General features: G+C 47.1%; 1 protein-coding gene across 3 annotated transcripts; it reads right to left on the bottom strand.

Annotated features, from left to right (window-relative positions):
* Positions 1-18,985: 18,985 nt before the first annotated feature.
* On the bottom strand, positions 18,986-25,052 carry LOC100193015 (uncharacterized). 3 transcript variants are annotated; one of them, XM_008682866.4, is made up of 3 exons: positions 24,391-25,052; positions 19,488-19,980; positions 18,986-19,412 (listed from the first exon to the last, which is right to left on the bottom strand). In XM_008682866.4, exons 1-3 carry the CDS (start codon positions 24,778-24,780, stop codon positions 19,192-19,194), a joined length of 1,104 nt encoding a protein of 367 aa, XP_008681088.1. In that variant the 5' UTR covers positions 24,781-25,052; the 3' UTR covers positions 18,986-19,191. The 3 variants fall into 3 exon arrangements, with proteins under 3 accessions (XP_008681088.1, NP_001131655.1, NP_001345451.1); NM_001138183.1 differs by having other exon boundaries at positions 19,013-19,388; positions 19,488-19,976; positions 24,391-24,983; NM_001358522.1 differs by having other exon boundaries at positions 19,013-19,388; positions 24,391-24,950.
* Positions 25,053-72,089: the final 47,037 nt, after the last annotated feature.

Raw genomic sequence — 72,089 nt, 5'->3', positions numbered from 1 at the left:
TTCCCCTCGTTCAATTTCACGAATGGCTACTAGGTTTGCTCTGGCCGCAGTGACTGTGGACCTTGCGGACAGATGAACGCGTTCCCGGCAATTCCTGGCGGTCTAATTCAATCCGAGGGGTCGAAGAGCTTGAGGAGGACCTAAGAACGCTAGAACAAACGATCAAAGTGCTGGGACTGACCTGGAATAAGCTGGCCGCGGTGAGGCTAAACCGAGTGAATTGGGGAGAATCCAAAATTAGAGTTCTCGGGTTGGGGGTTTGGGATGCAGGTGGGTGCAGTAGCTGCGTGAATACTTGACGGAGCTGAGGACGCGCTCAATTTATAAATCAAGTGAGCGGTGGCCGGGAATTTGGGGTTGAATGCGGTGGCGGTCAGAGAAGAAGCGAGTCACCGGCGGGGTGATTCGTGGCAGTTCACGGGATGAGAAGCCACGACAGTCACTGGGTAATGATCATAGTTCACGGCGACGTGGTCACTGACCGGAAGCGTGGCACAATCGCGGTGGCGGTCAGAGAAGAAGCGAGTCACCGGCGGGGTGATTCGTGGCAGTTCACGGGATGAGAAGCCACGACAGTCACTGGGTAATGATCATAGTTCACGGCGACGTGGTCACTGACCGGAAGCGTGGCACAATCGCGGTGGAGGATGCAAACTCCGGCGATGGCCGCACGGCCACGTTGTCGATGCACGTGGTCGGGATACCGCGAGGCCACGGCAGCACGAACATATCCACGACGCGATCCTATCCCCTCCCCGTCGTGAGATCTTTTCTTTGCCATAGTTATCCAACCGCCAGTGAACACGAATCACGGTGGCGGCGTGAGTCTTCGCGCAGGGAGGTCGTCGTCGACGAGCAAGCCGCGCTGGCAACCTGATCCACTTTGGTCTACTGTACCATCGTGAGCTGCCATCAGTGCACCTGACAGTGAAATTTGAAGCCAAGTTTTCTCTCGATTTCTGATGATAAATCATACCAAGCTCTACAGCAAAGTTGTAGAGCAATATGCTATCTACAATATTGCCATATGATGTTGCCCCAAAAAGCCACTGCATCTAGTTTGAAATTGGGCTTGAAGTTCAGGGCATCCATCTGTCAGTCTGATTTTCAGACCTAGTCAGCCTGACAGCCTGACTTTAGGCTTAATTATCTCTGGATTTTTCTTAACAACTGAGCTCACAACCTTAAGCAAAGTTGTTCTCCTATGATTGAGCTACAAACTTGATGTGGTGACCTAGGTCAAAAACCCTAGAGAAAGTTACAAGGCTCAGAAGTTGAGCCCTTAACACTGAATTTCAGACTTAGTATAGAACTCAATTGAGGTCCATTTTGCAATTAAGTCCAAAATCAAATATTTGGCTTACAAGTCCACACATTTGTGAACCAAATGACTTAGGATACTTATTTAAACTGGTTTTTTGCACTTTAGTCCAAAAGTGGACTAATTTTGCACATAAGCCCCTAGGGTTTGGTTTTAGGGTTTTCCAGGGTTCTAATTAGGGTTTTTGGTATCCCAGGGGTATAAATGTGACTCAACTTTATTTTTGGGGACATTTTATGACTATTTCCCTAAAGCCTTTAAGTTTTCTCAATTTGGGTTAGGTCTTACCCCTTTAATCCCTATTTAGGGTTAAGTTCCCTATCCAGGGTTCTATTTGCAAAACACTAAAACAATACAACTTGTTTGAAATTTTTGCTTAGTGAATGCACTCTAGGTGTGTCAAACATATTCAATGCCAATGCTTATGATGACATGCTCAAGTTTTAGTTATAGTAACACCAGGGGTGTTACATCCTTCCCCCCATAAAAGAATCTCGTCCCGAGATTAAAAATCCTAGGGTAGGTAATGGAAAAGGAAACGCGACATACTTTTATTTCCTTATTTTTGGTATAAGGCAGGGGTGGTTTGGGAATCACTCCTTTATTACAACAGCTATACATGCTTTACAAATTACAAGAGGCTAAAAAGCCTGGGAATTTCTTATCTAAAAAGTCTTGAGTTTCCCATGTAGCCTCATCTTCGGAATGTTGGTTCCACAGTATCTTATAAAACTTGAGAGTTTTTCTTCGGGTAATCCTGTCCTTTTGATCCAAGACTCGAATAGGGTGCTCAGAATATGTCAAGTCCGGTTCAAGGACAACATCTGTTACTTCAACTGTTCGATCAGGAATCCGAAGACACTTTTGGGATACGTGGAACACATTATGCACAGCAGACAATGTTTCGGGTAGTTGGAGTCGGTATGCCACTGGTCCACATTGCTCAAGTATAGGGAATGGACCAATATACCAGGGTGCAAACTTTCCTTTAACCCCGAAACGCGATACTCCCTTCATTGGTGAAACCTTTAGGTAGACATAGCCTCCCTCAAGGAAATATAAGGGCATTCGCCGTTTGTCTGCATAACTCTTCTGACGAGCTTGGGCTTTCTTCATATTATTATTTTCTGAACCTTTTCTTCAGTCTCTTTCACCATATCAGGCCTGAAGAAGTACCTTTCACCAGGTTCAGACCAATTTAGCGGAGTACGACATCGTCGTCCATATAAAGCTTCAAAGGGTGCCATCTTGATGCTTTCTTGATAGCTATTATTATATGAAAATTCCGCTAACGGCAAACATTCATCCCATTTTTGTGGGAATTCCAGAACACATGCCTGCAGCATATCTTCAAGTATTTGGTTCACTCTCTCAGTCTGTCCACTGGTTTGAGGATAATAGGCCGAACTGTGGAGCAACTTAGTACCCAGGGATTTATGAAGTTCTTCCCAAAATTTGGATACGAATTGCGATCCACGATCCGACACTATAATCTTTGGAATACCATGCAAACTGAGAATACTGGCAATGTATAATGCTGCATAAGTGGCCACTGTATACTTTACCTTGACAGGTAAGAAGTGGGCAATCTTTGTGAGTCGATCAATGATAACCCAGATAGAATCATACCCTTTTGTAGTCCTGGGTAACCCCATAATGAAGTCCAGTATAAATGTGACTCAACTTTATTTTTGGGGACATTTTATGACTATTTCCCTAAAGCCTTTAAGTTTTCTCAATTTGGGTTAGGTCTTACCCCTTTAATCCCTATTTAGGGTTAAGTTCCCTATCCAGGGTTCTATTTGCAAAACACTAAAACAATACAACTTGTTTGAAATTTTTGCCTAGTGAATGCACTCTAGGTGTGTCAAACATATGCAATGCCAATGCTTATGATGACATGCTCAAGTTTTAGTTATAGTAACACCAGGGGTGTTACACATAGTGTCGCTTCGCCTACAGTCCACCCTCTTGGTAAGCACCTCCGCTCCACCACCAGTAATATCACAACACCACATGACACAGATTCTACTCAAGACTCTACCCATCCATATATCGCTATTCTGAACACTATACTAAATATTTGTTGGTATACTTGCTGGTTTGTATGTTTGCTTGTTCATGTTGAATTGTTATCGGAGCGTTCGTGCCTTCTCGTGGAGGCCAGATCTGCAAGTCTACGCCAGGCGGTGGAGCCAGAAGCTTGTTCCGCGAGCTCTCCTTCCCCCTTCGCCGGATAAGCACGGCAAGCTCACTAGATCCCTTTGATGCATAAATTACCTATGATTTTTCAACCACAACCCTCAGCATGTAATTTTATGCATGATATGATTTTGAGACAAGTTATTATGGCCACCCAGCCACTTGCCGCAATCAATCCTTAATATATTTGTTCCAAATGATTTGAGAAAAGGTGTGAGTTTTCAAAAGAAAATGCTTTTCAAAATGTGTATGATGAAGGGTTTTCACCCTTATCACCTTTGAGTAGGGATGATCAGGGACTCCCTAGTTTAGGGGAGGGCCTAAGGTGATGGCTCAGCTAGTTTAGGTGTGAGCAGAAGGATTGTCCCCTTATATAAGGACCGGTTTTTCATCCTTCACTACCTGTACTCATGATAAGTACAACCACTCGAGACTGTGTGGGCAGTCACTCAATCTGAACTCGTACGGTTCAAACCCAGGGTTATGAAGGCCGGGGAGCACCAGGAGGATAAGGAGGGGGAATGTTTTGTCCAGTTTGGGCATGGCGGTGTCCTGACTCCTTCCGGTATAACCGTTAAGGTAGGAACGTGCGAGGAAAGAAAGAGATTCAGATTCGGGTCTCACTAGCTATGAGATCACAGAGCTGGACTAGTGGGTAAAGTGTACACCTCTTCGCAGAGTTCAAACCTATTCGAATAATATGTGTCCACAAGAATGGACAAGTTTGGTGTGGTATGACAATTAGTGTTTTGTTTTAAAAAGGTGCTTTTGAGAAAAGTGATTTTTAAAAGGTCCGACGGTTGAGCCGTGAGCTATGGTGGACGGGAAGTCCAGTGGCTGTTGTTGAAAATGAAAACCAGTGGGAAACTGCTGAGATACTTAGATGGTTTAGTCCAAGGGATTTTGTTCTATATTGAAAAACTTCCAGCTCCTTTGAGAGAGGATGCGCTTTGAAAAATACAAAATGTTTACAAAACAACCCTGCATAAAATATTGATGTTTCTGCAAAATATCCTGAGCTCCACATATTCCATGCATTATATCTGATTTCCCCATTCCGCAGGTGAAGGTGGGCTGCTGAGTACGTTTGTACTCACCCTTGCTTATTTGTTGTTTTTCAGAAAAAGGTGATCGGGTAAGAGTTACGACTGTTCCCAACCTTGCATGTGGCTGTTGGACCGCTGATTTGCTTCGCTGCGTATATCAGGCTGCTTCAGCCCCACTCTGATGATATGTCCCGAGTTATGGACCAACTCTTAAAGTTGATTGCCACCTTTATAGGTTTGTCTCGTTTAAGTAGATCTGGAATCATCTGATGTATAAATGTGTTTACTAGCCTCCTGGGACTAGTAATTGTATCACATTTGAGTCCCAGAGGACCGGGACGCTTCAGGTGGTATCAGAGCTGTTAGGTTGGCCGCAGGACGTAACCCTTAGCCTAATCCAAAAGTTTTTGAGTCAAAACTATTTTCTTAAAAAAATTCTTGCTCTCATCCCTTCATTTCAAAAATGCTTTCCCCCTTTCCTTCTCTCAGAAGTCAGATGGAGGTCCGTTGCCAAACTAGCTTTTGCCAGAATGAAGATGGTTTCCCCAAGTTGCTGAGAGCATGCACAGTCCGCCTCGGAATCAGGAGCCAGCCAAAGTATGATGACCGTGAATTCGTCGAGCATGGCACAGAGAAGTGTGTCATGACTGTATACATTGGATCCAGTCCACACCATGTGGAATGGAGTGTCACTGCTACTGGGCACAGATTCAAGGACACCTGCCAAGTCGTCGTCCGCAAGGCATTGAGGGCCCTGTGTCAGATCTATGAAGAAGAAGTGGCCGACACACCGCTCAGATTCTTTCCGCCTTTTCAGAGAAATTGTCCCATTTGGATGGTCAGGATGCGTGCATTGGAAGGGCAGCAGCTTCTTGAGGACGACCCCTTAGTCGTGTACCTCACTGCATACCTGCTCACCCTGGATGCCCAGTATGATTTTGTCGGGGACCATAATTAGGGGTACCCCCAAGACTCCTAAACTCGGCTGGTAAACACCATCAGCACAAAGCTGCAAATGCCTGATGGGCGCAATACAGGTCAAAGCTTCGTCCACTCAAGGGACACGGTCTCGCCTTGCTCCAGCTCGGCCTCGGGCAGGAACAGTAGACCCAGGCAGATTCACGCCTCGCCCGAGGGCCTCCTCAAGCAATGGGCGCACCTTCGACTCGCCCGAGGCCCAGCTCGGGCAGGCTTCGCGGTGAAGCAACCTTGGCCAGATCGCCTCGCCAACCGACCAAATCGCAGGAGCATTCAATGCAAGGATCGCCTGACACCCTGTCCTGATGCACGATCTTCAGTCGATAGGGCCGAAGTGACCGCAGTCACTTCGCCCCTCCACGGGCTGACCTGACAGGAAAACAGTGCCGCCTGCGCAGCTTTGACTGTTATGCCACCCGTCAGGGTGAGGCTGACAGCCGCCAAGTCCGGCCTCAGGCGCCATAGGAAGCTCCGCCTCGCCCGACCCTAGGGCTCGGACTGAACCTCGACCTCGGATGACGGACTCCGCCTCGCCCGACCCCAGGGCTCGGATTCAACCTCGACCTCGGACGACGGTCTCCGCCTCGCCCGACCCCAGGGCTCGGACTCAACCTCGACCTCGGACGATGGACTCTGCCTCGCCCGACGCCAGGGCTCGGATTCAACCTCGACCTCGGACGACGGTCTCTGCCTCGCCCGACCCCAGGACTCGGACTCAGCCTCGACCTCGGAGGAGCCTCCACCTCGCCCGACCTTGGGCTTGGACCGACCACGCCGCAGGGGGGTACATCATTACCCTACCCCTAGCTAGCTCAGGCTACGGGGAAGAAGACCGACGTCCCATCTGGCTCGCCCCGGTAAACAAGTAATGATGGCACCCCACGTGCTCCATGACGGCGGCGGCTCTCAGCCCCCTACGGAAGCAAGGAGACGTCAGCAAGGATCCGACAGCCCCGACAGCTGTACTTCTACAGGGTTTAAGCGCTCCTCCGACGGCCACAACATCACATGAACATAGGGCTCTAGCTCCTCTCTGCTAGACACGTTAGCACACTGCTACACCCCCCATTGTACACCTGGGCCCTCTCCTTACGTCTATAAAAGGAAGGTCCATGGCTCTCGTACGAGAAGGTGGCCGCGCAGGAGGACGGGCAGACGAACAGGCTCTCTCTCTCTCCCTCGCGAACGCTTGTAACCCCCTACTGCAAGCGCATCCGCTCTGGGCGTAGGACAACACGAGCCGCGGTTCCCCTTATTGTTTCCCCCTTGTGTTCCGTCTCGCGTCGACCCATTTGGGCTGGGACACGCAGCGACAATTTACTCGTCGGTCCAGGGACCCCCTGGGGTCGAAACGCCGATGGTTGGCGCGCCAGGTAGGGGCCTGCTGCGTGTTGATGAACAGCTTCCCGTCAAGCTTCAGATGGGTAGTCTCTAGCAACCTCTCCAGCCCGGGACGCTGCTCCGTTTCGGGAGTCTCGAGTTCATGTCCCTCGACGGCAGCTACGACATGATACTCCTTCCTCCGCCGCGCGACAACAACAACGGCGGCCGTCAGCCCGCCCGCCAGTGGCGGAATCAACGACGTCTTCCCAGCGTGGCGGAAGAGCAGCATCCGAGTCTGTCCCGTCACCTTCCCTGCCACAGGAGGAGGAGGCGGGGCAACCATGGCCAAGCAGGAGGCGGCACCTCGTCGGCTGTCGAGCGAGTCGACGACGCCGGCGCCCCAGCGGGGGACATGTCAGGCGTTGACCTCGTGTCTGAGACGAAGACGAGCGTCGTTTCCCCGCAACACGCCAACCCCAAGCGGACGGATGACGCCAGCACGCTCGCGAAGGACATGCTGGGCGTTAGCCTCGTACCTGAGATAACGGTGCAGTCTGTCCCCGACGCGACTTCGTCACCATCCATCGATCAAGAGGTACCGTCCGTTTTCCACCCTGTGCCTTTTAGATTCAGCTTCTACCCACCAAGCGACCCTGCTTCGGTGGACGCTTTCATAAAGGCATATCCTGACCTTCCGGGGTACCATATATGGTCAACCTGGGACCGACTAATGGCCGTCTCGACCTACGGTCCCCCGGGTTCCGAGGAAGATGAAGAGCCCGACTATGGTTGGGATTTCTCTAGGCTCGGTAACCCCAGTGCCATGCGGGACTTCATGACCGCATGTGACTACTGCCTCTCCGATTGCTCCGATGGTAGCCACAGCCTCGGTGACGAGGACTGTGGCCCAAGTCGCGAATGTTTCCACGTCAATCTAGGGGGTCTCGATGAAGGCAACCACCTTGGTATGCCACAGGACGGCGATCCCCCTAGGCCTGCGCCTCGCGTTGACATCCTTCGGGAGCTAGCTGTGGTCCCAGTCCCTGCGGGGGGTCAGGACGCACAGCTCGAGCAAATCCGCGAGATGCAGGCCAGGCTCGACGAGGAAGCAGGACAACTTGTCCAGCTCCGGCAGAACATCAGGCAGGAGTGGGCAGGCCGAGCACCAGCCGGAAAAGCGCGTCATCTGCCCCAGGATGTCTAGCACCGCATCGCTGACGATGCCAGGGCAAGGCTGCCCCCGGCTTCCAGTGGGGTCGGCCAGAACCTGGCTGCAGCAGCAATACTACTCCGAGCGATGCCGGAACCATCCACCACCAAGGGCGACGTATCTAGGGAGAGCTCAAGAATCTCCTGGAGGATGTCGCGGTCCGATGGGCCGAAAGCTATGCCTCCCGGAGGCAGGGGTACCCCCCAGAGCATCGCGCCGCGACTTCCTGATTCATGCGGGAAGCCTCGGTCCACACCGGGTGCACGGGGGACACAGCGCCTGATGCCTTGGGTCGCCTCGGCAACGAGCACCACCGCCGTGACCGTCGAGCCCACCTCGACGAAAAGGTGCGCCGAGGCTACCACCCCAGGCGTGGGGGACGCTACGACAGCGGGGAGGATCGGAGCCCCTCGCTCGAACCACCCGGTCCGCAAGCTTTCAGCCGGGCCATAAGACGGGCGCCGTTCCCGACCCGGTTCCGAACCCCGACTACCATCACCAAGTAGTCGGGGGAGACAAGGCCGGAACTGTGGCTCGCGGACTACCGGCTGGCCTGCCAGCTGGGTGGAATGGACGATGACAACCTCATCACCCGCAACCTCCCCACTGTTCCTCTCCGACGCCGCCCGAGCCTGGCTGGAGCATCTACCTCCTGCGCAGATCTCCAACTAGGTCGACCTGGTCAAAGCCTTCGCCAGAAACTTCCAGGGCACATACGTGCGCCCCGGGAATTCCTGGGATCTCCGAAGCTGCCGCCAGCAGCCAAGAGAGTCCCTGCGAGACTACATCCGGCGATTCTCGAAGCAGCGCACCGAGCTGCCCAACATCACCGACTCAGATGTCATCGGCGCGTTCCTCGCCGGCACCACTTGCCGCGACCTCGTGAGCAAGCTGGGTCGCAAGACCCCCACCAGGGCGAGCGAGCTGATGGACATCGCCACCAAGTTCGCCTCGGGCCAGGAGGCGGTCGAGGCCATCTTCCGGAAGGACAAGCAGCCTTAGGGGCGCCAGCCGGAAGACGTCCCCGAGGCGTCCGCTCAGCGCGACACCAAGAAGAAGGGCAAGAAAAAGTCACAAACGAAACGCGACGCCACCGACGCAGATCTTGTCGCCGCTGTCGAACACAGGAACCTCCGGAAACCTCCCGGAGGGGCCAACCTGTTCGACAAGATGCTCAAGGAGTCGTGCCCCTATCATCAGGGTCCCGTCAAGCATACCCTTGAGGAGTGCGTCATGCTTCGGTGCGACTTCCACAAGGCTGGGCCACCGGCGGAAGGTGGCAGAGCCCACGACAACGACAAGAAGGAAGGCCACAAGGCAGAGGAGTTCCCCGAGGTCCATGACTGCTTCATGATCTACGGTGGGCAGGTGGCGAACGCCTCGGCTCGGCACCGCAAGCAGGAGCGTCGGGAGGTCTGCTCAGTGAAGGTGGCGGCGCCAGTCTACCTAGACTGGTCCGACAAGCCCATCACCTTCGACCAAGGCGACCACCCTGACCACGTGTCGAGCCCGGGGAAGTACCCTCTCGTTGTCGATCCCATCATCGGCAACGTCAGGCTTACCAAGGTCCTCATGGATGGAGGCAGCAGCCTCAACATCATCTACGCCGAGACCCTCGGGCTCTTGCAGATCGATCTGTCCACGATACGGGCCGGTGTGGCGCCCTTTCACGGGATCATTCCCGGGAAGCGCGTCCAGCCCCTTGGACAACTCGATCTGCCCGTCTGCTTCGGGACTCCCTCCAACTTCCGAAGGGAAACCCTCACGTTCGAGGTGGTCAGGTTCCGAGGAACCTACCACGCAGTGCTGGGGAGACCATGCTATGCCAAGTTCATGGTCGTCAGGCCCCGACAGCCATAATGAATAAGACACCGGCACTCAAGGTGCCATTACAAACGGAACTCCGGTTCCACCTCCGCGGGTACAAACAACCCACCACAATTGGAGGGCCTGCGGAGCAACAGAAGGCCAACGGATGGCTCGTCGCCGCCCGCTTCAGCAGCAGCGACGACGACTTCTGCTCTGAGCGGCCGAACAGCAGCAGCGATGACCTCAGGGCGGATGCTGCTGCCATAAGGCCCTCGCCCACGTCCCCACTCGAGGGGCGAGGACAAGCAGAAGGCCGTAGAGTTGGAGGTCAGTCCGTGGGCGGCACCGACTATCTCGTCGGCGGAGAAACCTCTTCCGGCTGCCGCGGTGGAAGGTGGCACCGGAAGCAGCGCCGAAGCCGCTCGGACCGGGGAGCCGGACAAGCGGCAGCTACCAGCGCCATGAACGGCGAACGCCCTTCCCCCCGATCGCTGAGGGAAGAAGCGGGTCACTGCCCACGCGGAGACCGACCCCAACTCGGCGCACTCCCCTCCCCAGCACTGATGATGAACATCCTTGAAGCTGAGGGAGGGGCAGGGGCCACAGCCTGGCTTGCTTCTCCCCACCCAGGAGCTGGTGGTCACCGTCTTGGGTGACCGCCGGCGAGGGGATACGGCCGGGCTGCCTGATGAAAATCCTTGAAGCCGAACGACGGCTGAAAGGTACCAACTTCCGCGAAGTTGCGTTCCTCCAACGACAAGGCGGAACAACTGCGAGTGTCCCCCATCCGGGGGCTCGGAAGGTGGAAAGACGCGATGCATAAGGGGAGCGCGAAGACATGGTTGCCTTTCAAGGGGTCACCCTCCTTTTAAAGGCAACTCTCCCCACTTGCGTCCTCAGCCATCGCGGGCTGAGTTTTCTGCAACACGCTCCAAGCTCCTCCCCCTACGACACCGGCGCTGGGTCCCACGCGTCATGCAAGCTGGCCCAGGGCAGAAGAAGCCAAACCGCCGTGCGCGGTACGCGCAACTGCCCAGCGGTTACGCGCATTCCTCCACTTTCGCCTAGACCAGGGGGTGAAAGGGCGGACTGCCATGCAGGCGGCATGCAACCGCACCAAGTGGGCGCACCCTTTCGACTCCAACGCGTCCAGCATGGAGGCCCAGGCCCACATGTCATGTAACCGGCGCGCCGGTTGCTACGTGCAAGAAACTGCACCGCCACTCGTGCCACTACCGTGCCGCCTCGACTGCGGAACCAGTACCGCGACTCGAGGCAACCCTGCGTATGACCCAACAGTGCCAGCCAGGCACGTCGGTCATGGGTCAATCAGCCGCGAGAGAAGGCGCGACGGTCGATACGGCCAGAAATGGGCCGGCAGTAATGGCGGTGGCAGGTGGGCGAAAGCAGCGGTCAAGTCGTCAGCCAAGCTCACGTCCCCTCCAGGGACAGCGAGAAAACCCTCTCCCACGGCGCGAAGACGGCGCGCCCGTGTTCTGTTCCTCGAACGGCTCGCGCACGTGCAACGGCCGCCCCGTGAACCACTCGTCCCGTCGCATTAACTCTGCGGCAGGCCGGGCGGCGCCTTTGGCGGGCGAAGCAGGCGACGCTTCGTTTCCGCCATAATGACCACGTCAAAAAAGGTGCGCCACGTCATTCGATTTCGTATCCTTTTCCTCTTCCTCTTTCTCTCTCTTACAGCAGGGACCGGGAAAGGGGATACCCCGAAAGGGATCCTTCTCTGCGAAGGAAACGGGCCCCGAGCCCCCCTACTGATCAGAGGTTTGAAGGCTGGCCCCTCGGAGGGGTTCAACAGCCGCCTCAGAGCGCTCGGGCTCCGCGCCCACTAATGGTCAGAGGTTCGAAGGCCGGCCCCTCGGAAGGGTTCAACGGCCGCCTCAGGTCACTCAGGCTCCGCGCCCACTACTGATCAGGGGTTCGTAGGCTGGCCCTCGAAAGGGTTCGACAGCCGCCTCAGACGCAGAGCGAGGGATGACCCTGGGTACGTTCGATACATAACCAAGGCTCGGGCTATGCTCCCGAGGTACCCTAGGACATTTCCGAGACCAACGGGAACTATTTTTGTAACGGAATCCCATCAGAGGGAGGCATCGAGCCCTCGGACCCCGTCAAAAGGGACCGGGTCCGGCAAATCACCCGCAGGTACTTTTGGAGCGCGCCTCCGGGCCACTAGTTGACCCCTAACAAATGGGGCACGGGCGTCCACTCGGAATACCCGTTAGCAGCTCACTGGAGACACCATGTTCGGCGCCCTCCAAGGGCAACATGGCGCTTCCCCCCCCCTCCTTGCAGAAAGGCGACGCAGGGGCGTATGTAAAAAAGTCGAGTCTGTCCTTGACCGCCCTCTCGCTCTGTGCAGAGGCTCGGGGGCTGCTCTCGCAAACCCGGCTCCGGCCAAACCGTTGACACCGTCAACATACCAGCCCGAGAACTTGGGACCCGACCGTGCACCCGGGCTACGGCCAGCTCGCATGAGGGAACAACCAGACCGGCCGAAGCGTCGCGAAACGCATTAAGACCTCGAAGGAGTCAAACCACTCCTCCGAGGCCTCGGGGGCTACACCCGGCGGGTGCGCTCACGCGCACCCACCGGAACAAAACGCAACCGAGAAAGGCCGGTCCCCTTGCAAAAAAGTGCGACAAAAGCCTCCAAGCGAGTATTAACACTCACTTTGAGGCTCGGGGGCTACTGTCGGGGACCATAATTAGGGGTACCCCCAAGACTCCTAATCTCAGCTGGTAACCCCCATCAACACAAAGCTGCAAAGGCCTGATGGGTGCGATTAAGTCAAGGCTCGGTCCACTCAAGGACACGATCTCGCCTCGCCCGAGCCCAGCCTCGGGCAAGGGCAGCCGACCCCGCAGGATCTACGTCTCGCCCGAGGGCCCCCTCAAGCAGCGGACACACCTTCAGCTTGCCCGAGGCCCGGTCTTCGCCAAGAAGCAACCTTGGCCAAATCGCCACGACGACCGAACGTATCGCAGGAGCATTTAATGCAAAGATGGCCTGACACCTTATCCTGACGCACGCCCTTCAGTCGACAGAGCCGAAGCGACCACAGTCACTTCGCCGCTCCACTAACCGACCTGACAAGAGGACAGCGCCGCTCTGACTGCTGTGCCACTCGACAGAGTGAGGCTAACAGCAGCCAAGTCCGGCTTTGGGCGCCATAGGAAGCTCCGCCTCGCCCGATCCCAGGGCTCGGACTCGGCCTCGGCCCCGGAAGACGACGAACTCCGCCTCGCCCGACCCCAGGGCTCGGACTCGGACTCGGCCTCGGCCCCGGAAGACGATGAACTCCGCCTCGCCCGACCCCAGGGCTCGGACTCGGCCTCGGCCCCGGAAGACGACGAACTCCGCCTCGCCTGACCCCAGGGCTCGGACTCAGCCTCGGCCCTGGAAGACGACGAACTCCGCCTCGCCCGACCCTAGGGCTCGGACTCGGCCTCGGCCCCGGAAGACGACGAACTCCGCCTCACCCGACCCCAGGGCTCGGACTCGACCTCGACCTCGGAAGACAAACTCGACCTCGACCTCGGAGGAGCCTCTGCCTCGCCCTACCCAGGGCTCGGACCGACCACGACACAGGAGGGGCCATCATTACCCTACCCCTACCTAGCTCTGGCTACGGGGAACAGGACCGGTGTCCCATCTGGCTCGCCTCGGTAAAACAAATAATGATGGCGCCCCGCATGCTCCAAGACGACGGCGGCTCTCAGTCCCCTTACGAAAGCAAGGAGACGTCAGCAAGGACTCGACAGCCCCGACAGCTGTCCTTCCGCAAGGCTCCAGCGCTCCTCCGACGACCACGACATCACACGAACAGGGTGCCAAAACCTCTCCGGCTGCCACGACGACATGTACTTAGGGCACTAGCTCCTCTCTGCTAGACACGTTAGCACGCTGCTACATCTCCCATTGTACACCTGGACCCTCTCCTTACGCCTATAAAAGGAAGGTCCAGGGCCCTCTTACAGAGGGTTGGCCGCGCGGGGAAGGACGGGACGGCGCGCGCGTAAGCCTCTCGCTCCCTCCCGCGCGGATGCTTGTAACCCCCTACTGCAAGCGCACCCGACCTGGGCGCGGGACAAACACGAAGGCCGCAGGTTTCCCCTTTTACGCCTGTCTCCCTCTGGCTTTTCCCCCCTTCGCGCTCCGTCTCGCGCCGACCCATCTGGGCTGGGGCACGTGGCGACAATTTACTCGTCGGTCCAGGGACCCCCCGGGGTCGAAACGCCGACACTAGTGTTTTGGTGTTTTAAAGCAAGGGTCAGTACACATCAACGTACTTAGCAAATGTCCCGTTTGGCTAAAGTGGAGTAGATGTATGTGGTGGGAAGCTCAGAGTAGTTGCTTTTAGTTGCTCAGGTAATTGTTACTAGTAGAGAGCCAAGTTTTAGCAATAATCTCGAGTCATTAACCTAAAGGTACTCCCTCTAAAAGGAAACAATACCAGAATCCATAATCATAATCATCACCATTAAAACCATTATTATCCTCATCATCATCTGTAATCATAGTATCTCTAATCAAAGGAGCTCCAAAGGTCGCTCATAACCGTGAGCATGGCTGATATACCAGTTTCTAACCCTCTACATAGGTCACACACTTTACCCACGAGCCGTGATTCCCGTTCTGCCCGGGGATCATGACTCCCCATTGATCACTCAAGGTGAACTGGCAGGGTCTCACTATGTAGCTTTTACAAAGATTCCCCAAAGGTATAGCCGTCCGTTAGGTTTCCTAAATGCACCACACTCCTCCCAAGGGGAAAACCACCCTCGGCAGAGGGAGCCACATACACCCAGCCCCATTAACGGCATGACAGCAAAGTGAACTACACTTGAGTTCCTCTAATTAATTAGCTAAGGGCGTCCCATTCCACCCTCATGGTTGTACTGTTATCCTGGGTGGACATCCAACGAACAAGTCCTTACGGAGAGACACTCGAGAAACAGATCAAGCCCCCATAAATGTCACCATGCCATAACCATATCCAGAAGTAAACATTGTATCATAAATAGTCTCATCATGTTCATTGATTAGAATAGAGTGCTAGCATAAAGCTAATCCAGAAATAATCCAACCGAAATAGGTGATCAAGGAAAGGATAAACAAAAGACTTGTAAATCCTTAGGCATAAATTGTGTCAATGCGGGGAGATGAATTACAAAATGAGTAGGACATAGATAGGTCAGAGGACACTTGCCTTCACCAACCAGTTGCTGCTCAGGGTCTTCTCCTGCAACTTCCTCAGACTCCACCAACGGACCGTTATCTATACGAGTGCAAACATACATTCCACATTCTTAACATAGAAGGAAACAATACACCACACAATGAAACAGATCAATTAAACAGACACGTGGCGTAGAGCTCGTATTTACGACTATGCGAGAAAAGAAACTACGACGGTCAAAGCTATGACCGAGAGACAACGATTACATTAAGCGACTATGGATTACAATATTTATTTCAGTATAATTATATTAATTGAAATTCATGCAACGCATAAATAAAATTGACACTTGGTCCTGATTAGATTGGTACTCTATTAACCGTCGTTACACTACGCACTTTAATTATCACACGCGATTCAAGGTGGATCAAAAGGTCGTCGCACGGCCAAGCGCGCGACACATAAAAACGGTGTGTGCGCTACGCGTGAAACGATGCATGACCCAAATGAAATTTAAAGCGTTACGGCGCGCGTGAAGCGGCAAACAGCGAGCACGAAGCGCGCCGAGGTCGTGCCACGACAGCGACGAAGTTGCACGCTTGGGACCACATTGAGCGCCGGGACGGGGGCCACGCCAAACACTGGGTAGGACTGCGCCTGGGCGAGGGGCCTGGGGCAGGGGCACGTGCGGGCAGGAGGCCGCCGCGCCGAGGGCTGGGGGCCGCGGGGAGGGACGCCGAGGAGGGAGGCATAGGGGGAGCTTACCACCACGAACGCGATGAACGACGGCAACCGTAGCTCTCCGATGATCCAAGCGAGGGCAGAGAGAGTGGGAGAGGAGGAAGAGGGAGAAGGGGGGTTTCTCCTCTCCTAGATCATAGGTGCGCGGAGAGGGAGGGGGTTGGTTGCGCGCGCGCATGGTGGGGGGCGGCGGCTGGGCCACGCGCCGGGCCGCTTCTCCTCTTCCTTCCTTTAATCATCCTCTTTTCCTTAAAGTTAAATTTACTCACCGAATAGAACCCTGAATTAAATGGATACACACCTAGGCATGACACCAAACAAAAATAAATATGCTCCAGCATGATGCAACAACGATATCACCTTAGGGTTTTGCTTACACATGGCATGGACATAAATCTCTATATTACTTTCCAAATGGGAGAAAGGAGCATAAAAGAAAGAGAGAAAGAAGGTAACACGTGAATTTGGTGAATATTGGAGAAGAAATTTTATACCCCTAAATTCAAGGCATTACACATAGCCTGAGGGGCTTGTAGGCCATGAGTGGGAGGTGGACCGACGCCTCTGTTGTGGCTCTATGCCAGGCGTAGTTAGTGCGGTCGGTCACTTATGGCGGGTCAGTCTTGGGTCGGACAAGGGATCCACTCAAGTGGTTTCCCTTCAGTTCGCCCGCCCCCCTATCTGGTTCCACCATGCCCGACCCCCGCGCGCGGTGCCGTGGGGTTCGTCCAGGGACATGGGCTTCTAGGGTAGACATTTCCTTTCTCCTCCATCTGTTCGACGGGTCCTAGTTGCCAGAGGCTTTTCCCCAGCGCTCACTGGCTGGTGGTCCCCATGGACAGGGAATGTATCCTCGACAAGAGCCCCCACCATACTTGTCGTTGGAGAGAAGGCATACTTTTCTATCTGCGGGCGCATTGGACCGTCTGGTCCGGGCGCCACGTCAGCTATCCATTGAACTGTGTCGACACTGTAGCGGTCTGGTGTGCCACCGGACTGTCCCGCGACCGAGCCACGTCAGATGCCCGTTGAGACTAGACTTTGGGCTAACTGCCCGGTGCACCAGCTACTAGAGAGTCGTTTGCAGAGCTCTCTGCGCAGGCATTCCAGTGCACATTGGACAAGTCCAGTGAGCCACTGGTGAACTAGAAAACAACCCTCCTTTGGATTTCTTAACTATTTTTCCTTGGGCTATTTTGGTCTTGTGTCTTGTACTTTTGCTGAGTATACATTGATCTTCTTTGAGTTTTTAGGTCTTCATTTGAGGTGTTGCATCCTTTGTAACACCCCGTCCACTCCCAGACCAGCAGTACTTACTCCTGGCCGCCCTCTAGTACCATAGACCATCCCCACAGACCAACACGAGTCTTTTGAGCGCACTTTATTATGGGGTTGGGTTGTGATATACTGGCCCCGATGGATGGCGATATTCTGGCCCAAGGCTTAATAGAATTAATAGAGTACTCATATCAACAAGGTGCATCTTCTTTTTCGGAAGCCTATCTTGAAAAAACCTCTAGGTTAAGCGTGCTTGGCCCAGAGCAATCTTGGGATGGGTGACCGACCGGGAAATTTTCCGGGTGCGCATGAGTGACGATAAAGTGCACACAAAAGACTCGTGTTGGTCTGTGAGGATGGTCTATAATCTTATAGGGATGCCAGGAGTAAGTACCGCCGGTCTGGGAGTGGACGGGGTGTTACATCCTCATAGCCGTACCGCCGGTCCGGGAGTGGACGGGGTGTTACATCCTCATAGCCTTTAGTCTAATCTAATTTGCATCATGTGAACAACAAAAAACAGACAATTGGAAAACATTAGTCCACAAGGTTATGTTGATCATCAACCACTATAATCCTTAATCAAATGGGTCGGGGTCCATTTTCTTTACACAACAGATTTCCCAAATGTGAGTGTTAATTCCCTAAGTGTTTTTCCAACCCTCCTATATCTGTTGTTTCATTTGATCTACATATTGTTTAATAGATTGGATATCTTCAGGTTTACTTATATTAGGGACTTGAGATGAAGGAAGGAGAGATGCGATCTCGATCTCTCCATGCTTGGTAATTTATGGTGGCGATCCACCGTGAAGTGTGCTAGGAACTTCTCCTTCGTCTACTCCTGAACCATGGCGAGTTGGCGACGTGCATCCTCTTCCGCTTGTCTTATAAGACCCTTTATATCGTTGTTGCTGATCGACCAACATGTTCTCAACAGGTCGGCCTAAGAATGTTGTCTTGGGAGACGTCGGTGCGATCCTTAGAACCGGCCATTTGTGACCGATTATAATAGATCTAGAACCGCTTTTCCTGAGCAGAGAAACCATAAAGTGTGTTGGCTCCGATTTGGGGCCAAACACTAGGGGTGAACCTCCTGGCGATGCTATCCGTAGGAGCGAGGACGGTATGCGATCTCGTGCCAGACGGTCCGCGGCCTCGTTGTAGGAGGTGCTCCCCTCTACGTGCTTCCAGATGGTCCACGCCTGAGGCTAGACGGTCCTCGATGACATAGAGTCTTCTTCACAGAAACCTGAATCGCGCCTCTCGGGAGGGACCACTCCGGGGAGGAGATATCTTAGAGTTGTCTTAGGATCGATAGACAAATCAAGACGTCTCTAGACAATGTAGAGCCGAAGAGATGTGGAGATTGAGGATGAGGAAGGCTAAACTAAGGCTAGATTACTCATAGTCCTAATTCATGGAAAGGAAGAAAGCAAATAAGATAAATTGGTTTGATAGATTTGATTATGGTGGTGTCAATCCGCCATACTCCTTCATTTATATAAGTTAGGGGGTTTGGATCCGTTATAAGTCAGTTTCCAAACAAATCCAAAAAATTAATAAATTTGATTAATTTTGTTCTCGTACGGACCGTCTGTGCCGCCACGTCGGACCGTTTGCCCGCTGGCCGTTATTGGTGCTCAACAGCTTAGATTCTTGGAAATGCAACGGTTTCTCTCGATTATTCGATTGTCGCTGAGATCGATTGGTGGTATTCTCGCTTATATATAAGCGAAACTAAACACGCCCACAATACAGAGCTGTGAGGTTGACAGGATATGCATGACGTTACACCAGTTCTTTCAATGACGGCATAGTTTCTAGCTTTGAGCTTGAGATGACACGGCGGTACACCAAAGCTTTGAATGAAGAACCAGTTTAGCATTTTAGCAAGATGAATAACGATGGAATCGATAGATGCGATGCCGTCTCTCTAATTTCAATGTACACACGTCGTCGTTACAGGACACGTACATTCAAATCACAAGTGTAGTACATTTTCTGTGATTACGACAAACCTTTGTGTGCTTTCATTTTTTTCTTTTAATTCCTTCGATAACTTTGAATACTACTACTACGTTACAGGACGCCCTCTTGGTAGCACACTTGGAGCGTGTGGTTGGCCATGAGGCGGTTCACTTTCTCCGTGGGGTGGAAGGCGTCCCAGAAGAGGTACTTGCTGGCGTCGTCGCAGGTGAGCGGCGAGTCCTCGTTGCACATCAAGCCCATCTCGAACTTGCCTGTCGCGCAGCACCCCTCCTCCACGTTCTCCAGCCCTGCATTGCATGATGGCGACGTGTCTGAGCAGGTTAATTACGTAGAGATCGATCTAATTTATTAAACGAAATAAGGTTAATTGGTGCATGCATGCTCACCAAACTTGTCTGGGTTCGTGATGAGGTCGAGGAAGCTGTCGTAGACGGAGATGTAGACGAGGCTGAGCTTGGGGAACTCGTCCCTGAGGCCACGCACCATGGCCTCCAGCTTGGCGTTGTAGCTCCTGGCCACGTCGTTATACTCCTCGACGCAGCCGCCGCCGCGGAACGCGTTGGTGGTGCGCTCCAGCGGCAGGCAGCCGATGGCGGCCAGCCCCGCGAAGGTGACCCTGCGCGCGCCGAGGCGGTGGATCCGCGCCAGGAACGCGCGCGCGCCGGCCACCAGGAAGTCCTCGAACTCGGGCACCGTGAACTGCGCGAACCGCCCCGTGGCCAGCAGGAAGTAGTTCTCCAGGAAGTCGTTGGTGCCGATGCTCACCACGTGGAGCGCGCCGCGGACGATGGCGGCGGCGCGGGACCGGCCCACGCGCGCGCGCAGCCGCCGCTGGAACTCCTCGTAGTACTCCACCTCCTTCCACAGCGGGATCACTGACTAGTGGCACGGCGTTGGTCAGCGCATAGTAGTATACTGTATGCAGCATGCCGGACCCCCGGCCCCGGCGGTTCAAGACAAGACGCACGCACACGGACAGTTTGCAGTTGTAGTATTTGGTGAGGTGTCTTAATGTGCCACATGCATGCGTGCATGCATGCACTGACCATGGCAGCTGTCGCTAGCGTGGAATCTCTAGCTTGTCAATGCAAGCGTCGTGGGCTGCGACTGCGACCTGCTTCCAGAAGAACATCAGTACTAAATGCAGGCCGGCAAAAGTGGTTGGCATGATCGAGATCGACGAAGCTGAATGAACTGCACTGCACATCTGCTGCCGTCCCGGTCCCGGTCCGGACTCCTGGCCGTTCGTCTGCCGCCTCACGACGAGGTTACTTACCAAACGGAGCAGGCAATGCGGTACACCAGTGTCGTAGGGAACGGTCCAACTGGGACTGCTGGTCCATATCCATATATTCTTCCTACCATCGCCATGAGAGGACCGGAAAAAACGGTGCAGCTTGTAACGAATTGAATGTGCTGACTCTCGATGACACATTCAATTCTTGGCTCAACCGACCGACTCGAGCAGAATCCTTCTCTCTTCGTCCCTGTTTAGAGCTGATTTAGTGACTAAAGAATAGGAGAGGATCTATAGAAGGCAATCAACTTCCTATTTAATTTTGAATAGGAGGATTACTCTCTATAGAACACTTCCAATTATCTGTCCACTGAGCGTTTATTTGGTTGGGTTGTGGCTGTAAAAATATCTGTTGTGGGCTGTACGAAAAGCTGATGTGGGTTGTGAGCTATAAAAAGCTAAAAACCATTTGGTCGAAACCACTAAAAATCGTTAAAAGTTCTTCGATATATGTTTTCACAGTTTTATCCAAAAGCCACTAAAAGCAGATCCAGGGGTCCTTTCATTTTTGCACTACGAGAAAGTTGACTTTTAGAAAAAACTGCTTCCTCGATTCAGTCGTTTGGTTTGGCTCTTAGCTTTTAGGAGTAAAAGTCAAACCCAAAAATCAAACCAAACACAACCTAAATCATCCCTTATTGTGTCCAGCAACCTCCACATACCACACACCCATCTCCGGTCTCTCTTTTCAGAGATGGCGTGCATCCACATCGTAACCGGACAACGGTTGTTTTTAGCGTGCATCTGTCTTCTCAGCAGCCTCTCTCTTCGCCTCTCCATCAATGACTAAAACGGACTAAAAAGTATTAAATACTTAATGACGTGCGTTAAATATTGTCCCTAGAATATTGTCATTAAAAAGCATTAAATATTCTTTGGTCACTAAATACAACGGTTGTTTTTTGTCCCTAAAATACTTTATTTCATTTTAGGGGCTAAAATTGACTAAAAACATTAAGGCTCTGTTTGGTCCTTTAGTAACCCTTTTGAACTTTAATAACTAAACTTTTGTCCTAGAATATTGTGTTTGGTTCTGGGACTAAAACCGACTAAAAGTATTAAATATTGTGTGTAAAGATAAGATTGCCTCTATTTAATGCAGATGGCCCAGTTCTAGGGAGAGGACTAGTTAGAGCATGCACGTACAATCCACATAAATGACACATATCTTAAAGGGTATCAAGTGAGTAAGTGCAAAAAAACACGAGAGACGTATTTTGATGAAAGACCGTCTCTAGCACGGTTCTCTAAATCTAGATACGGTTTCACACATACAACCCACATAAATGAGTCATACCTTGATGGGTCTAGTGAATAAGATTCAAGGCTTAGGTACATTAGGTTGTATGAATGAGTTTTTTAGGTATATCTAGTATTTAGAGAACCGCAACATAATATCTAGGTGTACATGCCCTTAAGAGCAAATCTTGTAAGGCCCTGTTTGAATGCACTAGTGCTAATAATTAACTACTAAAATTAGCTGAAGACAACTAAACACCTCAGCTAATAGTTTAACTATAGTTGCTTTTAGGTATAGACATCCAAACATCCCATCTAATAGTTCATCCAATTATTAGCTACACCCTCAACTATCCCTCAACTATCCATTAGTTATTAGTTAGTTCAACCTATCTAAAATCATATATAAATAGTCAGTTATTTTTTAGCCAACTAAGGGTCTGCTTGGACTCATGGTGCGAAATTTAGCACTACACTTTTGATAAACTTTAGCACATGTAAATCCAAACACGAGTGCTAAAATATGCTAAAAGATGTTAAAAATGAAGTGCTAAAGTTCAACACATATTAGTACTTTAGCTCTTTAAGGAATGCTAAAGTTTAGCACGTGAGATCCAAACAGGTCCTAATTCTAGTAGCAATTTTTAGCCAGCTAACCATTAGCTCTAGTGCATTCAAATAGGGCCTAAAAGTGCAAGTTTAGTCACTTTTAGCATTCCCATGGTGACGAAGGTCTAAAGTTTGCAAGGGGTTCTTTTAATAATCTTGTTTAACACTTTAGAGCATCTCCAACAATGCCCTATCTTTAAATATAGGGCTCAACCCATAAAAATAGCTATAATATAGTATTTTTATCAAAAATATAGGGCGCACCATGAAGTGGCCCAAATATACTACACCTCATATTAGTGCCCTATCATTGTTTCTATATCATTCTCAACACTTTCTCTCTTAATAATGTAATTTACTTCCTAAAATATATGATTTAGTGCTTAATTTTTGGAGCACAATGTGTTTTTAGTGCCCTAAACACTTTAAATAATATAGTTTTTTTAATTTTTGGGACACTATTTTAAGCCACCTTGTTCAAGATGCTCTTAAAAAATAAAAGTGACTAAACTTTAGTCACTAAAATTTATGAGATGGAATATAATGGGCCTTAACTATTGTGTACAAAGACAAGATTGCCCCTAATTAATGGATTGGTCTAGCTCTGGCTTGCTTCCTACCTTGGGCACATCCTATAAAGTGCAAGTTTAGTCACCATTAGTCACTCCCTTGATTACTATTGGACTAAAAGACTAAAGTTTAGGAGGTCTACCGACCTGTTTGGTAGTTTAGGAACTAAAAGTGACTAAACTTTAGTGGGAACCATACATGACTTAAGTCACCTAATTATAGTCAATTAGCTGTTTAAAATAAAGGAGCTAAAGGAACTAATGGTTTGAGAAAAGACCATAATGTCCTAACCGCCTAGCTCTTCCATGCCTTGTGCACGTAAACAATGGGTAAAAATGACTTTGTCATTTGTCCAAAGAGTCTAACTAGATGTATGTTTGGAACCCTAGAGCTAATTTGGATCTGGTTGGATTTTATGTGTTAAACTTAGCCCTATCAAATGGAGAGCTAAATCTCAGCATATGGGTAATGTTTGGATGTAAGGTCCTATTCCAAACCTCTAGAGCTAATTGTTAGCTAGCTAATAAGTTATTGGTTGATTAAGGAACCTAACAACTAATAGCTATTTGAGAAGTATAACTGTCAATTAGTTAGTTTATTAGCTGACCCGTTCTAAACCTCTTAGCTAATTTCAGCTGCTAACTATTTGTTTTAAAGGTTTGAAACATGGTCTAAGTGCAAAAGTTTAGCACATGGATATAAAAAGAAATCTATTACCATAATTAATGCGGGGTGGGAGAGAGAAAGAGTGGGTGTGAGAAGGGTATGAGATGTTTTTTTCCTCATTTTGGACCACTTTTAGCTCACTTAAGTTTATACCCCGAATGAGTTAAACTATTAATTGGTGTCAAAGTTCAGACTTTACTTTTAGCACCCTTTGTTTAGATCTTTAAGTGCTAAAGTTTAGATAAAAATGTAGTACTAAACTTTAGCATCATAGATCAAAACAAGTCTTTAATTATTAATTGGTGGGCTAATAATTAGTTCTAATCTATCAAAGAGGCTCTGAGATCAAACATTTCTCTGATTCTATCAATTGCTTTTTTAATTAGTTCTAATAATAGATTTTTTTCTTTTACAAGAGACGAAGGCCGTAGTTGTACTCTATGAACAATACACAATTCTCGATGCATATAAGTTTGTGTCATACATATCCCAAATACAAGGCCAGTAATTAAGTGGGAGTTCCAATTTTTTCAAGATTCAAAATTCCATGTGTTAGAAATAGTGCACATAAGTTTCATCCTGCTCAAATTCATTTGATATCGTAAAACTTTCATCATCTCTTATCGTTTATTCCATACCATATCAACATATTTAATGCCACCAAACTCTGATAAAACTCTTGTTGAGACGGTCTAATGCGCGAGCAACACCTACACTCAATCAAACTGAAGTGTACGCAGGTAAGCCACACACTTCTCTGCTTTGGAATGCGGATGGGCCGTGCACAATTCTGTTCTGCAGAAATGCTTGTGTGGCGATACTATTCGGCAGTGAAGACTTAACGAGCACAGATGATGGATCGACAAAGAACAGCAAGTATCGGCTGGAGGCGTACGGCGGAGACTTACCAAGACTCCGGCGGTGGCGTTGTCGATGCCGGTGCCCGCGGACGCGAAGCAGACGCCGCGCGCGAAGTCGTCGATGCCGTAGGCCGGGTCGAGGTAGGCCGGCACCAGCGGCGGCAGGCCGAGCGCCTCGGAGATGAGGTCCGGGGGCAGCCGCCCGTTGCCGAACCGGCCGGTGGCGCGCGGCCCGCCCGGCATGTCGCGACCGTAGGGCGGGAAGTCGGCGCGCAGCGGGGTGGGGATCTGGTTGTTGTTGCCCGTGTCCACCGTCGAGTCCCCGAACACGATCACCGCCGGCACCCGCGGCGCCGCCCGTGCGACGCCGACGCTACTCGCCGTCAGCAGCAGCAGCAGGAGCGCCGCATCCGGCCGAGGACGGCAGGTTGGCGCCATTGGGATTGGGACTTCGGTTAGTGTGCGAAGCAACTGACGGCGAGCGGGTGTCGTTTTGAAGGGTGCGCATGCGCTGGTTTCTTGGCACAATAAATGGAGGTGAAGTGGTGAACTGGTGGGAACTGGGAAGGGAACTGTGGCGACAGCTAGAAGACTGCAGAGCAGGGGACAATCACAAGCGACGTGTCTGTTGCGTCGAGTCGTCGCTTTGGGTCTTGTTGGCTCGAAGAACCGCAGCGCTGGATCACCTAGCTAGACGGCTTGATGCTGGGCCGCTGCCATCTTGACATCACACCAAGCTCCCAGTCTTCCCTGCGTCTTCAGCTATCTAGCAAGATTGCTTCACTGAATTGTCATTATCTTTTCTTACCCTTTCCTGAAAAAATCTGTAGATTTTGAGTGTTATCTTGTCCCGAATAGGCAGCCGTGAGCAATCAGTTTTGCCAAAAATGGCTCAGTCGGTGGCTTGTTGCAGACATTTGTCCCGAATAGGAAGTAAGAAATTTTCTAGGAGCACAATCATATGGGAAGACTTTTCTCCTTCAATATCTCATGGCATGATTTTAAGCAAGCAATATGCAATATATGTATGAACCTACTGTAAGTACAGCAGCTCATGTCATTTTAATGGCTTTGTCGATATTCCTTTCAAAATCGCTGCATGTCAAGGTTTTAGCATTTTATAGGTTATGCCCTCCTTGCGCCGTGCTCAGCAGAGCATGCTCATGATCGTGCATAATATTGTTTTACATTATAAAGTGCACTGTATACAGAGTAAAGTTTGAAATAGGGAGTGTGATAAGGAATATTAGAGAGGCTGCTGAAGACAACGTTAGTTGCTATGTTATTAAGAGTCTGTTGGAATTCACTAGAGATAATACTTAGCTGGCTAAAATTTGTTAGTGGAATTAGTTGGCTATTCTAGGTTGAATCAACTAATGAATTAATAGGTAGTTGAAGGTGCAACTAATTGTTGGGGGCCTACTTTACCAAAGATCCTCATAACACCTCACCTTCGAATCAAGTGAATGTGTTTCACGAATATCATGAAGAACAGTATAAGTCGTCCTTTGGCCAAAGTGGCCAGCGAAGAAGCTTCGTCCAAGAGCGTGAATAGCGAAGATGCATGCCCAGACGCTTGGCTTTGGCGCCTTAACACTATGCGCACGAAGCAGGAAATGGGAAGGATCGGAAGACTTGCGCTGCAAGAAAGGAGGAGAAAAGACGATATTGCCCATGTATAATTTGTAAATCATAATTGTAAACTTTGTGGGCATACTTATAATTTCTTACGAAGTTATACCTCTCCCTTATAAATAGGTGAACAGTGTCATGCATAAATTTACCTTTTGAGGGCTCATAACTTCGTCTAGCTCAGCCTTCGAAGTACCTTCGAGCTGTCTCGCATGTAAAGTCGAAGGTACGCTTGTAATTGAGTATTATGTTGCAAGAGATGGAATGATAAATGCTAAGGCATACATGATGAGTAACATGCTTCGTTCCTCAGTTCTTTTATGTATTTATCACTACAAATGCATATCCTACGCCTTCTCCTTAGTGTTATCCTTCGAAGAAAGGGTAATCAAAAGGGAGAAGGTTACAATTATAACCTATGTTGCCTTGTTTTTGGTATAATATAGTAACCAAAAGCAAGTGACCAACATTAGCGCTCACCTCCGGTGATCTTATGACCACAACAAGGTACACCACGACGAAGAGCATTGCAAGCCATCACACTTCGTCGTCAAAGATGGAGAAGCTTGCGCTCCGTATCACTGGGGGCTCGAGTTTCGAACCTTGCAAAAGGAAGCAAAGGAAAGAATCCCAAAGAAGGGTGCAACATGTGGGTGTCCAAGGACCCTACATCAAGACCAAATGGTCCCACATACCAATCACATTCTCTCAAGATGATCTTTGTCTCAAGAACTATCCACACAGAGACGCCATGGTGATCTCGTGTGTTATAAACGACATTGTGGTCCATAACGTCCTGGTTGACACAGGTAGTGCGGCAGATATCGTATTTGTGAAGGCCTTCAGGTAGATGCAGGAGCCAGAGGATACGATTCAAGATTCATCCTTTCCTCTCTGTGGCTTCGAGGGACAACAAGTAATGGCCCTTGGAAAGTTGGCTATGCCCATCACCTTCGACTATGTCAACAACACAAGAACATAATACGTTGGGTTTGAAATAGTTGATATGGAATTCCCATACAACGCAATCAATGGAAGAGGGACGCTCAATATCTTTGAAGTAGTCTTGCACTCAACTTACCTCTGTATGAAGATACCGAGCAACCAAGGAGCTATATCAGTACATGGCAGTCAAGAAGCTACAAGAAGGACAGAAGGGACCCCGCAAGAACCTAAAATCTTCTACAACATAGACAAAGCTGAAGCGCAAGCTCAGGCATCAGAAAAAACAAGTAAAAGAGAAAGCATCTTCGACAGATCAGTCGAAGTTGATTCTCCTTTATGAAGATATTGCAGATCAAAGGTTTTCTTCGGCAATTAGCTGACTTCGGAGCAAGAATCCGATCTCAAGAGATTCTTGTTTCATAACAAGGATGACTTTGCTTGGTCAACAAATGACTTATGTGGAGTTGACAGAAGCATAATAGCGCACACTCTAAATGTTGATCCGAGCAGCAGGCCACAAAAGCAGAAGCTTCGCAAGATGTTTGAGGACAAGGCCAAAGGTGCAAAGGCCAAAGTCAAAAGATTACTTAGTGCTGGAGTCATAAGAGAACTTCCACACCTAGAGTGGTTGGTCAATACAGTCATGGTCAAAAAAATCCAATGGCAAGTGGAGGATGTGCATTGATTTCACAGACCTCAACAAAGCACGCCTAAAGGATGAATTTCCATTACCAAGAATTGATTCACTCGCGGATGCAGTACCTACTTTGGAGCTCATGAGCTAACTAGACTGCTATTCGGGCTATCATCAGATTTGGATGAAAAAGAAAGATGAGCCAAAGACTAGTTTCATAACCCCTAGTGGCACTTATTGCTATCTTCGGATGCCTAAGGGGCTCAATAATGCTTGCGGAAGCTTCAGTAGGATGACAACAAAGGTGTTGAGCACATAGCTTGGCAGAAATGTCTTGACCTATGTTGATAATATCATTGTAAGAAGCACGGAGTAGCAAAGTCACATCTAAGACCTCTAAGAGACCTTCGCTAATTTTCATAGGGTAGGCCTGAAAGGAAAAACCTAAAAAATGTGTCTTCAGAGTGAAGAAGGACAAATTCCTTGGTTGTCTTGTGTCAACAAAGTGAATTGAAGAAAATCCACACAAAATAGAGACCATACATCGGATGGAGCCATCGAAGTCAAAAAAGGGGGCCCAAAGGTTAGCAGTAAGGCTTGCTTTACTGAACTAGTTTATCTCAAGATCCACATAACGAAACTTACCATTCTTCAAAATGTTGAAATCAACAGAAGTATTCTAGTGGGGACCAGCCCAGCAACAAGCCTTCGAAAATTTGAAGCAATATCTGATTCAGTTAACAACTCTCTCCCCACCATTGTCAGGGCTCTTCTGTTATATGTGTCAGCTTTGCAATGCACTGTGAGTGATGCTTTGGTCCAGTAGAAGGTGGAAGAAGTGGTGAAAAAGCAAAGCTAGTATACTTCGTTTCCGAAGTATTGGGCCCATCAAAAAAATTATATAGAAATGGATAAGGTTTTGTGTGTAGTCCTAATGGTCTCTAGGAAACTTTGGCACTATTTCCAATCCCACAACATCATCATGCTTTTGTCGCACCTTTGAAAGACATTATAAGAAACAGTGAAGCTTCGGGGCAGATTGGAAAATGGGATGCTGAGCTTAATGAGTTTATCATTGATTTTGTCCATATATCAGCTATACAATCTCAAGCATTGGCAGATTTCATTATTAATTGGACTCCTGGCTCATAGGACAAAGTTGTTATATCAGAAGAAACTGTTTGGACAATGTTTTGTGATGGCTCATGGGGATCCTTTGGGGGTGGTGGTGATGTTGTCATAATTTCACCTTCAAAGGTCAAGATTTCGTATGCATCCAAGTTGCAATTTCTATGCACGAACAACATTGCAAAGTACAAAGCTTTGTTGCTAGGCATGAGGAAGCTTATGGCAATGGGTGTAAAAAGAGCAATTATCAAGTCTGATTCTCAAGTAATAATAGGCCATGTTGATAAAGCAAGCAAAGCAAAAAGCCTAGCTCTAGAAAAGTATCTCGACATGGTCCAAAGAATGGAGGCCTCCTTCAAAGACTTCTCAGTAAAGAATATCCCAAGGTTGGATAATGAGCATGCTGATATATTGGCTAAGTCTATGGCTCAGGGGCTCCCTCTATCCCTCGAGGTGTTCTTCGAGATACTAAAGGCACCTTCGATGGATTTGATGGAAAGAGCCATCTTGACAGTGTCTCCTACACACATTGAGGACTCGAGAACAGAGATCATAACTTTCCTTCGAGGAAGCCATCAAATTGATGACAAAGTGTATGTTAAAAGGATGCAGGCTAGAATAAGGCCATATAAGATGATAAAAGGGGAGTTGTATAAAGAAGGTGTCTGCTCACCCTTGCTCAAGTGCATATCTAGAGACGAAGGTCAGGAGCTGATAAGAGAAATGCATTCTAGCATATGTGGATCACACATTGGCACTCGAGCTCTACTAGGAAAAACATTTCACCAAGGTTTCTATTGGTCAAAGGTAGCTTCAGACAAAGCGGAGTTCGTGCAAAAGTGTGATAATTGTCAAAGGTGTGCAAGATATCAAAGGTAACCTTCTTCGTTGACTCAGCTGATGATCGAAAGTTGCTTTGCGAGGGTTGTTGTTGTGTCCTTGATGTCTGAGATGAGTCTTGAGGCTGTTTTTGTTGTCCTTGACATTGGCTAGATTTATCTTCATTTTGGCTCGGGTTCTAGATGCTTCACACATGTCTGGGATGAAATCTTCCTTCGAAGCCCCTCATGGCCTTCTCATATTTCTACGCCTCTTGCCTGCACGGACAAGAATCATTGCTCTAATGTACCCATCCATCTTTTGTAGCAACTTCTATAGAGAGTGGGGAGGTTTCCTAGCAAAGTACTATGCTGCTAGGCCCAAACGAAATCCGTTGATCATTGCTTCGATGACGATGTCATCTATAACATTTGGTGCTTGAGCCTGAAGCCTAAGAAACCTTTGACATAAGCATGGAGATATTTATCTTGATCATGGGCACACTGAAACAGGACCTAAGTAGTTATGAGCTTTGTTTGGAAGCCTTAGAAGCTTGTGAGGAGAAAGTACTTAAGTTTCTACCACGACGAGATAGATCGTGGCCGAAGAGAAGAATACCATGTTTATGCTACATTTTTGGCTGACATGACAAATGACTTTACCATGATTACTATGTTACCGCCATATGAAGATATGGTAGCTTCGTAACTCATCAAGAATTGCTTCAGATCTGTCAATCCATCATACATTGGAAACTAAGGTGGCATGTACAATGATGGTCATAGTGAGGCTTGCAAATCTATTGCCAAAGGAGAAGAATCACCATATAATAAGGCAACATGGTTATGTCCTTCAAAGTTAAAGTTTCTTTATTATATGAGTTCTCCAATTGTTCATCTTGCTGCATAATGTGACACAATTCTTCTGATGCTTCATCAATTTGTCATTGCAACTGAGAGAACCAAAGCATTTTTTCTTTTGTCTTTTTGACATGTTGATGGATAGCTTCTAGATTTTGGATCTTTTACATTAGTAGACGACAACAACGTGCTATATTTTAGTGAACGCTATAGCCCGCGTTGCTGGATGGCTAGAGGATGACTTCGTTCGCTAAATTTAGCGAACATGCCTTTAGCGATCATTGTTGGAGACAACCTATGAGAAAAATGGACCGAGCCCATTTGTCTAAATGATTTTGGTGTTTGATGATCAACATAACCGATGAACTAATGTTTTGCAAGTGTTTGTGTTTTATAGTTCACATGATGCGAAGTGGATTGGATTGAGGCTCTAAGGACGCAACACCTCAAAAGAAGACATAAAAGACTCATAGAAGACTTATAAATACTTAGTGCAAGTCTAACACACAAGACCAAATCAGCCCAAGAAAAGAAGCTAGAAGAATCAAAGACTATGCTATCGGTTAGCGCACTAGACCGGTCCGGTGGTGCACCAGACCGGTTATGTAGAAAGCTCTGCAATCAGTTTGTAGCCAGCCAGCTATCCGGATCGGTTCAGGGGTACACTAGACTGAGGTCCAACAACTAACTAACATGGCAGCACAAGACCGTGCAGGTGGTACACTGGGCCTGCTACAGTGCAGTAGATAATCTGTCAGAAGCTAATGAGTAGCTACGTGGAGGCACAAGACCCTCGGTCCATTGGTGCACTAGACCAGTCAAGTGCAGCGCAGAATTGCAGAATTCCTCCAACGAATACATTTGGATGGGGGCTCTATAAATACCTCCTAGCCAGGCATTTGAAGGTGTGGAGAGCTCAAGAAGTTTGCCCAAGTGTAGAGACACATATCCAATAGCTCAAACACCCAAGTGCTTAATAGAATCACTCATTGATTAACGTAGGTGCTTTTGCGAAGTGCTTAGGTTAGTTAGACCACTATTGCGCTTGCTCTAGGTTTGTTCCTAGGTTGTTGAGTGAGGTTACAACAACCCACAAACCCCTCGACTCTTGCTCGAGCTGTTGTAATATTGTATCGAGTGGGGCAACGTCTTGCGAGACCACACCAACCAAGTTTGTGGTGTGGCCACCACCGTGTAATAGAGGGAACAAGGCCCGCAATGTTTATACCGAAAGCACGATAGTGAAGAAGGTGGGGGGCATCTGAGAGGAGACCGAAAGCGGAGCACCACTTGCGCATGGAAAAGCCCGCGGCTCTCTACGGAGTAACCTGTCCTGGTGTGTGGGAGATAGATAACCCATGGGTCCTTATAAGCACAAAAATATTCTATAGGTTGCCTAATGGGCCTCCGACAGTTCGCCTAGCAAGGCATACCGTTAGGCCGTGTCTAGGCTAAATGAGTTGGACCAAGAAGGGTGACAATCAAAATAGGAAATGATCCCAGAAAGTGTGGCACAAGAGTGTTATCTGTGCGTGACTGACGCAGAAGGAGTGTTGATGCTTCACGTGCATAGATCACATGTACCAAAAGAGCTAGATACTCGGAGGATAACTAAGAGGAATGACGACCAAACTCTGGGTGAGCAGGATCACCTGCAATGTCGAAAATAGACTCAGATAGAATTAGATAGACTTCACAACTTGTAAAGGGATATCCCTCCGATAACCTATATAAGGCTGAGGGGTTACTCCTACAAAACGATCTCATCTCACCATCCCTCTAGTACTAACCTCGACATCATTAGATTGATAGAGAGAATTCACCAACCGCCATCCACTACTCATTTGTAACCCAAACACCATCATCAAACTCAATACTCAGCACCAACATGACGTAGGGTATTACACATTTTGGTGGCCCAAACTTGTATAACTCTCTTGTGTTCCGACGTGCTTCTGCACATACCATCAAGTCATGGTGAACAATGTCGTCCTGCCCAAAAGGATCACATGAGATACCCCCTGGTGTGCAGTCAGGTCCCAAACACTGGCATGCTGCTTGGCCATCACGCGGGCTTTTGTAACACCCTGAATTTTGGGGTATAAAATTTCTTTATAACTATCTACAAATTCAGGTGTTACTTTTGTCTCTCTCTAATCTCTCTCTCTCTTTCTTTTTTTGAGTAGAATTAAGTTAATTAGGATAGGGGTTAATTACTTATTTTGTCAATACAATGTAAGTCATGAATTGTTGCATCATGCTGAGTCCAAGATATTCTTTGAATTTGTGCACATGTTTGATTTGTTTTGAATTTGAAACTTGGTTTGAATTTGAACTGAAAACCTTAGAGAAAATAAAATAGAAAAGCATTAGAAATTCCAGAAAAATGGAAAACCTCATTTCGGCCCAAACCAGCCCAACTGAAAGGGAATTAGGCTTACACCTTTTTCCTAATTGATTTTGGTGGTTGAATTGCCCAACACAAATAATTGGACTAACTAGTTTGCTCTAGTCTATGAGTTCTATAGGTGTCAAAGGTTCACAATAAGCCAATAAAAAGACCAAGAATGGGTTCAAATAAAGAGAGCAAAAGACAACCCAAAGGCACCCTGGTCTGGCGCACCGGACTGTCCGGTGTGCCACCGGACAGTGTCCGGTGCACCAGGGCACTCGAAGCTGAACTCGCTACCTTCGGGAAAATCAGAGGGCGCTCCACTATAATTCACCGGACTGTCCGGTGATGCATCGGACAGTGTCCGGTGCCACAACGGACTGTCCTGTGTGCCAGCGGAGCAACGGCTACTTCGCGCGCAACGGTCGACTGCAACGCATTAAATGCGCGCCTGCGCGTGTTGAGGACAGAGGACACGCAGTTGGCGCACCGGACAGACTATAGGACCTGTCCGGTGCACCACCGGACAGCCCAGAGGCCCCACAAGTCAGAGCTCCAACGGTCGAACCCCAACGGCTCGCTGACGTGGCTGGCGCACCGGACAGTGTCCGGTGGCGCACCGGACTGTCTGGTGCGCCATGCGACACCAGCCTTCCAACAACCATATTTTGGTGGTTGGGGCTATAAATACCCCAACCACCCCACATTCAATGGCATCCCAGTTTTCCACCTTCAACACATTACAAGAGCTATAGCATTCAATTCTAGACACTCCAAAGAGATCAAATCCTCTCCCAAGTCAAGAATCACTCCAAATCAAATAGTGACTAGAGAGAGCGACATTTGTGTTCTTTTGAGCTCTTGCGCTTGGATCGCTTCTTTTCTTTCTCATTCTTCTTGTGATTAAACTCAATTGTAACCGAGGCAAGAGACACCAATTGTGTGGTGGTCCTTGCGGGAACTTTGTGTTCCATTTGATTGAGAAGAGAAGCTCACTCGGTCTAAGTGACCGTCTGAGAGAGGGAAAGGGTTCAAAGAGACCCGGTCTTTGTGACCACCTCAACAGGGAGTAGGTTTGCAAGAACCGAACCTCGGTAAAACAAATCATCGTGTCTCACTCTTTATTCTCTCACGATTTGTTTTTCGCCCTCTCTCTCGGACTCGTTTATATTTCTAACGCTAACCCGGCTTGTAGTTGTGCTTAAGTTTGTAAATTTCAGATTTGCCCTATTCACCCCCCTCTAGGCGACTTTCAATTGGTATCGGAGCTCGGTGCTTCATTAGAGCCTAACCACTCAAAGTGATGTTGGGAGCATCTGCCAAGAGGGAGACTGGGACTGGCGAGAAGCCCGCCACAAGCCATGGGAACGCTCCATCCGGGGAGTCCGCCAACAAGGTGAAGGGATCCCCTTCACACAACAAGTCAGGTCGGAGCGGTGACAAGAAGAAGAAGATGAGGAAGGTGGTCTACTACGAGACCGACTCCTCGTCACCATCCACCTCCGGCTCCGACACGCCGTCCATAACTTCTAAGCGCCATGAGCGCAAGAAGTTTAGTAAGATTCTCTTACGCTATCCTCGCATTCCTAAGCATACTCCATTACTTTCTGTCCCATTAGGCAAACCACCGACATTTGACGGTGAAGATTATTCTAGGTGGAGTGATATGATGAGATATCACCTAACCTCACTCCACAAAAGCATATGGGATGTTGTTGAGATTGGTGTACAGGTACCATCCGTAGGGGATGAAGATTACGATGAGGACGAGGTGGCCCAAATCGTGCACTTCAACTCCCAAGCCACCACTATACTCCTCACCTCTCTAAGTCGAGAGGAGTATAACAAGGTGCAAGGATTGAAGAGTGCCAAGGAGATTTGGGACGTACTCAAGACCGCGCACGAAGGAGATGAGGTGACCAAAATCACCAAGCGGGAGACGATCGAGGGGGAGCTCGGTCGGTTCCGACTCAACCAAGGCGAGGACCCTCAAGCCATGTACAACCGCTTGAAGACCTTAGTGAACCAAGTGCGCAACCTCGGGAGCACCAAATGGGATGACCATGAAATGGTCAAGGTTATTCTAAGATCCCTCGTTTTTCTTAATCCTACGCAAGTTCAATTAATTCGAGGTAATCCTAGATATACACTAATGTCTCCCGAGGAAGTAATAGGAAACTTTGTGAGCTTTGAGTTGATGATCAAAGGCTCAAAGAAAATCATCGAGCTAGATGGCCCCTCCACGCCCGAAGCACAACCGGTCGCATTAAAGGCGACAGAGGAGAAGAAAGAGGAGTCTACATCAAGTAGACAACCCATCGACGCCTCTAAGCTCGACAATGAGGAAATGGCGCTCATCATCAAGAGCTTCCGCCAAATCCTCAAGCAAAGGAAGGGGAAAGATTACAAGCCCCGTTCCAAGAAGGTGTGCTATAAATGTGGTAAGCCGGTCATTTCATTGCTAAATGTCTGTTATCTAGTGATAGTGACAGGGGCGACGACAAGAAGGGCAAGAGGAGAGAAAAGAAGAGGTACCACAAGAAGAGGGGCGGCGATGCCCATGTGTGCCGCGAGTGGGACTCCGAGGAGAGCTCCTCCGACTCCTCCTCCGAAGAGGACGCCGCTAACATCGCCGTCACCAAGGGCCTCCTCTTCCCAAACGTTGGCCACAAGTGCCTCATGGCAAAAGACGGCAAAAGGAAGAAGGTAAAATCAAAATCCTCCACTAAATATGAAACCTCTAGTGATGAGGATAATGCTAGTGATGAGGAGGATAATTTGCGCATCCTTTTTGCCAACCTTAACATGCAACAAAAAGAAAAATTGAATGAATTAATTAGTGCTATTCATGAGAAGGATGAACTCTTGGACACCCAAGAGGACTTTTTAATTAAGGAAAATAAGAAGCATGTTAAGGTTAAAAATGCTTACGCTCTAGAAGTAGAAAAATGTGAAAAACTATCTAGTGAGCTAAGCACTTGCCATGACACTATTGCCAACCTTAGAAATGAAAATGCTAAATTAATTGCTAAGGTTGAGTCTAATATTTATGATGTTTCAATTCCCAATCTTAGAGATGATAATGTTAACTTGCTTGCTAAGATTGAAGAATTGAATGTCTCTTTTGCTAGCCTTAAGATTGAAAATGAAAAATTAATTGCTAAGGCTAAAGAATTAGATGTTTGCAATGCTTCCATTTCCGATCTTAGAGATAACAATGATATTTTACGTGCTAAGATTGTTGAACTTAATTCTTGCAAACCCTCTACATCTACCATTGAGCATGTCACTATTTGCACTAGATGTAGAGATATTAACATTGATGCTATTCATGATCATATGGCTTTAATTAAACAACAAAATGATCATATAGCAAAATTAGATGCTAAAATTGCCGAGCGTGACTTAAAAAATGAAAAAAATTAAATTTGCTAGAAGCATGCTCTATAATGGGAGACACCCTAGCATCAAGGATGACATTGGCTTCCAAAAGGGGGACAATGTCAAACTTAATGCCCCTCCTAAAAGATTGTCCAACTTTGTAAAGGGCAAGGCTCCCATGCCTCAGGATAATGAGGGTTACATTTTGTACCCTGCCGGTTACCCCGAGAGCAAAATTAGGAGAATTCATTCTAGAAAGTCTCACTCTGGCCCTAATCACGCTTTTATGTATAAGGGTGAGACATCTAGCTCTAGGCAATCAACCCGTGCAAAATTGCCTAAAAGGAAAACTCCTATTGCATCAAATGATTCCAACATTGCATTTAAGAGTTTTGATGCATCCTATGTTTTAACTAACAAATCCGGCAAGGTAGTTGCCAAGTATGTTGGAGGCAAGCACAAGGGGTCAAAGACCTATGTTTGGGTACCCAAAGTCCTTGTATCTAATGTCAAAGGACCCAAAACCGTTTGGGTACCTAAAATCAAGAACTAAACTTGTTTTGTAGGTTTATGCATCCGGGGGCTCAAGTTGGATCATCGATAGCGGGTGTACAAACCATATGACAGGGGAGAAGAAGATGTTCTCCTCCTATGAGAAAAACCAAGATCCCCAAAGAGCAGTCACATTCGGGGATGAAAAACAAGGTTTGGTCAAAGGATTGGGTAAAATTGCTATATCACCTGATCATTCCATTTCCAATGTTTTTCTTGTAGACTCCTTAGATTACAACTTGCTTTCAGTTTTGCAATTGTGTAAAATGGGCTACAACTGTCTTTTTACGGATACAAGTGTTACTGTCTTTAGAAGAAGTGATGATTCAATAGAATTTAAGGGAGTGTTAGGGGGTCAGTTATACTTAGTAGATTTTGATAGAGCTGAACTCGACACTTGCTTAACTGCTAAGACTAACATGGGCTGGCTCTGGCATCGCCGACTAGCACATGTTGGAATGAAGAATCTTCACAAGCTTCTAAAGGGAGAACACATTTTGGGACTAACAGATGTTCATTTTGAGAAAGACAGTATTTGTAGCGCATGTCAGGCAAGGAAGCAAGTTGGTGTTCATCATCCACATAAGAACATCATGACGACTGACAGGCCACTGGAGCTCCTACATATGGACCTATTCGGCCCGATTGCTTACATAAGCATCGGCAGGAGTAAGTACTGTCTAGTTATTGTGGATGATTATTCTCGCTTCACTTGGGTGTTATTTTTGCAGGAAAAATCTCATACCCAAGAGACCTTAAAGGGATTCTTGAGACGGGCTCAAAATGAGTTCGGCTTGAGGATCAAGAAAATAAGAAGCGACAACGGAACAGAGTTCAAGAACTCACAAATTGAAGGCTTCCTTGAGGAGGAGGGCATCAAGCATGAGTTCTTTTCTCCCTACACCCCACAACAAAATGGTGTAGTGGAGAGGAAGAATCGAACTCTGTTAGACATGGCAAGAACCATGCTTGATGAGTACAAGACTTCGGATCGGTTTTGGGCCGAGGCGGTCAACACCGCCTGCTACGCCATCAACCGGTTATATCTACATCGAATCCTCAAGAAGACATCTTACGAACTCCTCACCGGTAAAAAGCCAAATGTTTCATATTTTAGAGTCTTTGGTAGCAAATGCTTTATTCTTATTAAAAGAGGTAGAAAATCCAAATTTGCTCCTAAGGCTGTAGAAGGCTTTTTACTAGGTTATGATTCGAACACAAGGGCATATAGAGTCTTTAACAAGTCCTCCGGACTAGTTGAAGTTTCTTGTGACATTGTGTTTGATGAGACTAACGGCACTCAAGTAGAGCAAGTTGATCTTGATGAGATAGGTGATGAAGAGGCTCCATGCGTCGAGCTAAGGAAAACATGTCCATTGGGGATGTGTGTCCTAAGGAATCCGAAGAGCCACCACAAGCACAAGATCAACCATCTTCCTCCATGCAAGCATCTCCACCAACTCAAGATGAGGATAAGGCTCAAAATGATGAAGTAGAAGATCAAGAAGTTGAGCCACCTCAAGAGGAGAGCAATGATCAAGGGGGAGATGCCCATGATCAAGATGAGGAAGATGAACAAGTTCCAAGACCACCACACCCAAGAGTCCACCAATCAATCCAACGAGATCACCCCGTCGACACCATCCTCGGCGACATTCATAAGGGGGTAACCACTAGATCTTGTGTTGCACATTTTTGTGAACATTATTTTTTTCCTCTATTGAGCCACACAGGATAGAGGAAGCACTTCAAGATTCAGATTGGGTGGTGGCGATGCAAGAGGAGCTCAACAACTTCACTAGGAATGAGGTATGGCATCTAGTTCCATGTCCTAATCAAAATGTTGTAGGAACCAAGTGGGTCTTCCGCAACAAACAAGATGAGCATGGTGTCGTGACAAGGAACAAAGCCCGACTTGTGGCCAAGGGATATTCACAAGTCGAAGGTTTGGATTTCGGTGAAACCTATGCACCCGTAGCTAGGCTTGAGTCAATTCTCATATTACTTGCCTATGCTACTTACCATGGCTTTAAGCTTTATCAAATGGACGTGAAAAGTGCCTTCCTCAACGGACCAATCAAGGAAGAGGTCTATGTTGAGCAACCTCCCGGCTTTGAAGATAGTGAGTATCCTAACCATGTATACAAACTCTCTAAGGCGCTTTATGGGCTCAAGCAAGCCCCAAGAGCATGGTATGAATGCCTAAGAGATTTTCTTATTGATAATGGCTTCAAAGTCGGAAAGGCCGATCCTACTTTATTTTCTTATTGATAATGCCTAAGATATTTTCTTATTGATAATGATTTGTTTGTATGCCAAATTTATGTTGATGATATTATATTTGGGTCTACTAACGAATCTACATGTGAGGAATTTAGTAGGATCATGACACAGAAATTCGAGATGTCTATGATGGGGGAGTTGAAGTACTTCTTAGGATTTCAAGTGAAGCAACTCCAAGAGGGAACCTTCATTAGCCAAACGAAGTATGTTCAAGACATTCTAAACAAGTTTGGGATGAAGGATGCCAAGCTCATCAAGACACCCATGGGAACCAATGGGCATCTCGACCTCGACACGGGAGGTAAATCCGTCGATCAAAAGGTATACTGGTCGATGATAGGCTCTCTACTCTATTTATGTGCATCTCGACCGGACATTATGCTTTCTGTATGCATGTGTGCAAGATTCCAAGCCGACCCTAAGGAAGCTCACCTTACGGCCGTAAAACGAATCTTGAGATATTTAGTTGATACTCCTAAGTTTGGGCTTTGGTACCCTCGGGGATCCATATTTGATTTAATTGGTTATTCGGATGCCGATTGGGCGGGGTGTAAAATTAATAGAAAGAGCACATCGGGGACTTGCCAGTTCTTGGGAAGGTCTCTGGTGTCTTGGGCTTCAAAGAAGCAAAATTCCGTAGCTCTTTCTACCGCCGAAGCCGAATATATTGCCGCAGACCATTGTTGCACGCAATTGCTTTGGATGAGGCAAACCCTTAGGGACTATGGTTACAAGTTAACCAAAGTTCCTCTTCTATGTGATAATGAGAGTGCAATCCGCATGGCGGATAATCCCGTTGAACATAGCCGCACTAAACACATAGCCATTCGGTATCATTTTCTTCGGGATCACCAACAAAAGGGGGATATCGAGATTGCATATATTAACACCAAAGAACAATTAGCCGATATCTTTACCAAGCCACTAGATGAACAAACTTTTAACAAACTTAGGCATGAGCTAAATATTCTTGATTCTAGGAATTTCTTTTGATGTCTTGCATACATAGCACATGAATATACCTTTGATCATGTCTCTTTTATATGCTATGACTAATGTGTTTTCAAGTGTATCTCAAACCAAGTCATAGGTTGAAAGGGAATTGGAGTCTTCGGCGAAGACAAAGGCTTCCACTCCACTCCATCAAATTACTCATCCTTCGCCGCCGCTCCGAGCAACTCTCCAACTTTGGTATAATCTTCATTCATATTTTATTTTCCAAAGGGGAGAAAGTAGTTACTAAGGACTTATATTTCACTCAAGTATCCGTTTTTGGCGATTCATGCCAAAGGGGGAGAAAGTATTAGCCCAAAGCAAAAGGACCGCACCACCACCAATTTTCAAAAATTTAAAGGTCTTGAAATGATGAATTTTTTCAATTGATATCTTATTGTTTTCAAAAGGGGGAGAAAGTAGTATTTTCAAAATTAGAATCTTAAAACCCTCTTGAACACTAAGAGGAGAATTTTATTAAGGGGGAGTTTTGTTTAGTCAAAGGAAAAGCATTTGAAACAGGGGGAGAAAATTTGAAATCTTGAGAATGCTTCTCAAAATCTTATTCATTTACCTTTGACTATTTGCAAAAGAACTTTGAAATGAATTTACAAAAGAATTTGCAAAAATAAAACATGTGGTGCAAGCGTGGTCCAAAATGTTAAAAATATAAAGAAACTTTCCAAGCGTATCTTATGAAAATATAATGGTTTCACTCCAAGCAACCTTTGCACTTACAATTATGCAAACTAGTTCAATTATACACTTCTACATTTGCTTTGGTTTGTGTTGGCATCAATCACCAAAAAGGGGGAGATTGAAAGGGAATTAGGCTTACACCTTTTTCCTAATTGATTTTGGTGGTTGAATTGTCCAACACAAATAATTGGACTAACTAGTTTGCTCTAGTCTATGAGTTCTACAGGTGTCAAAGGTTCACAATAAGCCAATAAAAAGACCAAGAATGGGTTCAAATAAAGAGAGCAAAAGACAACCCAAAGGCACCTTGGTCTGGCGCACTGGACTGTCCGGTGTGCCACCGGACAGTGTCCGGTGCACCAGGGCACTCGAAGCTGAACTCGCTACCTTCGGGAAAATTAGAGGGCGCTCCGCTATAATTCACCGGAATGTCTGGTGATGCACCGGACAGTGTCTGGTGTGCCAGCGGAGCAACGGCTACTTCGCGCGCAACGGTCGACTGCAACGCATTAAATGCACGCATGCGCGCGCAGAGGACAGAGGACGAGCAGTTGGCGCACCGGACAGTCTACAGGACCTGTCCGGTGCACCACCGGACAGCCCAGAGGCCCCATAAGTCAGAGCTCCAACGGTCGAACCCGCTGACGTGGCTGGCGCACCGGACAGTGTCCGGTGGCGCACCGGACTGTCCGGTGCGCCATGCGACAGCAGCCTTCCAACGACCATATTTTGGTGGTTGGGGCTATAAATACCCCCAACCACCCCACATTCAATGGCATCCCAGTTTTCCACCTTCAACACATTACAAGAGCTATAGCATTCAATTCTAGACACTCCAAAGAGATCAAATCCTCTTCCAAGTCCGGAATCACTCCAAATCAAATAGTGACTAGAGAGAGTGATATTTGTGTTCTTTTGAGCTCTTGCGCTTGGATCGCTTCTTTTCTTTCTCATTCTTCTTGTGATTAAACTCAATTGTAACCGAGGCAAGAGACACCAATTATGTGGTGGTCCTTGCGGGAACTTTGTGTTCCGTTTGATTGAGAAGAGAAGCTCACTCGGTCTAAGTGACCGTTTGAGAGAGGGAAAGGGTTGAAAGAGACCCGGTCTTTGTGACCACCTCAGCGGGGAGTAGGTTTGCAAGAACCGAACCTCTGTAAAACAAATCATCGTGTCTCACTCTTTATTCTCTCACGATTTATTTTTCGCCCTCTCTCTCGGACTCGTTTATATTTCTAACGCTAACCCGGCTTGTAGTTGTGCTTAAGTTTGTAAATTTCAGATTCGCCCTATTCACCCCCCCTCTAGGCGACTTTCACCAACTGGCCCAGCCCCGCGCGCATGCTGCCCTGGACATGCGGACCATGCCTGTCGGCGCCGGCCCACGTCCATGCTCTCTTCCTTCTCTCTCTCTCTCGCTCACTGTCTAGTGGGGCCGACCTGTCGGCACCGATCCGTCCGTGCCCGCGCCCGTTCTCTCTCGTTGCTCGGCGGACCACTCCTGTCAGGGCTGACCGCCCGTTCGCGAGTTCTCTCTCTCTGCCCGCGGACCCACCCGTGAGTGCCCTCCTCTTCCCTAACCTCCCGCTCGCGCCCTCCATCGTGGACGCGCCCACGACCGCGCGTTTCCCAGCCACGACTCTCGTGCCTGAGCCCTTTTCTGCAGCTCGCACCCACTCACTCACTCCCCTCGCCCAGTTGCGCCCCTAGTCGACCTCCCTCGCTCTCTCTCTCTCTCGCTCTGCGTGCACCTAGAAACTTCCACCGCCGCTCGTCGTGGTCTCGCGCCCGTTCTGCGGTCGCCGTTCAGCCCCCGCCGTGTCCACTGCCTCGGTGAGTTCCGCCTCATCATCATCAGCACCGGACACCCCTCGGTTCGCCCCCAACACCTCTAGTTCACCCAGTCCGCGCTCACCGGAGTTCTCCCCATGCAGTCGGAGCTTCGCCACCGTCGACCCGAGGCGTCCCTGCATCTCCGTCGTTGCTCCGGTGCTCCAGTGTTTCCTCTTGAGATGAGCAACCTCCCCACACCCCTATTTATCTATTTATTACCCTAGTCTTCGCGCGATTGCTCGCCAATGTAGATCCGCGCCGCCGTTGGGCCACCCCACCGTATTCTGCGCCCTCTGGTGTCCCCGTGCCAGCGTTGTGCTCACAATCATGTTCGCCATGCCGCCCTAAACGCGCCCGAGTCCTTCCCCAAGTCCCTAGAGCCCTACCGCGACCGTTCCCCTCGTCTCCGACGAGATCTCGCCACGAGGTCGGGCGCCGCCACCGCACTTAGGACCAGCCGCCTCGACCGCGCTGGCCGTTGGATCTCGGACGTCCATCCGAGATCGGGCGGTCATGATTTAATTAGAACCGATCTAACCTCAATCGTTAGATGCAAACCCAGCCGCCTAGATCTGCTCGGCCCATCAGACCTACCTCCGGTCACTGGCACCTCGAGCCCACCTGTTAGCGCTCGTCGTGCATCCGCGCGCGCGCTCATCCGTGGAATCTGATCTCGGCCGTTGATTTAAGATCTAATGGCTGAGCAGGCCCGATACCCCTTCGCATGTAAATTTGTTAAAGAAACCCTCGACTTTGTTGTAATTAACCCGCTGTCCTGAAAACTCGCGCGCAGGCCCCTGTACTCTTATAAACAGACCCCTGGCCTTTTAGATAATCACAGATTTGGACTAAATTTTGTATTTCAAACTTCAAAATTTGTTTATTTCATATCTTTTTCATATGAACTCCAAATTGAGTGATTCAAATTGCAAAATGTTCATAGAAATATTCTCTATTCAAATAAATTATGCATTCACAGTTTGTGCACTCTAATTTTATGTCTAAGCTATAGGTTAGTTTACGTAATAATTTATTTGATTAATAAAATAAATAAAAAGGAAACCCTAATGGTACTTAGATGTTTAATTTTGTGAGATTAATAATATGCCATGTATGAATTGATCCCTAATATAATTTTGTGTCCAACTAAAATTAGTAGAACTAAGTTATGTAATTCATAATGTCCAGGGAATTATTAATCTCTAAATGTACTGATCCCTAGCACTTAGGTTTATCTTTTGAGCTGATAATGTCCTGTCAAACTTGTGTCCACTTGGTTGCATATGTTTGATGTATTGTTCATTTGTTGTTATCCAAATGTATTGAACATATGGTCGCTTTATTTAGACAACAAGCAGCTCGTGGTTCTTGAGTGTGTTGCCGAAGATCTTCCTGAGCAACAACCTGGTGAAGGCAAGTGTCCTCTGACCTATGATGTTCTACTTACTCTATAATTCATTGTCCCGTATTACATTATTGAAGCCTAAGGATTGACTAGTCTGTATTTACTTATCCTTGTTTACCTTTTTGGGTTAATCATGGTTAGCTTATGCTATTACTTTAACTTAATCAATGAACATGATGTGAATATTTATGATACGATGATATTATCCCGATGATGATCTTGTCATAATTTAGGGGACTCAGGCCATTTTCCTGAGTACCTCTCCGTTGTTCGTTGATTGACCACCTGGGATAATAGTGCAACCATAAGGGTGGAATGAGATGTCATTAGCTGATTAATTAGATGAACCTGGGGGTGTAATTGCCGTTGACTGAGGGTCGTCAATAGGGGCCGGGTCGTAGTGCTCGCTCTGCCAAGGGGGGTGCAGAGGTTTATTCGATTTGGTTTTGTTAGTCACCCACCTTGGGGAGGTGTACTGTGTTTGTACGACTCGCGAAACCTAACGAGCAGCTATGCATCAGGGGAGTCTTTGCAAAGGCTGCGTAGTGTATCCCTGGCCATTTGTAAAAACCCAAAATTCGTATAATGGAAAAATAATGAAATAAATAAATAACGAAATAAAATAGTAAATTCAGATATTCAGATTATACTTTACTTTTGAAAATTGTGGACTGAATTTTGAAACCAAGAATTATTTTAGAAAAGAAGCAGTAGAAAAGTTTTCTATTCACCCAAATGATCATTCATTAAATGATGCACCGTAAGCATTTATTTATATGAATATTAAGTTTAGAAGACTCAAGTCGGGACTAGAATTTCTTTCAAGTCTATCACATAAAATTGAAACTGAGAAAATAACAAATAATAATATTTGTAAATAGTAGAAGTTATGTTCACTAGGAAATTTTAAGTTCAAAGTAGGTGATTGAATTTAAATTAGATTTGAAATAGAGAAAAGAAAATGAGATAAGGAAAAGAAAAGGAAAATAAAAAGAAAAGAAAATGCAAAATGCATTCTGGGTCGTTTCTCCTTGACCGGCCCATTTGCATCTGTTTTCTCGGCCCACTCTTCTCCCACTCGACATAAGCCCAGTAATCCTGCGCGGCCCAATCCGCCAACACCGGCACTGATAGCATGGGCTCGCGTGGCAGCTGAATCACCGTGGTACCCTAGCGCTCTCATTGTCAGATCAGGTCCGTTCATCAGAGACCTGGTGCCCGCGTGCCGCCCGTGTCCCTGCCTCGGTCGCTTGGCCCCACCCCCGCGGACGCACGACCTGGTGCCTCTGGTAAGCGGGTCCCGCCTGGCAGTCAAAACACGATGCGCGCGTGGAAACCACCTTTGACAGACATGTGGGCTCTACTCGTCTGCCCCCTACCTGCTTTCGTTTCCGCGTTGCGAGTCCAAGCCTCGTCAAACTCCTGGCCAATTCGGCCGCGGTTGTTGCTCCCTCGTTGCGGCCTACAAAACTGAACCCCGCCAATGTGCCATGAACCTATCCCTCTTTTCATCCGCCGTAGCCATCACCGACCAACAGAGCTTGGGGGGTCCCTACTCCGCCATCATGGATCCGTGTTCTGGCTGCCGTTCGTGGCGCGACCTCATCCTGGGGAGTTTCAACCCGTCGTCAGGAATGTGATCGCGACTTGCTCGAGCGGGGTGATGCACTGGTCTTGCTGGAATTTGTCGCGAACTTCGCGGAACAGCCAATCTGCCTACTCCAACGTCGTCGCACTGCTCTTGCTGAAAGATCACCGGTGTGTACCCGCCCTTTGTATTCCTGCGGTCATTCCATTCGCTTAGCACCTGGGTAATCGTAGTTTGGCGCGCGGAATCGGTAGTAGGGGTTCACCGACGTGCCCTCTGCCGCAGGGGGCAGCGCTGCCGTGGCCAGGATCCGGAGGGGTGGAAGATGGGGCGACAACCGTAGGATCTGGGATGAACGACCTAGAATAGAAGCTTTATACCCCTTCGTCATATTAAATTCCCCGCGTAGATCTGTGATCCGATGGCTAGAGTGTGTCGTAATCGTAGGCGATTGTCGGCCGTGGATCTTTGATCGTGCGGACGACATCGAATACCGGTTCACTCAATTGATACGTCTAATCTTGGCCACTGAAATCAGATCGGGTGGCTGAGAAATGTTAATACCCCTTGGTCGTGCGCAATTTGTTAAAGAGTCCTTGGATTTATAGGATATCAACCCACGCTCCACTACTGTGTAAGAGTAATTCGATATAGGCCCCTGGTTTTTATAAAGTGCACCCTATGTTTTCCGGAAATTGTGCCCGCAGCCCAGGAAGTGAATAAATGGAATAAAATAATTCAGAAAAGGTTTTCTAGTATAGAAATAAAACTATAATCTTATTTAATTCATATTTAATTGATCTTAGCTCCAAATTCATTTATTCCAGTTGCTATAAATTTATAATAATATAGTTTATCATCTGGTAACCTTATTTTATTATGAAACATGGGTATAATTTATGCACTTAATTTCTTTTGTGTCCAACACTTAAATCTTTATAAAATCATAACTTTATAACCGTAGCTCCGAATTCAGTGATTCTCGTTCCCACGATCTCGTAGCAACGTGTAGATTATTATTATTATACAGTTTATTCTTATGATTGGAGTGATGTTAATTTTGCTTATACCATGTTTGTCTGTATTGCTACGTTTAGCGGTGAGGACACGTGTCATCTGAAGAGCAAGTCGGTACCTGGAATCTGAAGTCCCAGGCAAGTTGTGTCCTTGATCACTTCTTTTTACCCAGTCATGTTCTGATTAATCATAATGATTTGTATAGGTTAATTTTGATGGGACCTAATAGGTTACCCTAGTTTGACTATTTTTATACCTTGTTCACCACTGATTTTTTGGGTAGTACATGCTATTGCTTTATGTGGTTTTGGGTAAAGAGATACACACTATTCATGATTATACTCTTATTATCAGTTGTTATTTACTGTTCTTGTTAAGATCATTATGTTAATTGGAACATGGAGAACCACCCGGAAAAATAGTGCTACCACAAGGGTGGTATGGGACGCCCTTGGCTGACTAATTAGGAAAGCTAGTGGAGGACTACCTTACACGAAAGGGGCAAAGGCAGTAGAGGAGTGGTCAGTGTAGGGAGGTCCTTGGGTTGATTTTGCTGCGATGGCGGTCAGGTGAGGGATCACTGCATTGGAGCTTCCTAGAAACTATAGCGGGTTTTCTGAAGCTACTGGAACTTTGTAAAGGCCTCGTAGTGTTACCCTGCCTCGCCTCCTCAGTAGAGGTGTATGGGATTGGTCGTCCCTTGGCAGATGGGTAACATGACTTGTGGGTAAAGATGTGTAACCTCTGTAGAGTGTAAAACTGGTATACTAGCCATGCTCACGGTCATGAGCAGCTCGGACACTCACATGATTAATTTATGGAACTAAATTCAATTTGTCATATGCATTGCATTGCAGGTGTTGTTATTACTTTTGTTCTACTACTTAATTGTGTTTGGTATTTACTTGTACTTAGTAATTGCTAATAAAATTTTGACCAACTTTAAAAGCAATGCTCAGCTTTAACCATCCTATTTGGTAAGCCTTACACTTCACGTGAGCTACCACCTTTGGCGAATTCATACACATTATTCCCCACAACTTGTTGAGCTATACACGTATGTGAGCTCACTCTTGCTGTCTCACCCCCACAGGTCAAGAACAAGTAGTGCAGGATGAGGCACATGGAGGATGTTGTGACGAGTTCGTGAGAGGTCTAGGCCATCGTCTCCCAGTCAACTTTGGGTTGCTGGACCGTTGTCTTCTTATAATATAATTATTTATTTATTTTGTACATAACTCCTATTATATAGTAAAGATGTGACATTCGATTCTGTGCCATGATTCATCATATGTGTGAGACTTGGTCCCAGCACACCTGGTGATTATGTTCGTGCCCGGGTCTTGTTGCCCCAAAACCTGGGTGTGACACCATTCATCTCGGTAGTGAATATCGGGTCTGTACAACCCAGGCTGGAAAGGGATCACAACTCGTGGGTAAAGTGTGCGACCTCTTCAGAGTGTTAGAAACTGGTATATCAGCTGAGCTCATGGTTAAGAGCGGCCTTGGGATCCTTTTTTATTATAAGAACTTTGGATACTTTTAAGATGATGATTAATAATGATGGTTATAATTCTGATCTCTGGTATTTCCTCTTGGAGGGAGTACATTTGGGTAATAACTGGGTTTATTACTAAAATTGGCCTTACTAATAGTAATAAATACTTGACCAACTAAAAACAACTGCTTAACCTTAACTCCACATACAGCTAGTCCACTTTAGCCAAACAGGACATTTGCTAAGTATGTTGATGTGTACTCACCCTTGTTTTACAAACCACCCCCACCCAGGTTGTTCCCACTGTATTTAGTGCTCAGGAGGAGATGCTGGCAACATGTAGGACTTTGAGTAGTTCCAGGACTACGACGAGTTCTAGTTTTCTTAGTGGCAAGCCCCCAGTCAGCTGCCTGTGAAGGCCTTATCTACTACGTTTTGTATTTCCGCACTTTGATGATATTAATGACTATGCTATGTAATAGACTTTGTGGATGTCTTGGACATCTTGATGTAATAAAAGTACCTTTCCACTATTTACTTTGAGCAATGTGTGATGATGTCCAATTATGTAATCGCGGTGTACGTGAGTTTCTGATCCGGGCACGTACATGGTTCGCATTCGGTTTGCCTTCTAAAACCGGGTGTGACATAAGTGGTATCAAAGCCTTGCTGACAGTAGGACCGCTAACCTAGACTAGAATGGTCGCCCTAAGGACTATAGACCTCTACCCTTTCCTTAATCTTTAGCGTCATTTCAAAAGTTGGTCATCTTGACCAATTCTATCTTATTACTCATCTTACAAAATTTTGTCTCACTTTTCTTTCTATTTACTTGCTGGTCACATAGTTCTACTCTCACTCTTGTGCTTACGATGTCTTTTGTAGATGGCCGTATTAGATGCACTGCACATAAGTCAGTGATCCCCTTTTTTTGCCCTCTCGCCTGGCGGAGCGCCCACTTCACCGCACGGTAACGGGTTAGTCTAGCCACCTGGTGAGACTGCATCGTCGCCCACACGAGGAGCAAGAGCCTGACGCCAAGAGCAGGAGCAGTAGGACTCTTCCCCTTGCCTCAGTAGGAGCTAGAGTCTGGGAGGCAGCCTTCCCTGCACCTCAGCCAGAGATGCCCCCTGCACCACCACAGGGCATCTCGGCTGCTGGAGGAGACCCTGACGGAGACGATGACGCCGGTGGCAGTTCGAGCCACAACATAGAGCTCTCGAAGGAGCAGGAGCCGGAGGGATGGATCGCTAGACCCATCACTCGCGACGCCGCTCGCGGGTGTCACTTCCATGACGCTCTCGACACCTTGCTGCGTCGGGCGTTTGACTGACCCACTTGGTCCATCGAGTACCGTTGTGTAGTCTACCAGCATCGTCGCGGGTTATACCCGGACCAGTGGGAGGCTACTTACTTGGTGCGCCGTCCGGACGATGATCTCTAGGGTGTAGAGGCCTTCTCAGAGCACTATTCTATCACTGAGAGGGATACTGTCGAGGCAGCCATGCAAGATGCTGCACGGCGTGCGCTTTCGCAGTATTGCTCGTTGTTCAGCGGGGTAGCTGACGACCTCGACCTGAAGTACTACCCTCTCCGTTCGACCGACAGTGCTGGAGGTGTGATTGTCTCGCCTGTTGGTGAGGGCAATCCTAGGTTGAACAACATGGTCAACCTGGTCGTCATGCTCAACACCGAGCTGGACCATGCCCTTGACGAGTTGGGCAAGGTTCGGGTGAAAGTTGCAGAATTGCATGCTGAGCGCTCAGCGCGCCACTATTTGGATGGTGGTTCTCCCACCCCTGTCGGGATTCAGCACTCTTACCGCTCGCCGCCCCGTGGTCACTTTGATTATGACACCCTTGACTGCAGGACCCAAATAGATTTGGATCCATAGATCGATAGAGTCGGAGTCTGTAATAATTCTTAATTCAGTGTCTTAGTCTCAGTTAGTCTTAGTTAGAGTTAGTTTGCTTGTCATATGTCTTGATGCTTGTCGTGATGAACTTTTAATGAAGTTGGATCTTTGTGTAGTTATTAATAAAGTCAGTTATTTAGTTGGGCAATCCTTTTAATTCCACTTTTATATTTATCTAAAGAGCTGTGTTTGAGAGTTAGTGAAGATCATCAATTGTTCAGTGCCATGAAGATTTCCATATATCTTTTCTTGTGCTGAAAGACTACAGAGTCAGATCTGATATGTGTGTGCTTTCTACAGATGTCTGATAATAGGCATAGAGGTGGAAGGCGTGCTCAGCAGGAGCAGTAGGCACCTTAGGAGGAGGTAGCTCAGCAGCAGTTGCCATCGCCATCCCCGATGACTATTGAGCAGATGTTCCTGATGTAGACTCAAGCAGTCCAAGCAATTTGTCAGACTTTAGCAGCAATGCAGCAGGTGCAGCAGTAGCCACCCCCACCTCAACCTCAGGTGCAAGTCTAGATGCCACAGATGCCTAGAGACAAGCGGGCAAAGTTCATGAGGGGCCATCCCCCATTCCACTGATCCCATGGACACGAAGATTAGCTGCGTACCGTGGAACATGAGTTGCACATTGCTTAGTGCAATGATCCTGAGAAGGTGCTGTATGGTCCCTGACAACTATGGGGAGCAGCATAGTCTTGGTGGGAGTCTTACCTCGCCACCCATGCGAACCCTGAAGCCATCACCTGGGAGGAGTTCTGGGACAACTTCCGTCGTTACCATGTGCTTGAAGGACTGATTATAGTAAGGAAGGAGGAATTTCTAGCTTTGAAGCAAGGCCCCCTGTCTATCAGTGAGTATAGGGACAAGTTTCTGCAGCTGTCACGTCATGCGCCAGAAGATGTTAATACAGATGCTAAGAGGCAGTACCGTTTCCTAAGAGGTTTGTGTTGGGGACTTGTTCTCAAATGCTATGAATTAAGAACAAGGCAACATAAAATGTTAAATGTTAACGTCCTTCGTCCATGAAACATTATTCCTTTAAGGATAATGAGCCTTGGACGAAGACTGATAAGAGCATAATTACGAAGCTTAAATCTTCGTAATAAAATTTTAGTTAAAATTATAAAATAACATAAAACAAAAGGTGTAAAAGAGATAAATACATCATAGACGAATTACATTATATCTATTTATTATATTGAATTATTGAATACAATAATACCTCTGCCTTGGCAAAAGGTTGGATTCCGGAAGATGCAATCGCAATTACTCGAATGTGTGTGTGTGTGTGAACAGTAACGGAATACTGTTCACTATTTATAGGCACAGGACGCAGCCTGTGAGGAATTACAAGTATGCCCCTTATAAAAGCTTACAACATTGACTCAGACCTTTATGGACTAAAAGGTCATTCTATCTTTAAGTCGGTTTGTAATACCGAAGCTTCCCGAAGAGGAACCTTCGGCTATCTTATACAAACAGCTTCAGCCGAGGACCACTTCTTCCTATAAGACCTTCGGCGACGAAGCATAGACCCAACAGTAGCCCCTTTCGCGGTGCTAGATCGTTTTTCGTAACGAGCTTGATCCGTGAAAAAAGTCTCTTAAGCTTCGGAGCGCCGAAGGTCTAAAAAACACCTTCCCTGAGCTCGTTGTCGAGAAACGATTCAATCTCCCAGCGTGTAGCGGCCCCACCTTGCAGAGTTACTGTTCGGTCTCTGCGGTCCACCACACAGCGAGTGCGAGCGGGTGTCCGCCTGGTGTAAAAATTCTAGCGCTTCGCCTTCTTACCTGCAGCACTATATAAACAGACGAGTAGGTGTGAAGTTACCACAGCATTCATTGCTATTTGCACTGTTTTTCTGCCAAAATTTTTAACCGTCGCCGAAGCTTGTCTGTCGGAATCGAACAAAGCTCCAGCTTGAAGCCTGCTTCGAAAGAAGAAAATATTAAAGTTTCACAAGTTCATAATTAAATGGCCAGAGTCCGTTCTACCGCCAGGGTTGAGCGTGAGGGGGACGAAACTGAAGCTTCGGAGACTGTCCCTATCTCCGAAGCCATGCAACGATCCGGGCTAGTGACTTCGGAAAAGATTCCTAGTGATGATGCAGAACAAGCAATCGCTGAAGCAGAGGAAGAAGATATTGAGGAAACTGATCCCGAAGATGATTATCGCATTGCCATGCCAAGCAAACCCAGCCACTTGGACTTCGGGAAATCTACTGTTTCGAAGGCTGATCTGTCCAAGATGGTAAAATCGGGCTTTTTTACTGAAAATCAGAAGAAGCTATTGCGCTTCGGGGGAGAAGAGACTACCCCAAAGCTGGAGAAAGATGAAATTGTTATTTTCAAAAGCTTTCTAAAGGCTGGATTAAGGTTTCCCTACATGGGATTATTGCAGAGGTACTGAATAGGTTCGGTATCTATTTTCACCAGCTGACCCCTAACGCTATCGTTAGACTTATTGTTTATATCTGGGCACTCCGAAGCCAAGCAGTGGAACCATTTGCGGACAGCTTTTGCCGGGTTCACGAATTGCATTATCAAACAAAGGCTAGAAAGGATGGATTGCACGATAATTTTGGTTGTTATAACTTCGCCTATCGGAAAACTACAAAGTTTCCTGTAATTAGCTACCGAAGCAAATGGGCAGCAGGCTGGAAATCTGAGTGGTTCTATGTCAAGGTTGATGACGACAAGGAAAAGCTTGTGCAAAGCCCGCTGGAACTAATCTTCGGAGAAACCCGACCTCGCTGCAACATGACACCCGAAGGTCCAACACAACAAGCAATGAGTGAATTCAGAATTATTGCAGAGCATATCAGCACAAGGGACCTGGTTCAAGAGTTTTTAGCTTTCAAAGTTTTTCCCAGTTTGAAAGAATGGGAAATGCCGAAGCTACAGGGGGAAAAGAAAGAAGGTGAACTTGTACGTTTACCTTACTATTTCAAGTTTAAAAAGTACTTTAAAACACCTTGCCAAGAGTGGCTAGATACAATTGAAGTAATGTGCAATGAAATACTTGGCAATTATTCCAAAAAAGAAGATCAATTGATGACCGCAGCCTTCGGCACCCGTCCGAAGCGAAGGCTAAATCGAGTGTTGGACGCCTTGGGCTTTGATTACCCTGATTATGAAAATCTGAACAAAGGTGCTGGGGGCCAAAAAAGAAAAAGGATAACTGAGGGCATGAATGAAGAAAAAGAACCATTAAAGAAGAAAATTCCGAAGAAGAGGAAGGCTTCTTCTCCGAAGCAACAAATATCCGAAGCGGAAGAAACCCCCGCATCACCTTCTGCTGCTGTCGTTGAGGAAATTCTGAAGGTAATGACTGAATCCTTACCTGCGAAGCTAAGTCCACTGGGTCCTCAACTGACAAAGTTTTTTCAGAAGGACAAGGAGCCCGAAAAATCGAAGAAAACAATCAAGGCCAAGAAACAAAGAATTATCACTGTGACAGAGGTAATTGACAAGACGCCGCCAAGAGCTTCAGTCCAGAAAACACCAGCGGCTGTAGAGGGGACAGATATTGAAATTGCACCTTCGGAGGCCGCAGCTGCCGAAGCTGCCTCAGCTGAAGATTTGAACCTGGAGAGCACAATTGAACATATTGACCAAATACTACTAGACATGGCTGCAGAAGAAGCTACCACCGCCGCCGAAGAGGCCGTGACCGCAGCGTCGGGGAAAGGAAAAGAAATTGCTGATGAAGCTTCAGAAAACGAAGCCTTCATGTTCCAGAATTTAGTTGGAGAACAACTATCAAAAGCTGAAATAGAAGAGCTTAGAGAGTATGCCAAATCCTGTGGATACAAACCTGGGGCACTCCTCTTCGGAGGCGTTGATGATGAAAAATTAGATTGTATTCGAGATCAAACAGGAGCCAAAGTTATCAGTACTCTGTCCAAGAGTATCGGCTTCCCGAAGCTAGAAACAGACATCAGCCGCTACCGACGACAACATGTCGTTGGTAGTTTATTTTATTCCAACTTCAAGGTGAACTACTTGTCCCTTAATTTTTATTGTTTCTAATAATAAAAACATGTCTGACGAAGGTTGTTTTCGTGCAGAGTATGCTGTTGAGCAAAGCCTTGCAAATGCAGCAAGATTTTGAAGATAAGAAGCACGAAGTTATAATTGAAAATTTGGAAAGCAGAATAAAGGAGCAATCAGATGCTTTCGAGAAAAAGAACTTTGAGCTCCAGGCAACCGAAGGTTTATTGGCGGAAGCTGAAGCAAAAATAACAGAACTGAACACGAAGCTTCTTCGCCAGTCTGAGTAGTTCGAACGAGAAAAACAAGATCTTAATGCAAAACTTGAAGCCGAAGCTCAACAAAATTCAGATTTGAGAACACTATTGACAAGTCTTCAAGAAAAATGCTTGGAATTTAGCAACAAATGCATTCAACGATTAAGAAAGATTTTTTACTCAGTTGGAGCCAGCAGTGAAAAATTCACCCCCTCAGCCGAAGATCTACCGAAAACCTTCGAACATATTGAGGGGGAGATTGACGAGCTCGACGAAGTCATAGCTGGGCATGGTGACTTCTGTGCCTGGGTGGCTTCTCGAGGCACTGCTGCAGCTTTCCTGAAGGCTGGCTGCGATCATGGAAAGATTGTCAATAGGCCAAATTTCACTTTATCACCATCAATCCTGGATGACATTCCTGATCTCGCCCGAAGTATCTCGAATAGATTTGTAAAAATGATATGGACAAAAGGTGGGCGAGAAAAGGCTGGAGACGAAGCTCGAAGCCACCTTGAACCAGTAAGAAACCATACCTTGTGCTTACCTTTTCCTGTAAGCTTGATTTTGACTTACAACGACCTTATTCATGTAGGATGACGAAGCCGAAGCCGATGATCAAAAATGACGCCGAAGCCGAAGCTCCTTGGAGATTAGATGGTAGACTGTAGACAATACTTGAGAAACTTTTGAGATAACTTTTGTAAATGTAACTAAAACTTGTCTTTAATGAATTCTGTTCATACCTTGTTATATACCCTTAACCTTCCATTGATGTATGAGAAATGCTTTGATGTGGACGAAATTTTCTTTTGAGCCGAAGGCGAAAAAACACCTTCCCTTCTTTTTGTACGCAACGAAGCATAGAAAACAACATTTTCCTTTTTTCCGAAACTCTCCTTTTTGTACACGAAGCTCTTTCTTCCCCTTCTTTTTCCTCTTTTTGCCGAAGCAACCCTTTATGCCATGAAGGTGATTATCCTACATATGCCTAGATGAATGTTTATGAATGCAAATGTTATGATGTAATGTGATGTGCAAATGAATGGCCAAACACGTATCCGAAGCCATATTCATAGCCATTATTTTCTTAAAAACAATCGCACCTCAGCTCTGCATTCCCTTAGGAACGACTTTGGAGCTTCTTCGCCTTTACTTTTGGCGGAATCAGCGTTGACTTTTCGCTGTAAGCTCTGCATTCCCTTAGGAACGACTTTGGAGCTTCTTCGACTTTACTTTTGGCGGAATCAGCGTTGACTTTTCGCTGTAAGCTCTGCATTCCCTTAGGAACGACTTTGGAGCTTCTTCGCCTTTACTTTTTGGCACTCGATGGTGCGTTCTCAGCTTTTACATTTACATTCCTTGGGGGATTTTGCTCTTATAGAACTAAAAAAGGAAATTACATGTGCTGGCCCCATTAAAAACCTTTCTCCCCCTTTGGAAAGGAAAAGGGTGCCATGAAAGAAAAATAAAAAATATGAAAAATTACATCGAGTTATACATAATATCGCCGAAGCTCATCCGCATTCCAAGACCTAGGAATGTCGTTGCCGTCCATATCCTTCAATCTGTATGAACCGGGTCTTGACGAAGATGCTACTAAGAAAGGTCCATCCCATTTCAACTGCAACTTGCCCACTGTTTCTGGGTTGGCCACTCTCCGAAGCACCAAGTGTCCTGGCTCAATATTCTTTAACCGAACCTTTCTATCTCGCCATTTAATTGTTTCGGCTTGATATTTATTGATGTTCTCCACGGCTTGCAGCCTGATCCCTTCTAAAGCATCTTTTTCCACAGAATAAGCAACTTCGGAACCTGATTCTGCCGAAGCCATTACCCTTATTGATCCGGTTTTAGCTTCCTCCGGAGTTATTGCTTCGTCACCGAATAATAACTTGAATGGAGTAAAGCCTGTAGACCTTGATGTTGTTGTATTGTGGCTCCACACCACTTTGGTTAACTGATCTGGCCATTTTCCCCTGGGTTGATTGAAGATTAACTTCATTATTCCTGTCAATATAATGCCATTGGCTCTTTCAACGAGTCCATTTGACTCCGGATGTCTAACTGATGCAAAATGGATCTTCGTACCAATTTGATCACAGAAATCCCTAAAAGCTTCGGAATCAAACTGTGTTCCATTATCCACAGTAATAGCCTTTGGTACCCCGAAACGACAAACAATATTCTACCAGAAAAACTTTTGGACGGTGGCCGAAGTTATTGTGGCTAAAGGCCTTGCTTCAATCCATTTTGAAAAATATTCCACTGCCACTACAACATATCTTAGGTTCCCTTGGGCCGGTGGTAACGGACCTAACAAGTCAAGGCCCCACCTTTGCAATGGCCAAATGGGTTGTATGAGTTGTGTTAGGGATGAAGGTTGTTTTTGATCTCGTGCACATTTCTGACAACCTTCGCACTTTTGAACTAATTCCGCTGCATCCGAAGCTGCCTTCGGCCAATAAAATCCTTGGCGGAAAATTTTTCCAAGTAACGGCCTGGATCCAATGTGAGATCCACATAGGCCTGCATGTATTTCTTTCATCAACTCTATGCCTTCGGTTCTGGATAAACACTTGAGTAGCGGAGCACAAACTCCATGCTTGTACAACTCTCCTTCTATCATGACATATGGACGAGCTCTTGCCTCTATCCTCCTGTTATAAGCTTCGTCATCTGAAAGGAATTTTCCCTGAAGGTAAGAGATGATCTCAGTTCTCCAATCCTCGCTATAAACAGGAGATATGTTGAGGACTGTTCTTTCAAGAAGTTCCACCGAAGGTGCTTTTATTGTTTCGAAGAACACATCCGAAGGTAAGGGCAGCCCCTGTGCTGCTGACTTAGCTAGCAAATCAGCATGCTCATTTTGTCCTCGAGGGATATTTTTGACAGAAAACCCTTCGAAGGAAGCTTCAACTCTTCGAACCATATCCAGATATTTTTCAAGCTTCGGATCCTTAGCCTTACAACTCTTGTCAATATGACCCGAAACAACCTGGGAATCAGTTTTAAGTATGGCCCTTCTGATTCCCATTGCTTTTAACTTCCGAAGACCTAAAAGCAATGCTTCGTACTCGGCAATGTTATTTGTGCAACTAAAATCAAGTTTTGCCGCATAACAAGTTTTGACTTTGGAAGGTGAAACCAACACAGCAGCCGCTCCCGCTCCGAAGGTTCCCCAAGATCCATCACAAAACACTGTCCATGCTTCGTTGTCTTTATTCGTTTCTTCCTCCTGAGCCCCTGGCGTCCAGTCAGCAATGAAGTCTGCCAACGCCTGGGACTGAATCGAAGATCTATGAACATATTCAATACAAAATTCATTGAGCTCTGCAGCCCATTTTCCAATCCTTCCAGTAGCTTCTCGGTTCCTCATAATATCCTTCAGAGGTTGTGAAGAAGGAACAATTATGTTGTAAGCTTGGAAATAGTGCCGAAGCTTCCTGGAGGCCATCAAGACAGCATACAGTACCTTCTCCAACTCTGTATAATTTTTCTTTGATAAACTAAGAACCTCGGATACAAAATATATTGGGGCCTGCCTCTTGACTTGACCATCAAGCTTCTCCTGGACAAGCGCTGCACTTACCGCTGAGTGCGAAGCTGCCACATATAATAACAAAGGAGCCCCTGGCATTGGTGGAGTCAATGTTGTTAGATCTATCAAATACTGTTTCAGCTCTTCAAAAGCCTTTTGCTGGATTGGTCCCCATTGAAAGACTTCGGCTGACTTCAGCACTTCGAAGAATGGTAAGTTTCTCTCTGCTGATCTGGATATGAATCTATTGAGAGATGCCAATCTTCCTGTCAATCTTTGAGCCCCCTTCTTTGTAGTTGGTGGCTCCATCCGAAGTATAGCTTCAATTTTACTTGGATTAGCTTCAATTCCCTTTGTTGAAACCAAGCATCCAAGAAATTTCCCCTTCTTTACTCCGAAGACGCATTTTTCTGGATTTAACTTTAAGCCAGCTTGCCTGAAACTGGCGAAGGTCTCCTGCAGATCAGCAATATGATTCTCCTGTTTCGTGCTTTTTACAATGATGTCATCAACATAAGTTAGCACATTTCTGCCTATTTGAGATTGGAGAACCTTCGCAGTCATTCGGCTGAAACTTCCTCCAGCGTTTTTGAGCCCCTCAGGCATCCGAAGATAGCAATATGTGCCACTTGGAGTTATGAAGCTAGTCTTCGGCTCATCTTCCTTCTTCATCCAAATTTGGTGATAGCCTGAGTAACAGTCTAGCAGACTCATGAGCTCGGAAGAAGCTGCTGCATCTACTAAAGAGTCTATCCTTGGCAATGGAAACTCGTCCTTCGGACACGCCTTGTTGAGATCTGTAAAATCGATACACATTCGCCATTTGCCATTGGCCTTTTTTACCATAACAGTGTTAGCCAGCCATTCTGGGTACTTTACTTCTCTGATGACTCCTGCACTGAGGAGTCTTTTAACTTCGTTACGAGCACCTTCGGCCTTATCATCTGACATTTTCCGAAGCCTCTGCTTTCTGGCTCTGAAGGATGGATCAACATTGAGCGAGTGTTCAATAACATCCCTATTTACTCCACAAAGATCATTAGCTGACCATGCAAAAACATCTTTGTTGTTGAACAAAAACCTTATCAAGGTTTTCTCCTGCTCTTCGGATAATTGAGAGCCTAACAGCACCTTCTGCTCTGCTATGTCCTCACATAAGAGCATAGGCTTCGGCTGATCTGCTGAAGCTGCTTTCTCCCTTCTGAATTTGTACTGTTCACAAGCTTCAGCTCCATCTATGTTATGGATTGCTTTTGAGTCAGTCCAATTGCCTTCGGCCCTTCTTGCAGCTTCCTGACTTCCATGGATAGCAATGGGTCCTTGATCCGAAGGTATCTTCATGCAAAGATAGGCAGGATGAAGGATTGCTTCGAAGGCATTGAGGGTACCACGACCAATAATTGCATTGTAAGGGTATTCCATGTCAACAATGTCAAACACAATCTGCTCAGTTCTAGTATTGTTGATGAACCCGAAGGTCACTGACATGGTGATCTTGCCCAATGCTACAATCTGCCTTCCTCCGAAGCCATAGAGAGGATGTGTAGCATCATGAATCTTATCTTCTGGCTCTTGCATTTGTCTGAAAGCCTTAGCAAATATGATGTCAGCTGCACTGCCTGTGTCAACCAAGACATTGTGGACCAGAAATCCTTTGATAACACAAGAGATAACCATGGCATCGTTGTGTGGGTAATCTTTGAGCTGAAGGTCCTCTTGAGAGAAGGTAATAGGAATGTGAGACCATCTTGACTTGATGAAGGGTCCTTGCACCCCAACATGCTGTACCCTTCTCTGTGCTTCCTTCTTTTGTTTCTTGTTAGCTGGCTCTGAGGACGAACCACCTGTGATCGGGAGCACCAGCTTCGGGTCCGAAGTAGCTCCAGCTTGGTCGTTGAACGAAGTCATTAGCTCAAAAAGTGGAAGTGAGTTCACCGGAGGTGGGCGCCAATGTTGGGGACTTGTTCTCAAATGCTATGAATTAAGAACAAGGCAACATAAAATGTTAAATGTTAACGTCCTTCGTCCATGAAACATTATTCCTTTAAGGATAATGAGCCTTGGACGAAGACTGATAAGAGCATAATTACGAAGCTTAAATCTTCGTAATAAAATTTTAGTTAAAATTATAAAATAACATAAAACAAAAGGTGTAAAAGAGATAAATACATCATAGACGAATTACATTATATCTATTTATTATATTGAATTATTGAATACAATAATACCTCTGCCTTGGCAAAAGGTTGGATTCCGGAAGATGCAATCGCAATTACTCGAATGTGTGTGTGTGTGAACAGTAACGGAATACTGTTCACTATTTATAGGCACAGGACGCAGCCTGTGAGGAATTACAAGTATGCCCCTTATAAAAGCTTACAACATTGACTCAGACCTTTATGGACTAAAAGGTCATTCTATCTTTAAGTCGGTTTGTAATACCGAAGCTTCCCGAAGAGGAACCTTCGGCTATCTTATACAAACAGCTTCAGCCGAGGACCACTTCTTCCTATAAGACCTTCGACGACGAAGCATAGACCCAACAGTTTGGTTGATCCCCTTCACTACCAACTGATGAACCACACTTTCCCTACCTTCCAGCATTTGATCGATAGAGCCATTATGACTGAAAGGAAGCGCCGGGAGATGGAAGGCAGGAAACACAAGATTGGTGGATCTCAGGCCAGGAGTAGAAGTCGTCCCCGCTACTCAAGCAACCCACCTCAGCAAATCAAGCAAGGTCACCAGCACCAGCATCAGCACCAGAACCAGCAGCAGCAGTACCAGAGGCAGTTTTCTCAGCAGCAACAGTACCGTCAGAATAACCCGCAAGGAGGAAATCAGTACCAGCATCAGAACAACCAGGCACCTCGCCTTCCTGCCCCTGCAACCAAACAGAACAACCAAGCAGCTCCAGCGCAAGGAGGAGGCCGTACATGTTTCCACTGTGGGGAACAAGGCCATTGGGCGAATCATTGCCCAAAGAAAGCAGCTCAGCAGCAGCCAGCTCCCAATGTCCCTGCCAAGAAGAATGCATTGCAACAAGGAGGCAACAACCTTGGGTAGCCTCGTGCCTAGTACGGAAGGTGAACCACCTGGAGGCCGACACAGTCTAGGAAACTCAGGAGTGGCACTAGGTACGTTCTCAGTCGAGTATCATTCTGCAAATGTGTTATTTGATACTGGAGCAACACATTCTTTTGTGACTGCATCATGGGTAGAATCACACAATATACCAATAGCACCCATGTATCCACCTATGAGGGTTAGTTCAATTGGTGGGAGAGCCCAAACAGATAGATTTTTCCCTAGTGCAATAGTTCAAGTAGGAGGATAGAGTTCCCTGCTAATCTAATAATTATGGGTAACCAAGATGCGACTATAGATGTCATCCTAGATATGAATTGGCTAACCAAGTATCAAGCAAGTCTTAGCTATGACAAGAGGACGGTGAAGTTAGTGTCCTTATCAGGAGAGGAAGTGTTAGTGGAGTTGGTCTTGTCTGGACTAAGGAAAGGAAGTTGTCACCAAGTCACAACCCATATTGAGGAAATCGAACCATCAGAAGCTATCAATGTAGTATCAGAATTCCTAGATGTGTTTCCCGAGGAGTTACCAGGCATGCCACCTGAAAGGAAAGTTGAATTTGCCATAGAGCTTATACCTGGCACCGCCCCTATTTCCAAGAGAGCCTATCGAGTGTCCGGACCAGAATTGGTGGAACTCAAGAAGCAGATTGATGAATTATTAGAGAAAGGCTACATCAGACCAAGTACCTCGCCTTGGGTAGCCCAATGTTATTTGTGGAGAAGAAAGATGGTACAAAGATGATGTGCATTAATTATAGATCCTTGAATGAAGTCACTGTCAAGAACAAGTACCCCCTGCCTAGAATTGAAGATCTATTTGATCAGTTGAGAGGAGTGGTGTTCATGGACTACCTCGACAAGTTCGTAATGGTGTTCATTGATGACATCCTTGTATATTCCCAGAATGAGCAAGAGCATGAAGAGCACTTGAGGAAAGTACTACAGAGGCTATGAGATTGTCAGTTGTATGCCAAGCTTAGCAAGTGCGAGTTCTAGATCAGCGAAGTCCTGTTCTTGGGTCACATTAAAAACCGAGAGGGATTGGCTGTGGATCCGAAGAAGGTAGCAGCTATTCTGGACTAGAAAGCACCGAAAGATGTCCAAGGAATCAAGAGTTTCACTGGAATGGCCTGTTACTATCGATGTTTCATTGAAGGTTTCTCTAAGATTGTAAGGCCAATGATGGCCTTGTTGGCAAAGAAGGTTGAGTTCAAGTGACCCCAACGTGCCAAGGTCCTTTGAGACATTGAAGAAGAAACTGACAACATCGCTGATATTGATTCTGCCAGATGTTCACAAGTCATTCTTAGTATATTGTGATACTTCGTACACTGGACTAGGATGTGTTTTAATGCAAGAGGGGAAAGTAGTGGCATACTCATCTCGACAGTTGAAGATTCATGAGAAAAATTACCCCACTCATGATTGGGAGTTAGCACTAGTGGTTCATGCACTGAAGACCTGAAGACACTATTTGTATGGGTATGTCACACCCGGTTTTGGAAGGCAAACCGAATGCGAACCATGTACGTGTCAGGATCAGAAACTCACATACACAGCGATTACATAATTGGACATCATCACACATTGCTCAAAGTAAATAGCGGAAAGGTACTTTTATTACAATAAGATATCCAAGACATCCACAGAGTCTAATACATAGCATAGTCATTAATGTCATCAAAGTGCGGAAATACGTAACGTAGCAGATAAGGCCTACACAGGCAGCTGACTAGGGGTTTGCCACTAAGAAAAACTAGAACCCGTCGTAGTCCTAAAACTCCTCAAAGTCCTCCATGTTGCCAGCATCTCCTCCTGAGCACTAAGTACAGTGGGGACAACCTGGGGTGGGGTGGTTTGTAAAGCAATGGTGAGTAAACATCAACATACTCAGCAAATGTCCCGTTTGGCTAAAGTAGACTAGCTGTATGTGGAGTTAAGGTTAAGTAGTTGCTTTTAGTTGGTCAAGTATTTATTACTATGAGTACAACCAAGTTTTAGTAGTAAACCCAGTTATTACCCAAATGTACCTCCTCCAAGAGGAAATACCAGAGATCAAAATCATAACCATCATTATTAACCATCATCATAAAAGTAACCAAAGTTCTTCTAATCAAAGAGGATCCCAAGGCCACTCTTAACCGTGAGCTCGGCTGATATACCGGTTTCTAACACTCTGCAGAGGTTGCACACTTTACCCACGAGTCGTGATTCCCATTCTGCTCGGAGATCATGACTCCCCATTGATCACTACCAAGGTGACCTGGCAGGGTCTCACTATGTAGCCTTTACAAAGACTCCCTTGGTGCATAGCTGCTCGTTAGGTTTCGCCAATCATAAAAACACAGTACACCTCCCCAAGATGGGTGACTAACAAAACCAAATCGAATGAACCTCTGGACCCCCCTTGGCAGAGCGAGCACTACACCCCGGTCCCTATTGATGGCCCCCCGGCAAAGCCAACTACACCCCAAGTTCATCTAATTATTTGGCTAAGGGAGTCCCATTCCACCCTCATGGATGCACTATTATCCTGGGTGGTCACTCCATGAACTGGTCCTTACGGAGAGGTACTCAGGAAAAATGGCATGAGTCCCATAGAGTATCACAATATCATCTTCGGGATAACATCATCGTATCATAAATGTTCACATCATGTTCATTGATTAAGTTGAAGCAATAGCATAAGCTAACCATGATTAACCCAAAAGGTAAACAAGGGTAAGTAAATACAGACTAGTCAATCCTTAGGTTTCAATAATGTAATGCAGGACGGTGAATTATAAAGTATGTAGGACATAATAGGTCTGAGGACACTTGCCTTCACCAGGTTGTTGCTCAGGGAGATCTTCGGCAACACACTCAGGAACCACGAGCTACTCGTTGTCTAAATAAAGTGATAATGCATTCAATACATTTGGTAAATGACAAATAAACATCACATCAATCATGTATAAACATTGGAACACATCTCAAAAGGAAACTATAAACTCAAAAGGGAGTCTAAATTATAGGGTGAGCTAATTTCATTTAGTAGTTGATTATTCTTTAAGTGTTGTCCATGATTACATAATCTAACTCTACTTATTTTAATGAGATATCAAATTTAAACAAGAGATAAGTTCATACATCATATATTATTATCTTCACAATATTAAACATATATTTACCACTAGGGTTTCCTTTTTATTTATTTTATTAAGTGAATAAATCGATACATACACTAACCTATAGTTAGACACAAAATTAGAGTGTACAGACTGTGAATGAACATAATTTATTTGAACAGAGAATATTCCTATGAACATTTTGCAATTTGAATCACTAAATTTGGAGCTCATATGAAAAAGAAATGAAATAAACAAGTTTTGAAGTTTGAAATATGAAAATAGGTCCAATTATGTAATTATTTAAAAGTGCAGGGGTCTGTTTATAAGTGTTCAGGGGCCTGCGCGTAAAATCTAAGGACGGCGGATTCTATTACCCGAGAACTCAGGGTCTCTTTAGCTAAAATCACACGCGAAGGGGTACGGGGTGTTCTCGGCCATCAGATTTCCGAGCAACGGCCAGGATTACATCTGGCCAAGCAGACGCGCGCGCGCGAACGCGAGCGCGGGCTGACCAATGGGCCAGGGTTGTCAGTGCCTGGGGCGAGATAGCCTGACCGGTCGGCCCCACCTGTAGGGCACGGGTGAGAGAGAGTGAGAGGACAGCGGTCAGATCTGGATCGGGCAGTTGGGATTAGATCTGGCATAATTGGAATTGGGTCATCCGATTAGGGTTGGGCGAACAGGATGCGTGCCACGGGACTTCAACATTGCCGGTTAGCCAGGGGCGGCGCTCCCCATGGGCACGGCGGCGCCGTCGTCGGAGGCGAGGCATACTGGGTCTCCTAGGTCACGAGAGGTCAGTCCGGGTAGCTGGAGAGGTTGGGGAGGACCTGATAAACACTATGGCGGGGTCAGGTTTGTGTGGATGGGACTGAGGCGACCTGACGACGGAGGGGAGTCCTCGGTGGGCCGGGGAATACTCCGACGAGCAATCGCGGGCAAGTAAATGCGACACAGGGGAAAATAAGGGCGGGGCTAGGATGGTTACCTTGAGGGAAGCCTTAGGAACGCACAACGGTGGCTGGGGCACGGTGAGGGCACGGGTCGACGGCGATGGAGCTGCGGCAGTGAACCGGTGAGCGTGGACCAAGCGAACTAGATGGGGAAAGGACGAAGCAATGGGTGTCCCGAGCTATGGGTAATGTGGCGGAGCTTACTGAGGCAACGGGCGCGACGAGGGCTCGATGGTGGTCGCGGAACGGGCGACAAACTTTGGTGAGCGGTGGCGGATCTGCCTGGTTGCGCGCGCAGGGCGAGAGAGCTCGGCTGAGGGCGCAAATGAGCAGGGGGAAGTGGGTGAGCCGGGTGCGGGCTCTAAAGGGGCGAGGGTGTGCGGAGGTGGCCGGGAAACACGAGGTCGTGGGCGCGTCCACAGCGGGGGTGCGCGGGCGTGAGGTTAGGGATGGGGGTCTGACTGGTGGGGTCCCCGGGCCAGCAAGAGAGAACGTGAGTGTGCTCAAAGAAAACACCGCCGATAGGACTGGTCCACAGGGCAGCGGGAGGGAGAGAGGAGAGAGAGCGCACGAGTGGGATAGGCTGACAGGCGGGGGCCACCTGTCAGCGCGGGCGGGCGATCGGGCGCAAGCGCGCGCGTACGCGGGCTGGGCCTGCTGGCTGACCTGGGCCGAAATGGGATTTTCCACTTACCTGGAATTTTTAGTGCCTTTTCTATTTATTTTCTCTAGGGTTTTCAATTCAAATCCAAACCAAGTTTCAATTTCAAATTAAATAAAACATGTGCAACAATTCAAAATATATTTGGATCTCAGCATGATGCAACATTTCATGACTCATATTGTTTTGTCAAAATAAAATAATTAATCCCTCACTAATTAAGCTAATTCTACTCAAAAGAAAAAGAGAGAGAGGAACTAAAGAGAGAGAGAGAGAGAAATGTAACACCTGAATTTGGTAGATATTTAGAAAGAAATTTTATACCCCCAAATTCATGGTGTTACAGACCTATCCCCCTTAAAAAGAATCTCGCCCTCGAGATTCAGGGTTGGCTAGAAAAGAGTTCAGGATACTTGGCTTTCAAATCATCTTCTCTTTCCTAGGTTGCTTCTTCTTCTGAGTGATGGCTGCATTTGACTTTGCACATCCTGATGGTGCTCCTCCGAGTGACCCGATCTACTGTCTCCAGAATTTGAGTTGGCTTTTCAATATATGTTGGATCTTCTTGAACTTCAAGGTCCTCCATTGGCAACTGCTCTTCTGGAACTCTCAAGCATTTCTTTAGCTAAGACACATGGAACACATCGTGCACAGCTGACAGACTCTCTGGTAGGTTGAGCTGATATGCCACTTCTCCACGTCTTGCTTGAATCTCGTACGGTCCGATGTATCGAGGTGCTAGCTTTCCTTTGACTACGAATCTTTTGATTCCTGTGACCGGTGACACCTTCAAGTAGACATAATCTCCCACTTCAAAACTTAGTTCTCTTCTTCGGGTGTCAGCATAGCTTCACTGTCTGGACTGTGCTGTCTTCAGATTCTCTCGAACCATTCTGATGTTCTCTTCAGCTTCAAGCAGAATATCTAGACCAAACATCTGCCTTTCGCCGAGTTGATCCCAATGCAATGGAGTTTTGCAATTTCTCCCATAAAGTGCTTCGAATGGTGACATCTTTAGACTGGCTTGATAGCTGTTGTTGTAGGAGAATTCTGCATACGGTAGCCTCTTGTCCCAACCTATCTTGTCATTTTCAAGAATCTGGTTAGTTCTCTCTGTTTGACCATCTGTCTGCGGGTGATAAGCCGAATTGAACTTCAAGTGTGTGCCAAAAGCTTCATGTAGTTGTTGCCAAAAATGAGAAGTGAACTGGGTGCCTCTGTCTGATACTATCTTCTTTGGAATGCCATGCAAGCACACAATCTGAGACATGTATAGTTCGGCCAACACTGCACTGTTGTAGGTGGTCTTGACTGGTATGAAATGGGCTACCTTTGTCAAACGGTCCACTACTACCCAGATGGAGTCATAACCAGTACAAGTGCAAGGCAAACCAACTATAAAGTCCATGCCGATCTCATCCCATTTCCACTGAGGAATCTGCAACGGCTGCAACAAACCTGTGGGCCTCTGATGTTCTGCCTTAATCCTCTGACAACTGTCGCACACAACCACATACTCTGCTATCTCCCTTTTCATACCGTACCACCAAAATCTTTTCTTTAGGTCTTGGTACATCTTCTTGCTACCAGGGTGTATAGAATGTGCTGTCTGTTGAGCTTCCTTGAGAATCAGTTCCCAGATCAATTTGATGTCGGGAACACACAACCTATCCTTGAACCATACCACTCCTTCTGCATCTTCACGGAAATCCTTGCCTTTTCCATCTATGATCAGCTATCGGATCTCGTTGATCTTCTCATCGTCCTTTTGGCCCTTCCTGATATCTTGCTCTAGGGTGAGTTCTAGTTCAATTGTCACTCCTTGAGTGTTGCTCAGAAATTCGAGACTCAATCTATCGAATTCCTTTGATAGCTCATACGGTATCGGGTGAGCGGCCAACATATTGACTTGACTTTTTCTGCTAAGAGCGTCTGCAACCACATTTGCTTTGCCTGGGTGATAATGTATCTCTAGCTCATAGTCTTTGATTAGCTCGAGCCATCTTCGCTGCCTCATGTTCAGCTTTGACTGAGTAAATATGTACTTGAGACTCTTGTGGTCCATGTAGATATCACACTTCTACCCATAGAAATAGTGCCTCCAGGTCTTCAGTGCATGAACCACTGCTGCTAACTCCAGATCATGAGTTGGATAATTCTTCTCATGAATCTTCAACTATCGGGACGAGTATGCCACTACTCTCCCTTCCTGCATTAACACACATCCCAGTCCGGTGTACGAAGCATTACAATATACTGAGAACGACTTGTGGACATCTGGCAGAATCAATACTAGTGCTGTTGTCAACTTCTCTTTCAATGTCTCAAATGACTTTTGGCATGCTGGGGTCCACTTGAACTCAACCTTCTTTGCCAACAAGGCTGTCAATGGCCTAACAATCTTGGAGAAACCTTCAATGAAACATCGATAATAACCAGCCATTCCAATGAAACTCTTGATTCCTCGGGCGTCTTTCGGTGCTTTCCAGTCCAGAATAGCTGCTACCTTCTTCGGATTCATAGCCAATCCCTCTCGGTTTATAATGTGACCCAAGAACAGGACTTCGCTGATCCAGAACTCACACTTGCTAAGCTTGGCATATAACTGGCAATCTTGTAGCCTCAATAGTACGTTCCTCAAGTGTTTTTCATGCTCTTGTTCATTCTAAGAATATACAAGAATATCATCAATGAACACCACTACAAACTTGTCGAGGTAGTTCATGAACATGTTGTTCATCAAGTACATAAAATAGGCTGGCGCATTCGTCAAATCGAATGACATGACCATTAACTCATATAGCCCATACTTGGTGATAAATGCTGTCTTTGGTATATCCGAAGGCCGGATTCTGAGCTGATGGTAACCTGACCTCAGATCTATCTTTGTGAACACATCGGCTCCTCTCAACTGATCGAATAAGTCTTCAATTCTAGGCAGGGGGTACTTATTCTTGACAGTGACTTCATTCAAGGATCTGTAATCAATGCACATCCTTTTCGTTCCATCCTTCTTCTCCACAAATAGCACTAGGGCTGCCCAAGGCGAGGTACTTGGTCTGACGTAGCCTTTCTCTAACAACTCATCAATCTGCTTCTTTAGTTCCACCAATTCTGGTCCAGACACTCAATAGGCTCTCTTGGAAATAGGGGCGGTGCCAGGTATAAGCTCTATGGCAAATTCAACTTTCCTTTCAGGTGGCATACCTAGTAACTCCTCGAGAAACACATCTGGGAATTCTGATACTATGTTGATAGTTTCTGATGGTTCGATTTCCTCAATATGGGCGATGACTTGGTGACAGCTTCATTTCCTTGGTCTAGACAAGACCAATTCCACCAACACTTCCTCTCCTGATAAGGATACTAACTTCATTGTTCTCTTGTCATAGCTAAGACTGCCTTGGTATTTGGTTAGCCAGTTCATCCCTAGGATGACATATATAGTCGCATCCTGGTTATCCATAACTATTAGATCAGCGGGGAACTCTATCCCCCCTATTTGAACTCTTGCACTAGGGAAAAATTTATCCGTTTGGGTTCTCCCCCAATGGAACTAACCCTCATAGGTGGATACATGGGTGCTTCTGGTATATTGTGTAATTCTACCCATGATGTAGTCACAAAAATGCATTGCTCCAGTATCAAATAACACATTTGCAGAATGATACTCGACTGAGAACGTACCTAGTGCCACTCCTGGGGTCTCCTGGACTGTGTCGGCCTCCAGGTGGTTCACCTTTCCATACTGGGCACGAGGCGGTTGTTGCCTCCTTGTTGTAATGTATTATGCCTGGCAGGGGCATTAGGAGCTGGCTGCTGCTGAGTTATTTTCTTTGGGCAATGATTCGCCCAATGGCCTTGTTCCTCACAGTGGAAACATGCACGGCCTCCTTGCGCTGGAGCTGTTTGGTTGTTCTGATTGGTTGCTGGGGCAGGAAGGCGAGGTGCTTGGTTGCCCTGACGCTGATACTGATTTCCTCCCTGCTGGTTGTTCTAACGGTACTACTACTGCTGCTGAGAAAATTGCCTCTGGTACTGCTGCTGGTTCTGACACTGATGCTGGTGTTGGTGACCTTGCTTGAATTGCTGAGGTGAGTTGCCTGAGTAGCGGGGACGACTGCTACTCCTGGCCTAAGATCCACCTATCTTGCATTTCCTATCATCCATCTCCCGACGCTTCCTTTTAGTCATAATTGCTCTATCGATCAAGTGCTGGAAGGTGGGGAAAGTATGGTTCATCACCTGGTAGTGAAGGGGATCAACCAATCCTCTCAGAAAACAGTACTGCCTCTTAGCATCCGTATTGACATCTTCTGGCGCATAACGTGATAGCTGCAGAAACTTGTCCCTGTACTCACTGACAGACAGCGGACCTTGCTTCAAGGCTAGAAACTCCTCCTTCTTTACTATCATCAGTCCCTTGGCACATGGTAGCGACGGAAGTTGTCCCTGAATTCCTCCCAGGTGATGGCTTCAGGGTCGGCATGGGTGGCGAGGTAAGACTCCCACAAAGACTGTGTTGCTCCTCTTAGCTGTCGGGGACCATACAACACCTTCTCACGATCGTTGCACTGAGGAATGTGCAACTCGCGCTCCACAGTACGCAGCCAATCTTCAGCGTCCATGGGATCAGCAGAATGGGCAAAGACAGGGGGATGGCCCCTCATGAATTCTGTCCCGCTTATCTCTGGGCACCTATGGCATCTGAACTTGCACTTGAGGTTGAGGTGGGGGTGGCTGCTGCTGTACCTGCTGCATTGCTGCTAGGGTCTGACCAATTGCTTGGACTACTTGGGTCTGCATCAGGAACATCTGCTCAATGGTCATCGGGGGTGGCAGTGGCAACTGCTGCTGAGTTGCATCTTCCTAGGGTGCCTACTTCTCCTGCTAAGCATGCCTTGCACCTCGGCGCCTATTCTCAGACATCTGTAGAAAGCACACACATATCAGATCTAACTCCATAGTCTTTCAACATAAGAAAAGATATATGGAAAATCTTCATAGCACTGAACAATTGATCATCTTCACTGACTCCCAACACAACTTCTCAGATAAAGAGGAAAGTGGAAGTAAATAGGTTGCCCAACTAAATAACTGCCTTTATTAATAACTAGACCAAGTTGCAGGGGATACCCACACCTTGGTGACAATCATTACAAAGAGTCATTACATGTTCATCACGACAAGCATCAAGACATATGATAAGCAAACTAACTCTAACTAGGACTAACTGAGACTAAGAAACTGACTTAAGCATTATTACAAACTCCGACTCTGTCGATCTATGGATCCAAATCTATCTGGGTCCTGTAGTAAGGGGTACCGTAATCGAAGAGACCACGGGGCGGCGAACGATAAGGGTGTTGAATCCCGACAGGGGCGGGAGAACCACCATCCAGATAGTGGCGTGCTGCGCACTCAACACACAATTCTGCAACCTCCGCCCGAACCTTGCCCAACTCGTCAAGGGCGTGGTCCAGCTCGGTGTTGAGCACAACGGCCAGGTTGACCATACTATTTAGCCTGGGATTGCCCTCACCAATAGGTGAGACAATCACACCTCTAGCACTGCCAATCAAACGGCAAGGGTAGTACTTCAGGTCGAGGCCGTCAGCTACCCCGCTGAACAACGAGCAATACTGAGAAAGTGCACGTCATGCTGCATCTTGCATGGCTGCCTCGGCAATATCCATCTCAGTAATAGAATAGTGCTCTGAGAAGGCCTCTGCACCCCAGAGATCATTGTCCGGACGACGCACCAAACAAGTAGCCTCCCACTGGTCCGGGTATAACCCGCGACGATGCTGGTAGACTACACAACGGTACTCGATGGACCAAGTGTGTCGGTCGAATGCCCAACACAGCAAGGTGTCGAGATCGTCGTGGAAGTGACACCCACGAGCGGCGTCGCGAGTGATGGGTCTAGCGATCCATCCCTCAGGCTTCTGCTCCTCCGACAGCTCCGTGCTGTGGCTCGAGCTACCACCGACGTCATCATCGTCTACGTCAGGGTCTCCTACAACAGTCGGAATGCCTTGTGGTGGTGCAGGGGGCATCTCTGGCTGAGGTGTAGGGAAAGGCTGCCTCCCAGACTCCACCTCCTGCTGAGGCGAGGGGGAAGAGTCCTGCTGCTCCTGCTCCTACTCCTGGCGTCGGCGCTCTTGCTCCTCATGCAGGCGATGATGCAGTCTCTCCAGGTGGCTGGACTGACCTCACTGTGCGGCGCGGAGGGCGCTCCGCCAGGCGAGAAGGCAAAAAGGGGACCACTGACTTACGTGCAGTACATCTAATACGAGCCATCTACAAAAGACATCGTAAGCACAAGAGTGAGAGTAGAACTATATGACCAGCAAGTGAACATAAAGAAAAGTGAGACAAAATTTTGTAAGATGAGTAATAACATAGAATTGGTCAAGATGACCAACTTTTGAAATGACACTAAAGATCAAGGTAAGAGTAGGGGTCTATGGTCCTTAGGGTGACCATTCTAGTCTAAGTTAGTGGTCCTATAGTCAGCAAGGGTTTGATACCACTTATGTCACACCCAGTTTTGGAAGGTGAAAG

This window comes from Zea mays, chromosome 5, assembly GCF_902167145.1.
Source record: "Zea mays cultivar B73 chromosome 5, Zm-B73-REFERENCE-NAM-5.0, whole genome shotgun sequence".
Taxonomy (NCBI): domain Eukaryota; kingdom Viridiplantae; phylum Streptophyta; class Magnoliopsida; order Poales; family Poaceae; genus Zea; species Zea mays.
The sequence above is the reverse complement of the archived record's forward strand: the minus strand, read 5'-3'. Positions and strand labels throughout refer to the sequence as shown.

Bases quoted from the DNA above. Each gene is read 5' to 3' on its own strand.
- LOC100193015 (XM_008682866.4), bottom strand. From the start codon at position 24,780: ATGGCGCCAACCTGCCGTCCTCGGCCGGATGCGGCGCTCCTGCTGCTG. The intron at 19,981-24,390 runs GTAAGTCTCCGC...CCGTGCCACTAG, and splicing joins ACGCCACCGCCGGAGTCTTG to TCAGTGATCCCGCTGTGGAA. The intron at 19,413-19,487 runs GTGAGCATGCAT...TAACCTGCTCAG, and splicing joins CACGAACCCAGACAAGTTTG to ACACGTCGCCATCATGCAAT.